Source organism: Plecotus auritus (genome assembly GCF_963455305.1).
Source record: "Plecotus auritus genome assembly, chromosome: 9".
Lineage (NCBI taxonomy): Eukaryota > Metazoa > Chordata > Mammalia > Chiroptera > Vespertilionidae > Plecotus > Plecotus auritus.
The window spans coordinates 81790332-81862420 of NC_137783.1; the positions used below are offsets into that span (position 1 = coordinate 81790332).

Here is a 72089-nt window from a genome sequence, read left to right on the forward strand (position 1 = left end):
TTGCCTGCTTAGCACAAGTTACCTAACCCTGCTCCAAGCTTCCTTTGCTCCATGTAAGGAAAGTACCCCTGTGTAACCAATTAACAGTGCCCAGTATAACTTCCTTGTTCCGGCTCACTTTGGTCTATGGAACTCCCTCACTTTGTACAATCCTTGGAAACTCTTTTCTGTTCTCTAGACTTAATGCTTTCCAATTTATGAATTGTTAAATAAAAGTCAACTAGATCAGGAAATTAAGTGTCTGAAATTTTCTTTATCACCAGCAATGAACAGCTTAAAACAAATGTAAAAACAATAGCATAAAAAAATAGTTTGGCATAATTTTTTTTCCAATCCTCACCCAAGGATATGCTATATTGATTGGGGAAAAGAGAGAGAGAGAGAGAGAGAGAGAGAGAGAGAAAGAGAGAGAGAGAGAGAGAGAGAGAGAGAGAGAGAGAGAACATGGATGTGAGAGAGACACATTGATTGATTGCCTCCTGCAGGCACCCCAACCCTCAGGGGATTCAACCTGCAACCTAGGTATGTGCCCTTGACTGGAATCAAACCTGAGACCCTTTGGTGCTCAGGTCTGCCTAACGTGATTGCTCAAATAAACGATGCTTCAAAAAGGAAGAAAAACAAGCTGAAGATTTTCGCACCTAAGTATATTTATTTAAGTGTGATGGTTAGAATATTACAGTTTTCAGAATACCAGAAATAATTTCTGTATTTTCTATGACCACTACCCAATCCAATGTTCTATTTCTATTTACTCTTCCTTAATTGGGTAGGTTCTGTGCCAAAAATATATGTCATTCTAGTCAGAATAACCTATCTCTTACTAGTAACTATAGCTAATGTAATCAGGGTGTGAGGGCTATAGCTCAAAAAAGAAAAGAGTATATTTATGTTTCATAAGGGGAATTAGGTGTTAGTCTAGTAAAATTTGTTCCTTCATAAGTATTTCCATCTGAAGTATTTTCTGATGTTCCCATGCCCTCTGATATCGTTGCATGGTCATACATATTTTTCTGTTGTTCAAACCTGAAACCTAGAGAGAGAGGAATATCAAATGTTTAGAAAGATGCCTGATGTGATAAGATATAGACTCATTCAATATACCAGGCTAAGGTCTATTCCACATTCCTTTCACCACTGTTAGAGCACCTATCTTTACTAGTATATCCTATTTAACTGAAGCCATAAATGTCCCAAATTTTTGAGTTCATCCTACTGTTCCATACTATATTTCATGGTCTATCTCTATAAAAGGCTCTGAAGGACTTGGGTTTGAGTTTGATTTATTACTAATTGGCTGTGCAATTTGTGACAAGTTATTTAACCTAACTCCCAGTGTCCTCATCTATAAAATGGGGCTAATAGCACATACCTAATCATTTTTGTGAGAATTAAGCATAATGTGCATGTAAAGGACTTAGCATTCAGGGTGGCATTTAGTTAGTGCCCCATAATTCACTATTAGCTAACAGTTATTTATTCTCAAATGAACAGAGCTTTTTTTCTCTCTATAGCTAAAGTTTCCAAATATCTGGATTAGATTACCTTGTGCTCTTGAAGAAGTGGCACACATTCTCTCCTCTTCTCCAGTGCCAACATCTTCAATGTCTCACCCTCTACTGACTTCAGCTATAATGCAAACCTCTACTACTTAAAGTAAATTTGACTTGGTCTTGTGCTCCTTCCAATCATCATACTATATCTTTCCATCTTTCTGCCATTGGTACAGGAAGACCTCATTTCACAGTGCTTTACTTTATCATGCTTCACAGATATTGCTTTTTTTTTTTTTTAACAAATGGAAGGCAAGACCCTCCACAAGCAAAAAGATAATGATTCACTTTATTGCACTAATTGCATTATTGAGGTGGTCTGGAACTGAACCCGCCATATCTCCAAGGTATGCCTGTAATCGCTCTTTTTAAAAAATATATTTTAGAGGGAGAGAACGTGAGAGAGATAGGAACATCAATGATGAGAAAGAATCATTGATTGGCTGCCTCCTGCACGCCCCCTACTGGGGATTGAACCAGCAACCCAGGCATGTGCCCTTGACCAGAATCAAACCTGGGACCCTTCAGTCTGCAGGCCGATGCTCTACCCACTGAGCCAAACCGGCTAGGGCTGTAATCTCTTTTAACTCAGTATTTTATATTCTACTAGAGGCCCAGTGCACGAAATTCGTGCATGGGGGGGGAAGGGGCGGGTCCCTCAGCCCAGCCTGCACCCTCTCCAATCTAGGACCCCTCAAGGGATGTCCAACTGCCCATTTAGACCTGATCTCAGTGGGATCGGGCCTAAACAGGCAGTCGGACATCCCTCCCACAATCCAGGACTGTTGGCTCTCAACTACTGGCCTGCCTGCCAGCCTGATCACCCCCTAACCACTCCCCTGCCAACCTGATTGATGTCTAACTGCTCCCTGCCAGCCTGTTTGCCCCCAACTTCCCTCCTCTGCTGGCCTGGTCACCCTTAACTGCCCTCCCCTGCTGGCCTGGTCCTCCCCCCAACTGCTCTCCCCTGCAGGCCTGGTCCCTCCCAACAGCCCTCACCTGCTGGCCATCTTGTGGTGGCCATCTTGTGTCCACATGGAGGCAGGATCTTTGACCACATGGGGGCAGCCATCTTGTGTGTTGGAGTGATGGTCAATCTGCATATTACTCTTTTATTAGATAGGATAGAGGCCTGGTGCACGGGTGGGGGCCAGCTGGTTTGCCCTGAAGGGTGTCCCGGATCAGGGTGGGGGTTCCCTTGGGGCGTGGGGCGACCTGGGTGAGGGGCCTGTGGTGGTTTGCAGGCTGGCCACGCCCCCCGGCGACCCAAGCAGAGGCCCTGGTATCTGAAATTTATTTATCTTCTACAATTGAAACTTTGTAGCCTGGAGCAGAGCCAAGCCTTCTGCTCGCTCCGTGGCAGCAGCCATTTCTGTTGGAATTTATTTATCTTCTATCATTGAAACTTTGTAGCCTTAAGCCGAGGCCTGGGCCGGCCAGGGTGTGTGGAAAGCTTGGCTTCCTCCATCGCCAGGGGCAACCCTAGCCTCCCGCTCTCTCCAGCTCCGTGGCTGCCGCCATTTTTGTTGGGATTTATTTATCTTCTATAATTGAAACTTTGTAGCCTTAAGTGGAGGCCTGGGCCGGCCAGAGTGTGCGGAAATCTTGGCTTCCTCCATCGCCAGGGAAACCCAAGCCTCCCTCCTGCTCTCTCCATGGCCGCAGCCATCTTGGTTGGGTTAATGTGCATACTCACTCCTGATTGGCTTGTGGGCGTGGCTTGTGGGTGTAGTGGAGTGATGGTTAATTTGCATATTACTCTTTTATTAGATAGGATATATATACAAATTACGTGCCAGCCACTAGTCTAACCTCTTCACACGTTTTTCCTTAGCACTTCACTGCTACCTATAAGCCTTGTACTATTATTAATTTAATTTTACAGAAGAGGAAACTGAACTAGTAACTTGCCCAAGATCACACAGCCAGTAAGCAGTAGAGCCAAAAATCAACACCAGGCAGTCTGAGCCAACTCTCCACAATTGTAACTTCTCTGTTTTACTGCCTTCCACAGATGACAGCAGGAGAGAACTCATACGCTCAGAGTATACAATAACCATGATTAGACTTGACTATGTTAAGATTGTTGCTATTTCTGGGTTATGATGCTGTGCTTCTTTAACATGCTATAACTTTCAGCTGCTCTGTGTTGTGGACCACTGAGGGACAAGAGTGGCACAGAACCTAAACATTACTTCTTATATTTTGAGGCATTTATTTAGCCAAGTGAAGTTTGCTCATTAAAAATTATTATTGAAACCATGAAGTATGCAACTTTAAAAAGGGTTCATGAATAACTCAAGAAGACCAGTTGCTTCTGAATGCCTTATTTGATTTGATTTACTTAACTATACATTACCTAAGTACATTCTAACATTCTAACTGTTAACCACAAATGGGTAAAAGTAGTAAAATTTGTTTTCTAAAAATGTATTCTGTGCTTTTAGATTTTTAATTTCCACAAATAAAAATACATTCATTTTCATAGAAACTCAGTATCATTTATAAACAGAAATGTTATTTTTTGTGTGCTAATAATACTATAAGAAGGAAAAGTAAAGGAGTTCTTTTCTGCTTAAAAATATATAGCTATTGGATATTTCTAGCTACATTGAAAATGAAGTATGGTTTCAAACTGGAAAAAAACTTAACCCTATATAAAATAAAAAATTTCCTTCTATTTCCAATTAATAGTCTTACTATAAGATAATAATGACTTGGCAAATTTACTTATGTCTATATACTGCACAGGGTGTGGAAATGTTAGGTGCTAAGAAATGTATATGTGTGGAATGTATCATTTTTGTTCAGAAGAATTTCCCATAAAGTATTGCTAAAAATCACCTACTTTTGAAGTTAACTGAAGAGTCGCTTGTAGCAATTTCCTTCCAGTTGGCAACATACCTAAGCACATTATATAGACATTCATTAAATTAAATTGGTTTATTGGGAAGTAATTAATTGATTTATCAGTTCACACTTAGGCTACCTCTACAATTCCACTTTCTTTATGAAATCATAATGACAACATATTCACTAGTCTAAATGTTTCATCCTCATGACTTTCCCACCTCCAAATAGTTCTCATGCACCCAAGACAACCTCTAGGACGGGGAGTTGGAGGAAGTTTAAAAATAGTACCCACCATCTACCATATTAGTGCCCTGGGTCCACCTCAGCACACTTCTCCTCATCTGGTATCCTGTTCCATTCCTTTCAGATCACGTCTTCAGTTGAATGCCTACTAAGATGTTAGTTAACTTCTAAATTAAAAGTATGGACAGAAAATTCTCTGGGAAGGAAAAAGAGGAAGCGACAAAAACAAAGACCTATGTTCTGGATTGCCAGACCTACTATCTCTGACATGTTAACAGAAATCTGGTGCATGTGGTTTATGATGTTAGTAGAGCAACGTGCAGTCTCTGCAGTGTGCTGTACACATAAGAGGTCGCACTCAAGTAGGGCACATGCAGCTGCCAACTCAGTTCCCTAAACAGACTGAAATAGGGAAACCAGGGTAGCCTGAGAAGAGGTCAGATAGGGAAGGGCAAGGTCTGATGAGGGAATACTCCGAAAGGCAGGTTTCCTGCAACTATTCCATTTCATTTTAGGCTCTGTGTCCCTTTTCTTCCAATGCACCCCAGAAATCAGGTAAGAAACTGGTCACAGGAGTTACTGAAAGCGAGGTGGCAGAGAACGTATGAGGAGGATTAGAATTGTCATGTAAAAAATGATTTTCCAAGTATTAATTTATTCCACTGAATTACTCTTATTAAGTTTGTGTTCCTGAGTTTTTTGCTTTAGGAAGGTATATATTATCCAAGAACATTTAAATATTTTAAGTACTGTGTCTAAAGTCAGCTCCTTCTGTTACTCCTACCTCTTCTTGCTCCAAGAACTTTATTCTATGGCCTTAAATGGGACATTGCTGGGTCAGTGTTACATAAAAAAATGCAAGAACCCGTTTCCAGGACCTCTTAGCTGATAGTTCAATCTGGATTGACCTTAAATTTAGGCAGACTTTCAGTGGTCATTTAGGATCACTAGGAAGAGCTGGGTGTCTATCGCCCTGCTTCCTTGGATTTATATACTGAAATTTTTTCATTCCACCTTCAAGGACACCTGACAGTCTTGGTTACAAATATATGCCCTATTTAACTAAGGCTGATCACTGGCCCAGATTTACCTGATATTAGGACAATTATTTAAAAAGAACTTCTCATAAGGAACATATGTAACTGATAAAAACAGTGATAAAAAAATCTAAGTTTTACAAATAGAAGCAACAGTCTGGTGATAGCATTACCATACTGCTCATATCATAGTGCTAATTTGTCTTTCTCACTAAGACATTTTTAAGATAGTAATTGTAGAATAATTACTATTCTACAATGTAGAATCTATAATGAATACCTCATGGATGCAAAGTTAACATTTTAGTGGTCTAGGAAGTCCCTAGCCAGAGAGGCCACATAATTATATGTCCTAGAAATTGAAGGAACAAGTTCAGATATAAAAACTACCCCTCACACACATAGGCAAAGATCCCTCGCCAACACGGTTAATAGATTATCAGGAAATTATTTAAGATACCCTAACTGCTGATTATTATAATTTAACAGGTTATTTCAAAATTCATATGCAATTTGAAAATTATGAAGATCCTGGAAGTGGACCATTTGGTAGATAGAGAATATGACCCTGAAAATCCAAAAAGAATATTAGCCACCATGCGGCATTGTGGGTGGCTCAGTGACGGTGATGTGGTGGTTTACATTCTAAGTGCCTGCAGCAACTCATCTCTAGATTCTGCAGAATTTGCAACAATACTCATCAGTGTCCAGTCAGTCCAAGAGTGAAGTTGGCTCTACGCATTCTTCCAAATTATAATAATATTGTGCTCAGTTGATATTGTTGCAATGCATATCTGAAGATGCACACGGCCATCTGTCATGACAAGGGGCTAGCACAAAAGTCGCTGGGGAAGAACCTGGTTTGTATCACTCAATATCAGTGTTTAATACATTTATGTCATTCCAATGGTCTGACTATTGAAAACTGTCCACAGATTTTGAAGGATACTCTCCAAGGAATTAGTGGCTACCAATTCTCCTGAAGAAAAATGTCAGACTCTGAAATTCTCATCAAACAAGGTGAGTTACGAACATCTAGATGACTGCAAAGATCTAACAGGAAAGTAGACTGTGGAGACCATAAATGCACTGGGAAGAAGGTGCTGGCTTATACCTAATGTCTGCAGTCGGTGGGGGAAGATCTCTGCACAGTTTGGTCTTGCCTCATAGTCAGCAGTGTGGGATTAGTAAGGCTACTGAAATAATCCCAAATTATCACACTGGATTCTATTTGAAATATTTGTTGTCCAGGGCTCAGGAGAAAAACTTGCTTTCTAAGAATTCAAAGTTGGTTCCAAATTATGATTGTGCCTAAGTGAGAGAATAAACTGCTAGAAATTATAAATAATTTGGAGCATGAAGTATCTGCATTAAAAAGAAAGAAGTTTTCTGTTAGTTTTACCATGTCAAAGCTAGTTGTATTAATCTCATCCAACATAGAGAATATGATACAAAAAACCACTTCAAGTCTTACTGGTTTAATGTTTCTGTCCCTTCTTCCACAAAGAGACTACTAGAAATGTAATCTCCTACCAGAGACGGGTATGGCAGGTGGCTGAGATGCCTGTTTATTTCTTCCCTTCACACTCAATTGCATTATTCTCATTGTATTCCAATAGTGATGGAATATAGGATATTGGCTGTAGATTTTGGAGTAATCTTTCACTAAAGCTTTCTGGCCTTTACTTGAATTAGCCAATAATATAAGGGAAAGGCTAATCAAGATTTCAAAAGCTTACCTGAGAAAATTCTCTATCCTGCCCTCAGAAGCTCATTAAAAATGAACCTCACCTACAACTCTTTCCTCCTCCCCCCAACCCCATCCTCTACCCAGCAACTTTTACCCTTAGGGGGGGAAAAAAAGTACAAGTATAGCATTACATAAAGTATGTGATTGTCTAACCACTATGCTGTACACCTGAAACTAATACAAAATAATATTAAATGTATATACTTTGATTTTTTAAAAAAGTTTATAAAGGTCTGGCCTGCATGGCTTGGTGATTGAGCATTGACCTGTGAGCCAGGAAGTCATGGTTTGATTCCCAGTCAGGGCAAATGCCCGGGTTGCTAGCTAGATCCACAGTGCGGGGAATGTGGAAAGCAGCCGATTGGTAATTCTCTCTAATCATTGATGTTTCTATCTCTCTCTCCCTCTCCCTTCCTTTCTGAAATCAATAAAAAAATATATTTAAAAAAGTTTTAAAAGTACAGCATTACAGTTCCTTTCTTTGGATGTCATTTCTTGCATCATTTTTATCGTCTGTGTTAATTCAGTGTCCCAAAAATCACAGATGTGCTGTCCGTAGGGAATTGCAATATTATGGTTTGGACAAAATATTGAATCATAACAATCTCTTTTTACTATTATTACAAGATATCTTAGAGCATCTATCTACTATGAATAATTAGTTCTTCATTTCTTCTTATCTCTTTCCCTTTTTATTTTCTAATATATCCTTCCTATCTTCTTTCTTATTATTATTTTCCTATTTTCTTATTCTTTCTTTTACTTCTTCTGTCATCTTTCCTTTTTTCATTATTCTCTTCTCTGATTCTTCTTCAATTCTCTTCTTCCTGTTATATGACATGTTGATTTTTTCTATCCCATTTTCTTATCTCTCTTCCTTTTTCTTATGTTTATACACAGCATCTTCACTTTAATTTTTCTGCCTTGGATGATGCAATATTCACTCATTATTGTAGCTAAGTAAATAGTCAATATATTTAAATCTTTTTGAGATATAATTCACATGCCATGAAACTCACCCATTTAAAGTGTATAACCCAGTGGCTTTTAGTGTACTCAGTCAATTTCAGAACATTTTCATTTTTCCAAAAAGAAAATGTACCTCTTAGCTATCACCTCCCAATCCCCATAAGTTTCCCAGCCCTAGGCAACCACTAATCTACTTTCTGTCTCTATGGATTTGCCTATTATGCACATTTCCTATAGATGGAATCATATAATACATGGTCCTTTATGATTGGCTTCTTTCACTTATCAGGTTCATCAATATTGTGGCATGTATCAGCATTTCTTTTTATTGTAGAATAATATTCCATTGTATGGATATTCCACATTTTATTTACCCATTCACCAGTTGATGAATATTTGCATTGTTTCTACTTTTTGGTTATATCATAAATAATGCTGCTATAAACATTTATATAAAAGTTTTACGTGGACATGTGTTTTTATTTTTCTTGTGCATATATACTGAGGACTGCAATTGCTCAATTATATGACAAGTTCAAGTTTAACTATGAGAAACTGCCAGATTATTTTCCAATATGGCTGCACCATTATACATTTCCACTGGCAGTATATAAGGGTTCTAATTCCTCCACCTCCTTGACAACGTGTTACTATCTATCTTTTTTTATTATAGCCATCTTAGTGGGTCTGAAGTAGGATCTTATTGTGGTTTTAACTTGAAGTTCCCTGATAGTTATGTTAAATATCTTTAAATTTCCATCACACACCAAAAAATTCCTAAAAATTTAGTTTTCCAAGGGCCATAGTATGTCACTGAAAAAGAATAACTTTAATGTTTCACATGGAAAGATCAGGGACTATACATTAAGGAAATTCTTCATATTATTAATTGCATGTTCTTAGCCTTGTTTCTAAATCCCAAAGTAAGAAATAAAGCAGATTTAGACTAAGGCCTAAGAATAAAGTCTGACAATAAAGAACACCTGTCTAATTTTCTTTTTTCTATTTTTAGGTCATCTCTTTTATATCTTTCTCCCTTATTTCTTCTTCTTTCTTTCTAGATAAGCAATACATACTCATTTTGGGGGGAGGAGATTATGTTTGTGACCTCCTAGATTTAACTTGGGAGTGGAAAATATTAGAAATAAAAATATGATGCCTGCCCTTGTTCCCCAAAAATAGCAACATGTATTTACTCATCAAAGTTCAGTGTATTTGTCCAGTTCAGCACTTCATCCACTTCCCAGTCCATCACAGAATCTATTCCACCATCTTCAATAGATTGTATTAGCCCCTTTGATGCTCTTTGAATTAAGCTTAGAGTTTTTAGATTTGTTGACTTAGCCTCCAGGTGTCCTGAATAGTACCTAAATAGAGGAAAGGAAGAGAGACAAAAATCCTTTGGAATAGGTGATTACTAGTAGACGCATTTAGTATATATTGTTGAAATACTATTTAAATATAAACCATCTTTTTATCCTACTTAACTCAAATACCTCTAAACCAAGTTCTATGTGATGGGATCTTTCGGAAAAAACAAAGCAGCATAAGCAACTACACTAACCAGAGAGGCTTCATTTCAAAATTACCTCTCAGTAAGTTGAATTTTTATGATATAAAAAAAAACCACACTAAGTTATTACATCACTGAATTATAGCATTATAGAATCAAAGGATCTTGGAGCCTAAATAATTGGCCAACTTGTTTTATAGGTAAGGAAATCCTGGAAGAGTTTAGTAACTTTTAGGAGGTCACGTTGCTAATGTTAATAAGAAGAGGGAAGGAAAGAGCAAGAGAGGAATAAATAAAAGGAAGAGAGTTATTGACATCTTTTTTTGTGTCAGGTACTTCTCATATATCATCTTGTTTCATTCTCTTTAAAAAGACAGCCATTTGTGATAGCTATTTTTATTCCCATTTTACCCATGAGGAAATTGAGACTTAGAGAAATTAAGAAATTGTTCAAGATTATGTATGAAATAAATATATCAGAGCCAGTATTTGAATCTGATTTTAAGCCCATACTTCTAAAGTACTGTTCTCTTGAAAAAACAAAAACAGAAGATGGTGGCATAGGTAAATGCCTGTACGCACCACCTCCAACAACCACATCAAAATTATAATATACAGAACCACCATCATCCAGAACCACTGGAAAACTGACTGAATAGAAGTCCTGCAACTAGAAAAGTGAAGAAGAAAGCACACTGAGACTGGTGGGAGGTGCAGAGGCACAGAACAGGCTGGTCCGTCACCCACATGTGCCACTTTTTTAATAGGGAGGGAGATCGTCTCTGTGGAGGCTGCCCAGAGGAGCAAGGGGTCCCAGCTCCACGTAAGATCCCAGCCCAGGGTCCCAGAGCTGGGAAAAGAAGTCCCTACGGGCAGTAAGAATTAAGTGCTGTAAAAACCAGTGTGGATTGGGGCTCAATGACACAGAGGCTGCTGGAGACCCAGCTGTTCCTCCTAAAAGGACAGCACCACCAACTAAACTTACAAGGTCTTGCTTCCTCTGAGCTCCAGCACCAGGGCGAGGCTCTGGTGGACACAGACACATAAGAGGAGGAACTAGATTTTCTGGCATTGGGCAGGAACTCAGGGGTGCCTTTCTTCCAGATGGAGGTGCTCACAGGGATCATTGTTTCTATGCTGGGACCTCCCCAGTTGCAGGGCTGACTGGCAGCCATTTCTGTTTGATCTGCACTGGTGATTCCCTGAGACCCCACCTCATCCAATTTACAACTCCACCCAACCTGTGTGCAGTGGCTTCTGCATATGAATGGCCTGTTCTTGCTCAGGCTAAAATCTCTCAAGCAAGCTGCAACTGGGTCAGGAGCCTCAAACCTCTCAATAAGAGGTCAAGACCTGGCACCAGCACCAGCCTGCGTTGCTCCATAGCTGGGCCTCATCTGGGCACTTCCAAACCCAATACAAAGAGGAGGAATCTGAAGATCTCTCTGTAGCTCCTGCTGGGTGGCCCCAGGCAGTGGCTGACTTTGCACCTCCTTGGAGATCCAAGAGCCAGTGTACCCAGTGGTCAGCATCAGACCATATCAAATTATAACTCTACATATTCATAAGTGACACATTCAAGGGGCAGACTTAGTGAGCACCAAAGCCCCACTGAAGCAAGTCCTGCTCCATAGGGGTGTCTCCTGCACAGCCACTCTCCCACTGCAGTCACAGCTGGTCTTCATAGCCAGTTGGCCTGGAGGTCAATTCCTCCCAGTGACACCAGTAGCAGTTAAGTCCCAACTACAATAAGACTGTGCATACAGCCCACAAAAGGATGCACCTAGAGCTCCCAGCTCAGGTGACTGGGGAGGCTGAGCCACTGGTCCCTATAGAGCACCTACTACACAAGGCCACTCTACCAACTCAAGGAGACATAGCAGCTCTACCCAATACATAGAAAAAACACAGGGAAGCAGCCAAAATGTGAAGACAAAGAAACATGTCACAAATGGAAGGAATGGAAGAAAACAAACTACTGGATATAGAGTTCAAAACCACAGTTATAAAGTTACTCAAGAATCTTCTAGAAACCTCCCAAAAAAATGGGAAAGAACCAGTCAGAAATTAAGCATACACTGACTGAAATAAAGAATAATATACAGAGATTCAACAGTAGAATGGTGGACTCCAAGAATCAAATCAACAATTTGAAATGTGAGGAAGCAAAAACACACCCAACCAGAAGAGCAAAAAGAAAAAGAAATTAAAAAAATGAAGATAGTGTAAGGAGCCTCTGGGACAACTTCAAGCATATCAACATTCACATTATGGGGGTGCCAGAAAAGAGAGAGCAGGATATTGAAAGCCTATTTGAAGAAATAATGACAGAAAACTACCTGTTGAAAGAAATAGACTTATAAGTCCAGGAAGCACAGAGAGTCCCAAACAAGAGGAACCGAAAGAGGACCACACCAAGACACATTACAATTAAAATGGCAATGGCTAAAGACAAAGAGAGAATCTTAAAAGAAGCCAGCAAAAAGCAGTTAGTTACCTACAAGGGAATGCCCATATGACTATCAGCTTATTTCTCAACAGAAACTATGCAGGCCAGAATGGAGTGGCAAGAAATATTCAAGTGATGAATTGCAAGGACCTACAACCAAGATTACTCTACCCAGCAAAGCTATCATTTAAAATTGAAGATTAGATAAAGAGCTTCACAGACAAGAAAAAGCTAAAGGAGTTCATCACCACCAAATCAGTATTATGTGAAATGTTGAAGGATATTCTTTAAGAGGAGGAAGAAGAAAAAGATCACAAATATGAACAACAAAATGGCAACAAATACATACCTATCAAGAACTGAATCTAAATGTCAAAATAAACAAGTAAGAAATCTAATGATTAGAATAAACTGGTGAATAAAATAGAATCAGAGGCCTGAAAATGGAAATGGAACATACTGATGATTCTCAGAGGGAAGGGAGATAAGGGGGCAGGAAGAGATTAAACAAAGATCTTGTATGCATATATGCACTACCTATGTTCACAGACAATAGGATGGCAAAGGCCTGGGGTGGGGCGGGAACTGGGTGGAGGGGGACAATGGGGGGAAAAAAGAAGGACATCTGTAATAATCTCAACAATAAAGATTTTTAAAAAATAAAGTACTGTTCTCTTATATTAGTCTGAGCACATAAATTAATGCATTCCACAAACATGAACTGAGTGGATAGACAGAAGTAAGTTGTCCTTACTAATATTACTAGAATATAACATTTTCATTTTAAGATCTACATTGGAAGTGTAAATCCCTATAAAATATTTACAACAACCACTGGCATATAGTAAATATTCAATAAAAGAAGGCTTACACAATCCTGGATGGCAATAGATATGAGTCAGATATACCCTGACTCATAAAGTTATTTCTTTGTCAGACTTTAAATGGATAATGATCTATGAAAGCTAACGCATTTTATAGAAGCAGAAACATGCCTCTTGATTTAAATTGATTAGCAAGAGTACAAATTTAAGAAAGTATGATTTCATAATTTTTCTAGAGTTCTTCATTTGCTTATTCATTTAATAGATAGTTATTGAGTGTCTACCATTTGTAAAGCAATCTGTACAAAGGTGAAATTCCCTCATGGAACTTGCAATCTTCCAATTCTATGTTCTCTTCCCTGAACATAATAGGCACTTAGTAGACATTTACTAAATGAAAGAATAAATAAATGATGGTACCAACTGGCCCATATTTATTAACTGATACTCATGCCACAACAAAAATGCATTTAGAAATCAGAAACTTCTGTAAGGCTGGGGGTGAATGCATTTTTTATGAGTCTCTCCATGATTTAACTTCTCATATATCCAGACACTTAAGATTAGATTTTGAAACCAGGGTGATACTCCTTTTTCCTTTTAATTATTATTATTTTTTAATTGACTTTCTAGAGAGGAAGGGAGAGAGAGAAAAACATCAGTTGGCTGCCTCCCATACATCCCCAACTAGGACCAAACCCACAACCCAGGTATGGGTCCTGACTGGGAACTTTTCAGTGTAAGGGATGATGCCCCAACCAACGGAGCCACACTGGCCAGAGCATCCCTTTATTACTTTAAACTAGAAGCCCAGTGCATTGTGCAGGGGTGGGTTCCTAGGCCTGGCCAGTGATCAGGGCTGATCAGGGACAGGTCGATAGAGGCCTGCCAGCTGGGGGAAGGACAGGGTACGGGAGGTTGGCTGCTGGCCCCGAGAAGGAAGCTGGGCCTCGGCCCCCCGGGAAAGAGGCTGTGTCCACTGCCACCCACCCGCTTCTCTGTCCCAGCCCAGGGCCAAAAGACCCCAGCGGGGTTGGGAGAGGAGGCGACGGTCGCTGGACTAGGCATGGAAGGAATGGCTGCCGGCCGCCGCCACTGCCAGCTGGCTGTGTGAGGTTGGCTGTGGGAGCACACTTACCACCAGGGGCAGCTCCTGCGTTGGGCATCTGCCCCCTTGTTGTCAGTGCGTGTCATAGTGACTGGTAAACCGGTCATTCTGGTCATTCAGTCGTAACAGTCGCTTAGGCTTTATATATATAGATGACACCTTTTATCTCTGGAAATGTACTTTGCTTTGAAATCTACTTTGTCAAATATTAATATATTCAGTCCAGCTTTCTTTTGATTACTGTTAGCATGACCCTTTTTCATGCTTTTACTTTGAATCTATTTCTAATTAATATTTAAAGTTAATTCTTGTATTCAATATACAGACCATTTATATTTAACTAGAGGCCCAGTGCATGAAATTCGTGCACTTGAGGGGGGGTCCCTCAGCCCAGCCTATGCCATCTCGCATTACAGGAGCCCTGGGAGGATGTCTGACCGCCAGCTTAGGCCTTCTCCCTGGGGGAACAGGCTTAAGCCGGCAGTCGAACATCCTTAGCGCTGCCGTGGAGGCAGGAGAGGCTCCCACCACTGCTGCTGCGCTTGCCAGCTGTGAGCCCGGCTTCTGGCTGAGTGGTGCTCCCCCTGGGGGAGCACACTGACCACCAGGGGGCAACTTCTGCATTGAGCGTCTGCCCCCCTGGTGGTCAGTGTGCATCATAGCGACTAGTCATTCTGCTGTTTGGTTGATTTGCATATTCTATTAGCCTTTTATTATATAGCATATGATGATATGGTTAGTTTTAATACACATCATGCTATTTGTTTTCTATTTGTCCTGTATGTTCTTCATTTCCTTTCCTCTTTTTTCAGCCTTCTCTTGGATTAACTGATTTTTTAAAATTATCTTACCTAATAATAGAGAAACATGTAAATTGACTGTACCTCTGCTACACCCACAGCCAATCAGAGTGAGTATGCAAATTAACCCAACAAAGATGGAGGTTAATTTGCATACATACCTGGGTCCCGGGAACCTCCTCGGCACCCAGGTCACTCCCAGCCGGCCATCGGAGGGGCCAAGCCTGCGATTGGAGGGGCGGGGCGAGGGGGGGCGCTTCCCAAGCCTAAAACCTGGGGCTTGGGAAGGGGCCAAGCCTGCGACCAAATGCAGACCATCTGGAAGTCAGTGCTGGGTTGCCCAGCTGCAGCCTGGGCAATTTTTTGAACTTTATTTAGCAATTGTGTCATGTTTATATTACAGTCACTTTTGTAACTATTTACTTGTATTGTCAGAAAAAATAAGCAATTATATATTTTTTGAAAAGAAGATTTTCAATATAAGAGAAAAGGAGTACAATTGTGGAATCAAGAATTTAAGTAGAACTTCATTGGCAATATCAATATTAACTTATTTCTTCACAATAAAAATTTTATTATCTTTTTTAAATTTGTGGTAAAAATATTTAACAAGCCCGACCAATGTGGCTCAGTGGTTGAGCGTCGACCTATGAAACAGGAGGTCAAGGTTCGATTCTTGGTCAGGGCACATGCCTGAGTTGAGGGCTCAATCCCCAGTGTGGGGTGTGCAGGAGGCAGCCAATCAATGATTCCCTCTCGTTATTGATGTTTCTATCTCTCTCTCCCTCACCCTTCCTCTCTGAAATCAATAAAAATATTTTCAAAATTTTACAAGATTTATCATCTTAACTATTTTTAAGTGTACAGTCTAGTAGTTAGTTAATTACCTTTTAAGAAGATTTGATTTGTAAGAAAAAAAGTGCTTCATATTTATTTACATAGTTACCATTTTTGGTATTCTTCATTTTTGTAAAGATCCATATTTCTACCTAGAATCATTTTCTTCTGCTTGAACTTAATATTTTTTGTGCTGGTCTGTGTGATGAGAGAAGTTAGCTTTTGTTTGTCTGAAAAGTTTTTCTTTCATATTCATTTTAAAATATAATTTTGGTGGGTCTGGTGCTATTGATTAATCTCCTCACTTGGAATCTATTTTCCTGTCTCTTTGTATGCCTGCTAATTGATCACTATGTGGTAGACATTGTGAATTTTATGTGATGTCAGGTACTGGAGGTTTTTGTATTCCTTGCAATATTCTGGGGCTTTGTTTTGTTATGCGGTCAAGTAAACTTGGAAACATTTGATTTTTTGACACTTGCTTTTAACATGTGTTACATAGGTCCAGAATAACTTTTATTACAATCCACACAGTCAGTCTCTTAGGGCAGAAATAAGGGTTGAGTGGGTCTAGGGAGCCAAATGAAAGTTATCTATAATAATAAAAGCATAATATGCAAATCAATCAAATGACCAAACAGCAGAATGACTGTCTGGACGACCATCCAGAAAATCACACTATGACATGCACTGGCGCCAGGCCAGCCAAGGCAGGTGCGATGTGATTAGTTGGGGGGCCATTGCCTGCCATTGCCTCACAATTGCCTCCTCAGAGTGAGGCCCAGGCTACCCGGCCGGTGGTGCTGTGGTGGGTGGGCGGGTCCTCCCTCTGCTAGGTGATCGATTGCAGGGCTCCTGGACTGCGAGAGGGTGCAGGCCAGGCTGAGGGACCCCCCCTGAGTGTACAAATTTTGTGCGCCGGGCCTCTAGTCCTATATAATAAAAGACTAATATGCAAATCGAATGAACAGTGGAATGACTGGTCGCTATGATGCGCACTGACCACCAGGGGCAGACATTCAACGCAGTAGCTGCCCCCTGGTGGCCAGTGCACTCCCACAGGGGGAGCACCACTCAGCCAGACTCACGGCTGGTGAGTGCAGCGGTGGTGGCGGCAGCCTCCTCCATCTCCATGGCAGCGCTAAGGATGTCTGACTGATGGCTTAAGCCTGCTCCCCGGGGGCTCCTGGACTATGAGAGGGCGAAGGCCAGGATGAGGGATGAATTTCATATGCACAAATTTTGGGCACCAGGCCTCTAGTTGATATATAAAAATAAATGCTTATTTTCATATCTGATATTCCAATAGAATGTGATTTCCTTAAGGTCCAAGACAGCATATCTTTTCCTATTTACTTCCTGAAGCTCAACCATGTCTGGCACATAATAGGCATTTATTAATGTTTGCTTTCTATGTATTTTTAAAATTATAACTTAAATTTTCTTTTAAAAATGACACTCCCCTTAGCCCCCATTAATGGACTGCAGCTAGCCTGATGCTGGATTGGACCTGGCCCAACATGGAAAGGAAGCTCTAGACACTGGTTTTGCTTCTAGCTCTATTGAAACCCCAACCTGGCTGGAGTGGCTCAATTGGTAGAGTATCGTCCCATGCACCAAGAGGCCGCCAGTTTGATTCCAGGAGGAGCACAAGCCCAGATTGCAGGCTTGATCCCCAAGGGGAGTGTGCAGGGGGTAATCTATCGATGTTTCTACCTCTCTCTTCCTCTCCCTTCTCTCTAAAAAATCAATAAAAAACATTTTTTTTTTAAAGAAAAAAATCCCAGCTACACTTCCTCTGTAGGGAAATGGGACTTTGGAAACTCAGTGGTGTAATTCCATGGAAATAAAGCTTTCTACCATATTGCAAAATAAATACATAACGTAATTATTTTAGTAATAATAGCAAAAAATTAAAATCTTAAAATACTATATACTTTTTAGTAAGTCATCAACTTACATTTGCCTCATCCATTCTATTTTTTTAATTTTTCTCTTTTTTTCTATATCTTGTCTTCTTTTCAGTTTAGAGAAATGAAATTTGGTTTCCTTTTTGTCTTCCACAATTGCATCTTCAGTAGACACCCAAAACTATTGAGAAATAAAACAAGAATACACAAAATATTGAAATACTGATTGTGAGGTTATCTGACTATAGACAATAACTTCTGTGTGCTCAATACGAATATGCCAAGATAGAAATAGAGGGTAAGATAAACCCTTGAAAGGTATTTCTAATTTAGTGATGGGTGAATAGCACAGGGAGCCTTTAGAGACACATGCCACAGAAAGACTGATCAGGTACTAGTGTACTGAGGTACTTAAGTATTTGTTGAATGAATAGACATATTCTAAGTGTTTTAGTTTCTCACAAGAACAGACCTGACCTATTCTTAGTGCTGGTTACTTTTGAATACCCTAATTCTAAGGGAATATAGGCAGGCTCCAAGAACACAGAAGTCTTACCTTTACATCCTGAGAGTATGTGGTTTCCCTTGTATAACACTGTATCCTAACTGGTAGTCTATTTTCCTACTTTTGATTCATTCCCCTTCATCTACCACACACACATTAAATAATAAGGAGGAGAGTTTGCTATTCCCCACAACATTCTGTATTTGCCACTATTAAAGCACATTTTTATTGCATTATATTGAAATATCCTATTTACTAAATGTCTCCCAAACTAAAAGGCAAACTGCTTGAGGAGAGCAACTATTCTTATTTACTACCAGAGGCCCAGTGCACGAAATTCATGCATGGGGGTGTGTGTCTCTCAACCCAGCTTGCACCCGATCTGGTGTGATCAGGCCTAAATGGGCAATCGGACATCCCTCTCACAATCCAGGACTGCTGGCTCCCAACTGCTCACCTGCCTGCCTGCCTGATTGCTCCTAACCGCTCTGCCTGCCAGTCTGATCACCCCCTAACCACTCCCCTACCAGTCTGATCAACGCCTAACTGCTTCCCTGCCAGCCCAATTGCCCCCAACTGCCCTCCCCTGCAGGTCTGGTCGCCCACAATTTCCCTCCTCTGCTGGCCTGGTCACCCCTAACTGCTCTCCCCTGCTGGCCTGATAGCCCACAACTACCCTCCTCTGCCGGCCATCTTGTGTGTTGGAGTGATGGTCAATTTGCATATTACCTCTTTATTATATAGGATTATTATATAGGATTATATCCTTAGCATTTGGTACAATGCCTGACACATGTTTGGTATGCAATCAAGTTTGTTGAATAAATGCATACCTTGATCATTTTCACTTTTCATATTTAGTATATTCAACATACCACATTCTATCATCTGAGGACTGAAGATTTGATGAAGATTTTCGAAGCAATTTAAACAGACATCTAGAGCTACAGAACCAGATCATGTTAACCTATAAAATGTAACCTTACAAATATCCTTAGGTAGAAATTATTTCCACAAAAGAGATTAAACATGGGTATCTATAGAAAAGTTCCTGAATCACATATAGCATTAGGATCTATGTATATTTAAAATCAGTCTGTTCAATTAATATTAATACATGTTAAGTTTCCCAACACCATGAAAATTCAAATGATTTTCCACCAGTCTCTGCTATTATAAGCTCTGTAAGAGAAAATGTTATAATTGTTCTCAAGAACTCCCACTTCTAGTCCAAATATTAATACAGAGTCAACATCTTCACATTTGCTTTGATATCAAAATGGTAAACTGCTGAGTACCAGGGAGTACCTAAAGATGGCTTCAATCAAAATTACTAAAAGTAGAATTAAATGTATAAAAAAATAGATATAGATATATTTCCGTATCTTGAAGTATCATTAGTAACCCCAGAGTAGTTAACTAAGCAATTTTTATCAACTAAATTACTAGGATTTACTATTTAAAAAATAATTTAAAATTAATTTTAAAAAAGATAAATTGGTTTACAAATATTAAAGATTCAAAATTATTAATATTTCTTTTTTCTTACTCTATCAGAAACAAGCCTCCAGCCATTGTTCTCTATACGACGATACCAGCCTCTACGATCCTGTTTCTGAAGATTATCACTTCTAATATGAGATGCATATTTTGCTGAAAGTTTTGTGTAATCTCTAGGGCTATTAGCACACAGATCTTCAACATGTCTTTCAGTAAAAATTTTATAGTATATGTCAGGCGGAAATTTAACCTGTAGATGGAAAAGTACAAAGGACCGTTGCAATCTAATAACAAAATGGTTTACATTTTAAAAATTACATCTTTAAAATTAAATATAAATGTACTTTAAAACTACAAGTAAGGCCCTAGCTGGTTTGGCTCAGTGGATGGAGCATTGGCCTGCAGACTGAGAGGTCCCAGGTTCGATTCCGGTCAGGGGTGCATGCCCGGGTTGTGGGCTCGATCCCCAGTGGAGGGCATGCAAGAGGCAGCTGATCAGTGGTTCTCTCTCATCATTGATGTTTCTATCTCTCTCTCCCTCTTCCTTCCTCTCTGATATCAATAAAAATATATTTTAAAAAACTACAAGTAAGAATTCATCCATACTTACACCACCAAATCTGAACCGTACATGAATGCCAGCTGCAGCATCTAGAAGCTCTGCCTATAAAAAACATTACTTTTTAACATTCTGTATATACCAATTCACTACTTCTCACTCTATCATGTTAAATAGTTGCTGAATATTGATTTTTTATAAAATAAGGCAAGCGACTAAACCTCAATTATTTTTAAATTAGAAGATATTTTAATTTCTTATTGTTACATAAGAGTAAAACAGCTTACATGATAACTAGAAAAATAATATGAAACTATGCTTCCTTTCTACACAATATATAAGCATAAAAGTCAAATTATTTGTTATTCATAAAACTGAAGTTTAAATAAGTCCTCAGGTAAATTCAGAGAAAAAATTGTGATTGGTCAATCTGAGTTTAACATCAGATGACGTTTCCTAACTAGATTTTATTAAATAAAAAAAATCCATGTTTAAATTTCTTAAGAATTGTATATATTTGGTCTTCTAAATTTTAGTGCCCTGGACCAAATGGAAAATAGAGAAAAAAATATTTGGTCTTCTATTAGAAGACAGTTCCACCTGTCTCCTAATAATATTAAATTAGATGAGAAAATAGATGCTATCCTAAATTGTTTAGTCCATAAAGCCTAAAAAACAACACCAGTTTTACATAATTTTCTTCTGAGTAAAAATTATACATAATATGCACATATATAGTCATACTTCAAATATGAATAAAGATGTTTTATAACAGGATCTCAAAGTATATATTCATGAAATTTATACATTTATGTATGAATATATATATCTTTTTTCCCACTAAAGTAGCCAAATCATAAGTGCAGAGCTTCCTCTTCTAATCAGCTAGGGTGAGGGGCTGATCACACCAATCCAATCATAGATTGGGCTGGGTCAAGTCTGAATTGTAGTTTTAGTAATCCGTATCTAATTTGTTCACTACTAATTTTTCCCTGTTTCCCAAGATATGAGGCTGACATCTATCTCATCAACCATAAAAGACTATGGGAAACTCAGTTACACCCTTTGGAAGATTTGAGCTTAATTCTTTATTCTTCTACCATCTACAGACTCAAATGGGTGGGGGGGGGGGGCAGTTGACTGTGTATTTGAGGAAGTTCCCTTCTCTCTACTAAGATTTTGTTTCTTAAGTTTATGAGAGATTTCATTTAGTGTAACAGTGTTATTTAAAGTGGACTTAGATTAGTTGTAAGTTGGTTCACTACAAATTTAAGGCAACCAAAAAAAAGAGTTAAAAAGAAGTATAATTTATATATTAAGAGAGGAGAGAAAATATAACCATATAAAATGCTCAAATAAAACCAGAGAAGGGGGGAGAGAGAGAGAGAGGAAGGAAGGAAGGAAGGAAGGAAGGAAGGAAGGAAGGAAGGAAGGAAGAAAGAAAGAAAACAAAGACAAAATATACCCTTAGGCAAAACTGTTAGGAAATGGTAGATCAAACTATATCAATAATCACTTTAAATGTCAATGGTCTAAACATACCAATTAAAAGACAGAGACTGTCAGAGTGGATAAAAAATAAGACCGAACTATATCAAGTTAAATATAAAGGCAGAGGAGGAAAAAATGGCAGCAGAATAGACAGACGTGTCCCGAGCCTTGTCCCGGAGCAGATAGAAAGAACAGCTAAGGGTCGCACGGGCAGTGTCTGTTGGTAAGTTGAGGGACAGCTATACTCCAGGAGATGGTGGGGGACTGCTGGACAGGGCTCCCCTGACTGGGCAGCCCCCACGGCTGCTGGGTTCCCACCCAGAGCGACCGGCTCGGACACGGAGACCGCGCCATCATGAAGGGGAAAGTGGATGTTATCATAAGCCTGAAAATCTACAACTACGGCACCCACCGAACAGCTGCGAACCCCAGAGCACCGGTCCCCAATTGGCGCAAACACGCGGATTCAGAGGAGCTCTACATTCCACCACAGAAAGGTCAGATTTCACCTGGGATATGGAGAGAGAGAACTACATAACCAGACACCCGGAGAAGAGAGACCATAAGGAAACAAAGAAACAGCCCGCATATGAAAGAAAAGCAGGCATCACCAGAAAAGGAAGTAAATGAAATGGAGGCAAGCAACCTGCCAGAGAAAGAATTCAGAGAAATGGTCATAAGGTGGCTGAAAAGAATGGAAGACAAATTCGACAATATGTGTAAGAACCAAGAGGAAATGAAGAACCAAGAAGAAATGAAAAATGACATCGCTGCTGTAAAGAACTCAATAGAAAGCATCAAGAGTAGACTAGAAGAAGCAGAGGACTGCATCAGTGAGCTAGAAGACAAGGTAGGAAAAAATACCCAAGTAGAGCAGCTTCTAGAAAAAAAAAATTAAAAAGCAGGCGGAGAGCCTAAGGGAACTTTGGGACAACACGAAACAAAACAACATCTGCATAATAGGGGTTCCAGAAGGAGAGGAAACTGAGCAAGGAATAGAAAACCTGCTTGAAGAAATGACAAAAAACTTCCCTGATACAGGGAAGAAAAAACCCACACAAATCCAAGAAGCTCACAGAGTCCCAAGCAAAATGAACCCCAAAAGACCAATGCCAAGGCACATTATAATTAAATTGGCAAACACCAACGACAAAGAATCTTAAAAGTGGGCCAGAGAGAGACAGAAAATTAGCTACAAAGGAACCCCCATCAGACAAGCAACTGATTTCTCAACAGAAACTCATCAGGGCAGAAGGAAATGGAATGAAATATACAAAGTCATACAAAGGAAGGGTCTGAACCCAAGAATACTGTACCCAGCAAGGCTACCAATCAAAATTGAAGGTGAAATCAGGAGCTTCACAGACAAAAAAGGACTAAGGGAATTTATTAACACCAAACCAGCAATGCAAGAAATGCTAAAGGGTCTGCTGTAAAAAAAAAGAAATAGGAAGTGAAGAAGAAACACAGGGGTAAAGAATAAAAATGGCGACAAATAAGCACCTATCAATAATAACTTTAAATGTAAATGAATTAAATGCACCAGTCAAAAGACATAGGGTAACGGATTGGATAAGAAAACACGACCCATATATCTGCTGTCTACAAGAAACCCACCTCAGAAAAAAAGACGCACACAGACTGAGGATGAAAGGATGGAAAAAGGCTTTTCAGGCGAATGGAAATGAAAAAAAAAGCTGGGGTAGCAATACTTATATCTGACAAATCAGATAACAAAGTGAAGGACATATCAAGAGATAAGGAAGGCCACTTCAAAATACTAAAAGGAGCAATCCTACAAGGAGAAATAACTCTGGTAAACATATAAGCACCAAATACAGGAGCAACCAAATACATAAAAAAACTCCTGGAAGATATCAAGGGAGAGATTGACAGCAATACAATCATAGTAGGAGACTTTAATACCCCACTATCACCATTGGACAAATCCTCTAAACAAAAAATCAGCAAAGAAACACCAATCCGAAGGAGATCCAAGATGGCGGCGTAGGTAAACACCTAAACTGCTGCCTCGCACAACAATTTCAAAACTACAACTAAAAGAAAAAACGTCTATCACCCAGAACCACGGGAAAGCTGGCTGAGTGGAAGTTCTACAACTAGAAGGAAAAAGCAAACAGCACTGAGACGTGCACAAGTGCTGAAAAGCTGAGGTACGGAGACGCATGAATCGGGCTGGCGACGGGTGACTGGGAGCGCTGCTGTTTTCAACCCAAAGGGAGATAAGCTCCCGATTACTCTGAACTCCAGTTTCTGGGGAGATGCGGGGGACCCAAACTCCTACGGGGAGAAGCTGGACTGTCTGCCGTGGGGTCGGAAAGTGAGGGAGGCTTGCTTGCAGGGCTGCGCGCAGGAACAATTGTTTATTGTGCTGGGGCGCGGGACGCGGGGACACGGTCGGAGATGCAGAGCCAAAGAGCCGGCTTACTGGCAGCCATCGCTGTTTGCCACACCCTAGGCTAGTCACGCCCTGAGACCCCGCCCTGCACAATCTACGAACCCACCCAAGCTCCAAGCAGCGGCTTTAACATATGAATGGCCTGCCCTATCGCAGCTTAACCTAGCAAACTTGCAGCCCGGGTCAGACAGCTCCAAAACCTCCAAACCCCAAGTAAAGAGGAGAAAACTGTAGTTCTTGCTGTAGCTCCAGCTGGGTGACCTGAGACAGTAGCTGACCTGCACCCCATTGGAGATCCAGAAGCCAGTGTACCTAGTGGTCAGTGTGAGACACCAGATTTCAACTCCTCACATCCGTAAGTGACACATTCAAGAGGCAGACTCAGTGAGCACCAAAGCCCCACTGAAACAAGTCCTGCACCATAAGCGTGTCTCCAGTGCAGCAGTTCTTTCATTATAGACACAGCGGGTCCTCACAGCCAATTGGCCTGGAGGTCAGTTCCTCCCAGTGTACCAACGGCAATGAAGGCTTAACTACACCAAGACTTTGCACTCAGCCCACAAAGGGGTGTACCAAAGGCTTCCACCTCAGGTGATTGTGGAGGCTGAGCTACTGGCCCCTATAGGTCACCTACCACACAAAGCCACTCCATCAACACAAGGAAGCAGCAAAATGCAGAGACAAAGAAACATGTCACGAATGAGAGAAATGGAGGAAAGCAAACTAATGGATGACATAGAGTTCAGAACCACATTTATAAGGTTACTCAAGAATCTTCTAAAAACCGCCGAGAAACTTGATGAGACCTCCTAGGAGCTTAGTGAGACCTTCAAGGACCTTAATGAGAATGCCAAAAAAATGAAAAAGGACCAATCAGAAATTAAGCATACAATGTCTGAAATAAAGAATATACAGAAATTCAACTGTAGATCAACGTACCCCAAGAATCAAACCAAAGATCTGAAATATGAGGAAACAAAAAACACCCAACCAGAAAAACAAAAAGAAAAAATCCAAAAATATGAAGATAGTGTAAGGAGCCTCTGGGACAACTTTAAGCGTACCAACATCCAAATTTTTGGGGTGCCAGAAGAAGAGAAAGAGCAAAATATTGAAAACCTATTAGAAGAAATAATGACAGAAAACTTTCCTTACCTGGTGAAAGAAATAGTCTTACAAGTCCAGGAAGCACACAGAACCCCATACAAGAGGAATCCAAAGAGGACCACACCAAGACACATCATAATTAAAATGCCAAGGGCAAAAGACAAAGAGAGAATCTTGAAAGCAGCAAGAAAAAAGCAGTTAATTACCTACAAGGGAGCACCCATACGACTGTCAGCTGATTTCTCGGCAGAAACTATGCAGGCCAGAAGGGAGTGGCAAGAAATATTCAAAGTGATGAACAGCAAGAACCTACAACCAAGATTACTCTACCCAGCAAAGCTATCATTCAGAATTGAACATCAGATAAAGAGCTTCACAGACAAGAAAAAGCTAAAGGAGTTCATCACCACCAAACCAGGATTACATGAAATGCTGAAGGGTGTTCTTTAAGAAGAGGAAGAAGAAGAAAAAGGTAAAGATAAAAATTATGAACAACAAAATGACATCAAATACATACCTACCAACAAGTGAATCTAAAAATCAAGTGAATAAAAAATCTGAAGAACAGAATGGACTGGTGAATATAATAGAATTAGGGACATAGAAAGGGAGTGGACTGACAATTCTCAGCGGGGAGGGGGTGTGAGGGGTGTGGGAAGAGACTGGACAAAAAGCTTACACCTATGTATGCAGGCAGTGGCGGGGGGTAAGGGCATGGGGTGGGGTGGGGAAATCAGGTGGAGGGGAGCTATGGGGGAAAAAAAGAGGAACACCTGTAATAATCTGAACAATAAAGATTTATTTTTAAAAAAAAAGAGAGAAAAAAAAAAGAAACATCAATCCTAAATGACTCACTAGACCAGATGGAATTAATTGACATCTTCAGAACATTTCACCCTGAAGCCACAGAATATACATTCTTCTCAAGTACACATGGGTCATTTTAAAAGATAGACCATATGTTGGGTCATAGGCAAAGTCTCTTCAAATTCAAGAAGATAGAAATCATATCAAGCATCTTCTCAGATCACAGTGGCATAAAATTGGAAATCAACTACAATAAAAACAATCCAAAAAATCAAACACATGGAGACTAAACAGCATGCTATTAAACAATGACTGGGTTACCAGAGATATCAAAGAAGAAATAAAAAACATCATGGCAACAAATGACAATGAAAACACAACAATCCAAAATCTATGGGACACAGCAAAAGCAGTCTTGAGAGGGAAGTTCATAGCTCTACAAGCCTACTGCAAAAAACAAGAAACAATGGTAATAAATTACCTAACCCTACAACTCAAAGAGTTAGAAAGAGAGCAATAAGAAAAGCCCAGTGTAACCAGAAGGAAGGAAATAATAAAGATCAGAGCGGAGATAAATGACATTGAGACAAAAAAAAAAAAAAAAATACAAAAGATCAACAAAACCGAGAGCTGGTTCTTTGAAAGGATAAACAAGATTGATGAACCTCTAGCCAGGCTCACCAAGAAGCAAAGAGAGAGGACCCAAATAAACAAAATCAGAAATGAAAGAGGAGAAATAACAGACCCCACCAAAATACAAAGGATTTAAAAAAAAAAATACTATGAACAACTCTATTCCAACAAACTGGACAACCTGGAGGAAATGGACATATTCCTAGAAAAATATAATCTTCCAAAACTCAATCAGGAAGAATCTAAACATCTCAATAGGCCAATAACTATGAAAGAAATTGAAGCAGTCATCAAAAAAAGCTTCCAGCAAACAAAAGCCCAGGGCCAGATGGCTTCACAGGGGAGTTTTACCAAACATTCAAGGAAGAACTAAAACCTATCCTCTTCAGACTATTCCAAAAAATTTAAGAGGAAGGAACCCTTCCAAGCTCATTCTATGAAGCCAGCATAACCCTAATACAAAAACCAGATAAAGACAACACAATGAAAGAGAATTACAGGCCAATATCCCTCATGAACATAGATGCCAAAATCCACAAAAAAATTCTAGCAAATCAGATCCAGCACTACATCAGAAAGATCACACACCATGACCAAGTAGGGTTTATCCCAGGAATGCAGGGATGGTACAATATCCACAAATCAATAAACGTGATACATCACATAGACAAATTGAGAGATAAAAATCACATAGTCATATCAATTGATGCAGAAAAAGCATTTGACAAAATCCAACACCCTTTCTTGATAAAAACTCTCAACAAGGTGGGAATAGAAGGATCAGACCTCAACATAATAAAAGCCATATATGATAAACCCACAGCCAACATCATACTCAATAGGCAAAAACTAAAACCATTTCCCCTAAGAACAGGAACAAGACAGGGATGCCCACTCTCACCACTCCTGTTTGACATAGTACTGGAAGTATTAGCCATTGCAATTAGACAAGAAGAAGAAATAAAAGGCATCCAAATTGGAAAAGAAGAAGTAAAGCTGTCCTTATTTGCAGATGACATGATATTGTACATAAAAAAACCAAAAGACTCCATCAAAAAACTAATAGACTTAATAAATAAATTTGGCAATGTAGCAGGATACAAAATTAACTCCCAGAAATCTATGGCATTTCTATACACCAATAGTGAACTTACAGAAAGAGAGACTAAAAAAGCAATCCCATTTACCATTGTACCAAAAAAAGTAAGATATCTAGGAATAAACTTAACTAAGGAGGTAAAAGACTTATACGCGGAAAACTACAGGACACTGAAAAAAGATATAGAGGAAGACGTAAACAGATGGAAGAACATACCATGTTCATGGATTGGTAGAATCAACATCATTAAAATGTCCATACTACCCAAAGCAATCTATAGATTCAATGCACTCCCCATTAAAATACCAACAGCATATTTCACAGATCTAGAAAGAACTCTCCAAAAATACATCTGGAATAAAAAAAAGACCCCGAATAGCCACAGCAATCCTGAGAAAGAAGAACAAAGTAGGTGGGATCTCAATACCAGATTTCAAGCTATACTACAAAGTCACTGTTCTCAAAACTGCCTGGTACTGGCACAAGAACAGACATATAGACCAATGGAATAGAATAGAGTATCCAGATATCGACCCAAACCACTATGCTCAATTAATATTTGACAAAGGAGGCATGAACATACAATGGAGTCAAGACAGTCTATTCAATAAATGGTGTTGGGAAAATTGGACAGATACATGCAAAAAATGAAATTAGACCACCAACTTACACCATACACAAAAATTAACTCAAAATGGATACAGGACTTAAACATAAGACGGGAAACCATAAAAATACTAGAGGAATCCACAGGCAGAGAAATCTCAGACATATGCCGAAGCAATTTCTTCACCGATAACGCTCCTAGGGCAATGGAAGCTAAAGAGAAAATAAACAAATGGGACTACATCAAAATAAAAGCTTTTGCACAGCAAAAGAAACCATCAACAAAACAACAAGAAAGCCCACTGAATGGGAGAACATATTTGCAAATGTTATCACTGATAAAGGTTTAATCTCCAACATCTACAGGGAACTTATACAACTTAATAAAAGGAAGATAAATGATCCAATAAAAAAATGGGCAACGGACCTAAATAGAATCTTTTCAAAAGAAGACAGAAGGAAGGCCAAGAGACATATGAAAACATGCTCAAAGTAACTAATTATCCGAGAGATGCAAATCAAAACGACAATGCGGTACCATCTCACACCTGTCAGAATGGCAACCATCAAGAAATCAACAAACAACAAGTGCTGGCGAGGATGTGGAGAAATAGGAATCCTCGTGCACTGCTGGTGGGAATGCAGACTGGTGCAGCCACTGTGGAGAACAGTATGGAGTTTCCTCAAAAAACTAAAAATGGAGCTCCCATTTGTCCCAGTGATCCCACTTCTAGGAATATATCCCAAGAAGCTAGAGACACCAATCAGAAAGGATATATGCACCCCTATGTTCATAGCAGCATAATTCACCATAGCTAAGATTTGGAAACAGCCTAAATGCCCATCAGCAGATGAGTAGATTAGAAAACTATGCTTCATTTACACAATAGAATACTACACTGCTATAAAAAAGAAGCAATTCTTACCATTTGCAGCAGCATGGATGGACCTGAAGAGCATTTTGTTAAGTGAAATAAGCCAGGCAATGAAAGAGAAATACCACATGATCTCACTCATTTATGGAAAATAAAGAACATTATAACCTGATGAATAAAAAGATAGATACAGAGGCAGTAAAGCACCGAACAGACTGTCTAATTACAGCAGGAAGGCTGGGGAGTGTTGGGGAGGGAGGGAAATAGATCAACCAAAGGACTTGTATGCATGCATATAAGCACACCAATGGCCACAAGACACTGGGGGGGTGGGATGAGGGCATGTGACAGGGGTAGGGGAGGCTGAGGGAAGGTCAATGGGGGAAAAAAAGGAGATATATGTAATATATGTTATATTTTAAACAATAAAAAAAGATTGAAAAGACAAAAATAAATAAATAAATAAATGAATAAATAGGCAAACTGGTTAAAAGCAAAGGGATGGAGAAGATTTAGCACTTTAACACCAATCAAATGAAAGCTGAGCAACTATATCAATTTCAGGCAAAGCTGAATTCAGAGCAAAAAAATTATAAGAAATAAAGAGTAGTATTACATAATGATAAAGTGGTTAATTTTTAAGAAGGCATAACAATCCCTAATGTATACATATATGCGTAACAACAGAACATCAAAATATGTAAGGCAAAAACAGATAGGACTTCAAGGACAACTAGAGAAATCACTATTATAGTTGGAGACTTCAAACCCCTCCATCAGTAATTGACTGATTCAGCAGACAGAAAATCAATAAGGCCATAATTAAACAATGCAGCACCATCAATATCTGGATTGACATTTATTGAACGCTTCATGCAACAATAGCAGAATATACGTTCTTCTCAAGCTCACATGGAACATTTACCAAGATAGAACACTTTCTGGGCCATAAAAACACACCTTAACAAGGGTAAAAGAAGAGAAATCATATCAATAAAGCTCTCACGACCCAGTGGAATTAAACTAGAAATCTTCCCTGGCTGGTATGGCTCATTTGGTTGAGCACTGTTCAATGAACCAAAAGGTGGCAAGTTCCATTCCCAGACAGGGTACCTTCTGGGTTGCAGGCCTGATCCCCTGTGGGGCCAGGTGGGTGGTGGGGAGGGAGCTGAGGGATGTGCAGGAAGCAGCCCATCAATGTTTCACTCTCGCATTGATGTTTCTCTCCCTCCTCTCCCTCTCTCTCCTTCTCCCTTCCTCTCACTCTAAAATCAATAAAAACATATTTTTAAAAAATAAATGAAAATAAACTAGAAATTAGTTGCAGAAGGATAGGTGTAAAGCTCCCAAACTTGGAAATTAAACAATACACTTCTAAATAACAAATGGGTCAAATAAAAAGTCTCAAGATTTAAAAATTTAAATAATTTTTTATTTTTTTAAATAAATCTTTGTTGTTCAGATTATTACAGATGTTCCTCTTTTTTTCCCCCATAGCTCCCCTCCACCTGATTCCCCACCCCACCCCATACCCTTACCCCCACCACTGTCTTCATCCATAGGTGTAAAATTTTTGTCCAGTCTCTTCCCGCACCCCTCACACCCGCTTCCCCCCTGAGAATTGTCAGTCCACTCCCTTTCTATGCCTGATTCTATTATACTCATCAGTTTATTCTGTTCATCAGATTTTCCATTCACTTGATTTTTAGATTCACTTGTTGATAGGCATGTATTTGTTGTCATTTTGTTGTTCATAATTTTTATCTTTACCTTTTGCTTCTTCTTCCTCTTCTTAAAGAATACCCTTCAGCATTTCATATAATCCTGGTTTGGTGGTGATGAACTCCTTTAGCTTTTTCTTGTCTGTGAAGCTCTTTATCTGATGTTCAATTCTGAATGATAGCTTTGCTGGGTAGAGAAATCTTGGTTGTAGGTTCTTGCTGTTCATCACTTTGAAAATTTCTTGCCACTCCCTTCTGGCCTGCATAGTTTCTGTTGAGAAATCAGCTGGCATTTGTATGGGTACTCCCTTGTAGGTAACTAACCATTTTTCTCTTGCTGCTTTCAAGATTCTCTCTTTGTCTTTTGCCCTTGGCATTTTAATTATGATGTGTCTTGGTGTGGTCCTCTTTGGATTCCTCTTGTTTGGGGTTCTCTGTGCTTCCTGGACTTGTAAGTCTATTTCTTTCACCAGGTAGGGAAAGTTTTCTGTCATTATTTCTTTTAATAGGTTTTCAATATTTTGCGCTCTCTCTTCTTCTGGCACCCCAATAATTCGGATGTTGGTATGCTTAAAGTTGTCCCAGAGGCTCCTTAGACTATCTTCATATTTTTGGATTCTTTTTTCTTTTTTTCTTTTCTGGTTGGGTGTTTTTGTTTCCTCATATTTCAAATCTTTGGTTTGATTCTTGGGGTCCTTTGGTCTACAGTTGAATTTCTGTATATTCTTTATTTCAGACATTGTATGCTTAATTTCTGACTGATCCTTTTCAATTTTTTTGGCATTCTCATTAAGATCCTTAAAGGTCTCACTAAGTTCCTCAGAGGTTTTTAGAAGATTCTTGAGTAACCTTAAAAATGTGGTTTTGAACTCTATGTCCAGTAGTTTGCTTTCCTCCATTTCTTTCATTCGTGACATGTTTCTTTGTCTCCATATTTTGGCTGCTTCCCTGTGTTGATGGGGTGGTTTTCTGTGATAGGTTACCTATAGGGCCCAGTGGTTCAGCCTCCCCGATCACCTGAGGTGGACACTCTTGGTGCACCCCTTTGTGGGCTGAGTGCAAAGTCTTGGTGTAGTTAAGCCTTCATTGCTGTTGGTACACTGGGAGGAACTGACCTCCAGGCCAATTGGCTGTGAGGACCTGCTGTGTCTATAATGAAAGAACTGTTGTGCCGGAGACACGCTTATGGGGCAGGACTTGCGTCAGTGGGGCTTTGGTGCTCACTGAGTCTGCCTCTTGAATGTGTCACTTACGGATGTGAGGAGTTGAAATCTGGTGTTGTCTCACACTGACCACAAGGTACACTGGCTTCTGGATCTCCAATGGGGTTCAGGTCAGCTACTGTCTGAGGCCACCCAGCAGGAGCTACAGCAAGTTCTGCAGATTTCTCCTCTTTGCTTGGGGTTTGGAGGTTTTGGAGCTGTCTGACCAGAGCTGCAGTTTGTTAGGTTAAGCTGCGATTGGGCAGGTCATTTATATGCAGAAGCCTCGGCGCAGAGCTTGGGTGGATTTGTAAATTGTGCGGGGCCGGGTCTCAGGGAATCACTAGGCTGGGTGTGGCAAACAGTGATGGCTGCCAGTCAGCTGTCTCTGTGTCTCCAAATTTCCGTGTTCCCGCGTCCCGTGCCCCAGTGCAGTAAACAATTATTCCTGCACGCACCTCTGCAAGAAAGCCACCCTCATTTTCCGACCGATGGCAGACAGTCCAGCTTCTCCCCATAGGGGTCTGGGTCCCCAGAATCTCGCCGGAAACTGGAGTTCAGAGTAATCGGGAGCTTGTGTCTCCCTTGGGGTTGAAAGAAACAGCACACTCAGTCACCAGCCACCAGCCCGATTCGCGCGCCTCCCTACCTCAGCTTTTCCGCGCTTGTGCACATCTCAATGCTCTTTTCTCTTTCCTTATAGTTGTAGAACTTCTACTCATCCAGCTTTCCTATGGTTCTGGGTGATGGACATTTTGTCTTTTAGTTGTAGTTTTGGTGTGGTTGTAAGAGGCAGCATGTACAGGTGTATACCTTATGCCGCCATCTTGGTTTTCTCCAAAATTTTAAATATTTGTAACTCAATGAAGTGAAAATACAACTTATCAAAATTTGTGAGATGCAGCAGAAATAGTGCTTAGAGGACAATTTATAGTACTGAATACATATATTTGAAAACTACAAGGATCTGAAATCAGTAATCTAAGCTTCCACTTTAAGAAACTTGGAAAAAAAAAACAAATTAAAAGTAACAGAAGAAATGAGAAAAAAATAAAACAGAAATCAATGAAATTAAAAACAGGAAATCAATAAAGAAAATCAAAGAAACTAAAAGCTGATTCTTTGAAAAGATCAATAAAATCAATAAGCTTCTGGCAGGCTGATTAAGAAAAAAGAGAAAAGAGACAAATTACTAATATCAGAAATGAAAGAAGGGCCATCACTACTGATTTCATAGGCACTAAAGGATAATAAATATTGGCCTGGCTGGTGTGGCTCAGTGGTTGAGCGTTGACCTTTACTAGTAAACCAGAAGGTCACAGTTAAATTCCTGGTCAGGGCACATGCCCAGGTTGTGGGCTTGCTCCCCAGTGTGGTGTTCAGGAGGCACTGATGAAAGATTCTCTCTCATCATTGATGTTTCTATCTCTCCCTCCCTCTCCCTTCCTTTCTGAAATCAATAAAAAATATTTTAAAAATCCTATCTAATAAAGAGGGAATATGCAAATTGACCGTCACTCCATCACAAATATGGAGGCGCCCAGTCCTCTCAGCCCCGCCGGAGTCCCCCAGTCTTGAAGGGGTGGCTGCTGAGAGCAGGCAGCATGAGCGGACTGGCGGAATGCTTGCTTCGTCGCTGTGGTGATGAGGCAAGCATTCCACCCAGGCCACGGAAGGCCTCTGGGCAATGGGCATGGAGCGTTGGGCAGGGGGGGAGGGAACGCTTGCATTGTCACCCTAGCGACGAGGCAAGCATTCCATGCCCGGCCATGGAGGGCCTCTGGCCAGGGAGGGCAGTTGAGGGCCATGAGGCTGGCCAGCGAGGGCAGTTGGGGCCATGAGGCAGGCAGGGGAGGGCAGTTGGGGGCCATGAGACGGCAGGGGAGGGCAGTTGAGGGCCATGAGGCCGGCAGGGGAGGGCAATTGCGGGCCATGAGGCCAGCAGGGGAGGGCATTTGGGGGTGATCAGGCCAGCAGGGGGCGAGCAGGCCTGCAGGGGGGGGCAGTTGGGGGCGAGCAGGTGGCAGGCAGAGTGGTTAGGGGCAATCAGGCAGGCAGGCAGGTGAGCAGTTTGGAGCCAGCGGTCCCAGATTGCAAGAGGGATGTCCGACTGCCGGTTTAGGCCCGATCCCACAGGGACATCCCCTGGCAGTCAGACATTTCCCAAGGAGTCCCAGATTGGAGAGGGTGCATGCCGGGCTGAGGGACACCCCCACCCCCGTGCACGAATTTCATGCACTGGGCCACTAGTAATAAATATTATGAACAGCTCTATTCCCACATATTTGATAACCTATATAAAATGAATCAATTCTTTGAGAGAAACAATGTGCCAAAACTAACACAAGGAGAAATAGAAAATCTGAATACCAGTAGATCAATATCTATTTTAAAAATTGAATCAATAATTAGCCTTTCAAAACAGAAAGCACCAGGCCCAAGTGATCACTGGTAAATTCTACCAGATATTTAAGGAAGAAATACTAATTCTCTACCATCTCTTCCAGGAAACACTTCCTAACACATTCTATGAAGCTAGCATTGCCTGAATACCAGAACTAAACAGATACATTACAAGAAAAAAAAAACTATAGACCAATATGTCTCATGAACACAGATGTAAAAATCCTCAACAAAATATTAGCAAATCAAGTCCAACAATGAATAAAAAGAATTATACAACATGACTGAGTGGGATTCATTCCAGGTACACCAGGCCATTATTACATTACTAGAGGCCCGGTGCACGAAATTCGTGCACGGGGGTGGGTGTCCCTCAGCCCAGCCTGCACCCTCTCCAATCTGGGACTCCTCAAGGGATGTCCGACTGCCTGTTTAGGCCCAATCCCAGGCAGTCAGACATCCCTCTCACAATTCACGACTGCTGGCTCCCAACCGCTCGCCTGCCTGCCTTCCTGATTGCCCCTAACTGCTTCTGCCTGCCAGCCTGATCACCCCCTAACCACTCCCCTGCCAGCCTGTTTGCCCTTAACTGACCTCCCCTGCAGGCCTGGTCACCCCTAACTGCCCTCCCCTGCAGGCCTGGTCACTCCTAACTGCTCTCCCTGCAGGCCTGGGCCTCCCCCAACTGCCCTTTCCTGCAGGCCCGGTTGCCTCCAACTTCCCTCCTCTGCCGACCTGGTTACCCCTAACTGCCCTCCCCTGCAGGCTTGATCACCCCCAACTGCCCTCCCTTGCAGGCCTGGTCCCTCCCAACTGCCCTTCCCTGCTGGCCATCTTGTGGTGGCCATCTTGTGTCCACATGGGGACAGCCATCTTGTATGTTGGAGTGATGGTCAATTTGCATATTACTCTTTTATTAGATAGGATATAAATAGGCTAAAGAAGAAAAATCATATGATTGTATCAACAGAATGAGCATTTGACAAAATCCAACACCAATTCATGACAAAAATCTTTGTCAAACTAGGAATAGAGGGATACTTCTTAAACTTGGTAAAGAACATTTACAACAAACTTACAGTAAACATCATACTTATTGGTGAGAAACTAAATACTTTTCTTCTAAGATCAGGAACAAGGCAAAGATATCCCCTCACTGCTCCTATTCAACATCATACTGGAAGTCCTGGCTGATGTAAGAATAATAAAAGAAAATAAATGTAGCAAAAAAAATTTTAAAACCAGTCTTTGTTCCCAGATAGCATGATTGTCTATTATAAAAATCCCAATGAGCCCTGGCTTGTGTGGCTCAGTCGGTTGGGCATTGTCCCATGCACCAAAAGGTTGCCAGTTTGATTCCCAATCAGGGCACATGCCGAGGTTTTGGATTCAATCCTTGGTGGGGCTGGGGTGGAGAGTGCAGGAGGTAGCTGATCAATGTTTTGCTCTCATTTCTATGTTTCTCTCTCTTTCTCCCTCTTCCTTTATCTCTCTCTCTCTCTCTCAAAAAAAAAATTGCAATGATTCAATGAAGACATTTCTGTAACTAATAAGCAATTATAATAATATTGGAGGATATCATGTTAACATACAAAAGTGAATTGCTTTCTTATACACCAGCAATGAATAACTGAAATTTGAAATAAGAAACACAATGCCATTTACATTAGCACCAAAAAAAGTAAAATACTTAGGTATAAATCTAAAAAATATTTGAAAATCAATATGAGAAAAACTACAACACTGTGATGAAAGAAATAAAAGAAGATCTAAATGAAAGGAGAAATATTCCATGTACCTGAACTAGGAAAATTCAATACTGTCAAGATATCCATTCTTCACAACTTGATCTGTAGATTAATGCAATCTCAATCAAAATACCAATAAGTTATTTTGTGAATGTGGACAAAATTATTCTAAATTTTATAAAGAAAGGCAAAAGACTTAGAATATCCAACACAATATTAAAGGAGAACAAATTAGAGGGCTGATACTACCCAACTTAAGGACTTACTATGAAAGTTACAATAATCAAGACAATGTGGTGTTATTGAAAGAATAAATAAATCAGTGGAACAGCAGAGAAAGCTTTCCACATAAATACAGTCAACTTATCTTTAGTTAGTTTATTTTTCATTATTTATTGTGGAAAAATACACATAACATATATACATATAACAATTAATATCTTAACCATATACAGCTCAGGGGTATTAAATAAATTGTTGTGAAAATCGTTACCACCATTCATCTTATCTTTGACAATTCAATGGAGAAAGGATAATCTTCAACAAATGGTGCTGAACAACTATACATCCATGTGCAAAATTAAGAAAACAACAACAAATCTAGACACAGATCTTGCACCTTTCACAAAAAATCAACTGAAAATGGATCACAGACCTAGATATAAAATGCAAAACTATGAACTCCTAATGGATAACATAGGAGAAAATCTAGGTAACATTGGGTTTGGTGGTGACTTTTTCTCCCCAAAATCAGGACATGGCTTTTATTGCATCTTTAATCTCATAAATAAGTCTGAGGAATTATCCAGCACCTTGCTGCTTCTGTAGCTGGACAACTTAGATCTTCTGCATCAGCCTGCTGAACTGCTCCTTTTTCAGGAGCATAAATACCATCCGAAATTTTCTCTGATATCCTTGTTTTTAATTGTTGTGGCTGCTGAATCAAAGGAGCTGAATTTGATACAAGTTCAAGTCATTTCCTTCAAGAATTAACTCAACTTTCTGGGTTTGAGATACTGAACACGCAACGCCTGACCTCATCTTAACCCTGTGAATGTATTTTTCGCCCAAGATATTTCTGATTTCAATAAGACAATCATTCTCTTGAACAACAACATTGATGGGGAAGTGAGTGTAAACAGACCTCAGCTTGTAAGGGAAGCTCAGTGTAACACCCTTGAGTATGTTCTGTATATGACTCCAGATAGTGTGAATGGTGGCCAGTTCCTTCCTATTTGCCACCATTTGTCAACCAGGAGTCTCTTCTTTTTCTCTCTAAGGAGACTGAGTTCTACATTGATGATGTGATGGAAGTCCCTCGGCAGGGTACCCCTGGGTCCTTTTACATATTGTGAATCCCTTCAGAGTGATGTCAACATTTTCTGGAATGTTGACAGTCTGATTGCTGAGACTGGTTTTCAACCTTGCAGTAGATGTGGCAAAGAGATGGTGTTGACTTTTTAGATACATCAAAAGCATGAACGTGAAAAAAAAAATTTATAAGATGGACTTCATTAAAATAAATGTTCTGTGAAGGACACTATTAAGAGAATGAAGAGAAGTATTTCCTGGGAAGAGAGAAAAATGCCAATTTTATATTATTTTCGTAAGTCAAATATGAATATTGCAATCTCTTGTATAAGCATAAAAGAATGATTAACTGATTAACAACAGAAAAATAATCAGCCCAAAAGAAGTCAAGAAAGGATTTAAAAAAAATAACATAGAGCATTTGAGCATATAGTCAGTAAGTAGTAAAATATTAGCAATTACATTGAATGTGGAGTAAATGCTCCAAGAAAAGACAGAGTATCCTACTAGATTAAAAAAAAAAGTTAACTAACAATTACCTGCTTACAAAAGACACAGATAAATACAAAGATTCAGAATGTTGAAAATAAAATGATGAGAAAGACGTACCATGAAAACAATAATGAAAAAAATAGTTGATGTGGCTACATTAATATCAGAGATCTTGGACTTTAAAGCAGAGATTACTACTAGAGACATTTTGTAATGATGAAAAGGTTCTATTCACAAGAAAAACAAAATAACCCTAAGTTGATATTCAGTCTACAGCATGGTCACAAAATATATAAAGTATCAGGAAAATGACAAATCTTTAATCACAGTGAAAGATCTTGACACACCTGTCTTAGTAACTGATAGTATAACTAGGCAAAAATAATCAATAAGGATATGGATGATTTGATCAACATAGTTGACAAATTTGATCTAGTTGACATCTGTAGAGCACTATGCTCAACAACTGCAGAGTACATATTCTTTTCAAGAACAAATAAAAATGTATAAAATTGAAAATAACAGAGGATTGAAATTACAGAGCAATTAAGATCAAGATTGATAATAAAAAGATGATGATTCCCAAATATTTGGAAAAAGATATAATTTCAAATAACCAAAAGAAATCAAATTAGAAATTTAAAAATCTTTTGAATTGAGTTTGATTAAAATATTTGATGTATCAAAACTTGTACACTGTCGCTAAAGCCATGCATAGATAAAAATTTATATATATACTAGAGGCCTGGTGCACGAAATTCATGCACAGGGGGTGTGTCCCTCAGTCCAGCCTGCACCCTCTTCAATCTGGGACCCCTCAAGGGATGTCCGACTGCCCATTTAGGACTGGTCCTGGTAGGATTGGGCCTAAATGGGCAGTTGGACATCCCTCTCACAATCTAGGACTGCTGGCTCCCAACTGCTCGCCTGCCTGCCTTCCTGATTGCCCCTAACCGCTTCTACCTGCCAGCCTGATCACCCCCTAACCACTCCCCTTGCAGCCTGATCGATGCCTAACTGCTCCCCTGCCAGCCTGATTGCCCCTAACTGCCCTCCCCTGCAGGCCTAGACACCCCTAACTCCCCTCCCCTGCAGGCTTGATCGCCCCCAACTGCCCTCCCTTGTAGGCCTTGTCCCTCCCAACTACCCTCCCCTGCTGGCCATCTTGTGGTGGCCATCTTGTGTCCACATGGGGGCAGCAATCTTTGACCACATGGGGGCAGCCATCTTGTGTGTTGGAGTGACGGTCAATTTGCATATTACTCTTTTATTAGATAGGAGATATATATAGGCTGAAAATCAATAAACTTAGCATCCATTTCAAAAAGTAACAGCAAATACAACTCAAAGAAAATATAGAGATATACTATACAGCAGAAAATGAAGTAGAAAATAAATGAACAATAGAAAGGAACAACAAAGCTGAAAGTTGGTTCTTTGAAAAGACTAATAAAAGTGAGAAAGCCCAATGAGATTCGTTAAGAAAGAGAGAGATATACATTCCCATGTTTACTGAAGCATTATTCACAATAGCCATGATATGAAAACAGCCTAAATGGGGATGTGGGGAGGTAGAAGAGGGTATGGGGGATAAATGGTGATAGAAGGAGACTTGACTTGGGGTGGTGAACACACAATAAAATAGATAGATGATGTATTATAGAATTGTATACCTGAAACCTGTATAATTTTATTAACCAATGTTACCCTAATTAAATTCAATAAAAAAAGATGACCTAAGTACCAATCAAGGAATAGATAAAAGAGATGTAATATGGTAATATGTGTGTCAGACACACACATATGCCCAATGCTATATTTTCTTAATCCATCCTATATAATAAAGAGGTAATATGCAAATTGACCATGACTCCAACACACAAGATGGCCACCCCCATGTGGTCAAAGATGGCCGCCCCCATGTGGACACTAGATGGCCGCCACAAGATGGCCAGCAGGGCAGAGCAGTTGTGGGTGATCTGGCCAGCAGGGGAGGGTAGTTAGGGGCAATCGGGACTGCAGAGGAGGGCAGTTGGGGGCGACCAGGACTGCAGGGGAGGGCAGTTAGGGGTGACCAGGCCAGGAGGGGAGGACAGTTAGGGGCAATCGAGCCTGCAGGGGAGCGCAGTTGGGAGCTACCAGGCCTGCAGGGGAGGGCAGTTAGGGGTGACCAGGCTGGCAGGGGAGGGCAGTTAGAGGCAATCAGGCCTGCAGGGGAGGGCAGTTGGGGGGGACCAGGCCTGCAGGGGAGGGCAGTTGGGGGGGGCAGTCCTGCAGGCAAGGGCAGTTGGGGGTGACCAGGCCAGCAGGGAAGGGCAGTTAGGGGCAATGGGCCAGCAGGGGAGGGCAGTTGGGGGCAACCAGGCTGGCAGGGGAGGGCATACTGTTTTCCACAATGGCTGCACTAGTCTGCATTCCCACCAACAGTGAAGAAGGGTTCCTTTTTCTCTGCATCCTCTCCAGCACTTGTCATTTGTTGATTTGTTAATGATAGTCATTCTGAGAGGTGTGAGGTGGTACCTCATTGTTCTTTTGATTTGCATCTCTCAGATGATTAGTGACTTTGAGCATGTTTTCATATGTCTCTTGGCTTTCTGAATGTCCTCTTTCAAAAAGTGTCTATTTAGGACACTAAAATGGTCCTTTGCCCATTTTTTAATTGGATTGTTTATCTTCCTTTTGTTAAGTTGTACGAGTTCCCTGTAAATGTTGGAGATTAAAGCCTTATCGGAGATAACATTGGCAAATATGTTCTCCCATGCAGCAGGCTTTCTTGTTGTTTTGTTGATGATTTCTTTTGCTGTGCAGAAGCTTTTTATTTTGATGTAATCCCATTTGTTTATTTTCTCCTTAGTTTACATTGTCCTAGGAGCTGTATCGGTAAAGATATTGCTATAACACATGTGTGATATTTTGCTGCCTATGGATTCTTCTAAGATTTTTATGGTTTCCTGTCTTACGTTTAAGTCCTTTATCCATTTTAAGTTTATTTTTTGTGTATGGTTGATCTAGTTTCATTTTTTTCGCATGTATCTGTCCAATTTTCCCAACACCATTTAGTTAAGTTTATTCCTAGGTGTCTTAATTTTTTTGGTGCAATGGTAAATGGGATTGTGTTTTTAGTTTCTCTTTTTGTGAGTTCATTATTGTTGTATAAAAAAGCCATAGATTTCTGGGTATTAATTTTGTACCCAACTACATTGCCAAATTCATTTGTTAAGTCTAGTAGTTTTTTTGATGGAGTCTTTAGGGTTTTCTATGTACAATATCATGTCATCTGGGAAAAAAAGACAGTTTTACTTCTTCTTTTCCAATTTGAATACCTTTTATTTCTTCTTCTTGTCTGATCGCTATGGCTAGCACTTCCAGTACTATGTTGAACAGGAGTGGTGAAAGTGAGCATTCCTGTCTTATTTCTGTTCTTAGGGGAAATGGTTTTAGTTTTTGCCCATTGAGTATGATGTTAGCTGTACGTTTGTCATATATGGCCTATATCATGTTGAGATATGCTCCCTCTATCCCCACTTTGCTGAGAGTTTTTTTTTTATTATCAATAATGGGTGTTGGATTTTGGTGAATGCTTTCTCTGCATCTATTGATATGATCATGTGATTTTTGTCTTTCAATTTGTTTATGTGATGTACCACATTTATTGATTTGTGAATATTGTACCAGCCTTGCATCCCCGGAATAAATCACACTTGGTCTTGGTGTATGATCTTTTTAACATATTGCTAGATGCGATTTGTTAATATTTAGTTGAAGATTTTATAATCTATGTTCATCAGGGATATTGGCCAGTAATTCTCTTTCTTTGTAGGGTCTTTATCTGGTATTGGAATTAGGATAACGCAGGTCTCAAAAAAAAGAGTTTGGAAGTGCTCCTTCCCCTTCGTTTTCTGAAATAGTTTGAGGAGTATAGGTGTTAGTTCTTCTTTGAATTTTTGGTAAAACTCCCCTGTGAAGCTGTCCGGACCTGGGCTTTTGTTTGGTGGGAGTTTTTTGATTACTGCTTCTATTTTATCAGTTGTTCTTGGCCTATTCAGGTTTTCTGATTCCTCCTGATTCAGTTTTGGGAGATTACATTTCTATAGGAATTTGTCTATTTTATCCACACTGTCCAGCTTGTTGGCATACAGTTGTTCATAGTATTTTCTTACAATCCTTTGTATTTCCGTGATGTCAGTGGTTACAGTACTTCTCCACTTTCATTTCTGATTTGTGTCCTCTCTCTCTGTTTCTTATGAGTCTGGCCAATGGTTTAATCAATTTTGTTTATCCTTCTGAAGAACCAGCTCTTGGTTTCATTGATTTTTTGTATTTATTTATTTATTTTTTAGTCTCTATGCTATTTATTTCTTCTCTAATCTTTATTATTTCTTTCCTTCTACTTACTCTGGGCTTTCCTTGTTGTTCTCTTTCTAGTTCTTTAAGTTGTAGGGTTAAATAGTTTATTGCTGATTTTTCTTGTTTGTTTGTTTTTTTGAGGTATGCCTGTAGTGCTATGAATTTCCCTCTCAGGACTGCTTTTGCTGTATCCCAGAAATTTTGGGTTATTGTGTGTTCATTTTCATTTGTTTCCAGAAACTTTTTTATTTCTTTCTTGACCTCATTGGTAACCTATTCATTGTTTAATAACATGCTATTTAGCCTCTGTGTGTTTGAATGTTTTGGGGTGTTTTTACTGTAGTTGATATCTAATTTCATTCCACTGTGATCTGAGAAGATGCTTGATATGATTTCAATCTTCTTGAACTTGTACAGACTTTTTTGGTGCCTTAACATGTGGTCTATCTTTGTGATTGTTTCATGTGCACATGAGAAGAATGTATATTCTGCTGCCTTGAAATGTTCTATAAATGTCAATTAAATCCATCCAATCCAGTGTGTCCTTTAGACTCTCTGTTTCCTTGTTAAGTTTCTGTCTGTAAGATCTATCCAGTGATGTCAGAGGGGTGTTAAAGCCCCTATCATGACTATATTGTTGTCAATCTCTCTGTTAAAGTCCTCTAGAAGTTTTTTTTATGTATTTAGGTGCTCCTATGTTGGGTGCATATATATTTACCAGGGTTATATTCTTTTGTTGGATTGATCCCTTTAGTATTATGTGGTGACCTTTGTTGTCTCTTGTGATAGCCTTCATTTTAAAGTCTATTTTGTCAGATATGAGTCTTGCTACTTCAGCTTTCTTTTTTCTTTTCTATTTGCATGGAAAATTTTTTCCATCCCATCAGTCTCATCCTCTGTGTGTCTTTTGTTTTGAGGTGGATCTCTTGTAGACAGCATATACTTGGGTCATGTTTTTGTATCCATTCAGCTACTCTACACCTTTTGATTGGAGCATTTAATCCATTTACATTTAGGGTTATTATTGATAGGTACTTATTAATTGCCATTTTAATTCTGTATGGCTAGGTTTCTCTCTCTGTTTCTTCTTCTCATTACATCAGTCCCTTTAACATTTCTTGTAATCCTGGCTTGGTGGTGATGTACTCCTTAGCCTTTTTTTGTCTCTTTATTTGACCGTCTGTCTTGAATGGTAGCCTTGCTGGATATAGTAATCTTGGTCTCAGATCTTTGCTTTCCATTACCTTGAGAACTTCATGCCATTTTCTTCTGGTCTATAGAGTTTCTGATGAGAAATCAGGTGTGAGCCTTATGGTAACTTCTTTGTAGGTAACAGTTTTCTTTTCTCTTGCTGCCTTTAAGATTCTATCTTTGTTTTTAATTTTTGGCATTTTAAGTATGATGTGTCTGGGTGTGGGCCTGTTTGGTTTCTTCTTGCTTGGTGTTCTCTTTGCCTCTTGAACTTGTGTGATTTTTTCCTTTACCAGGTTAGGGAAGTTTTCTGCCATTATTTCTTCAAACACATTCTCTATTCCTTTCTCCCTTTCTGCCTCTTCAGGCACATGTGCTAGTCTAATATTGTTACATTTCACATTGTTCCACATTATTTTTTCTTTTTGGTTCTCTGATTGAGTGATTTTTTTCAACTCTGTCTTCTAATGCACTGATTTGATCCTCAGCTTCCCCTAATCTGCTGATATTTCTTCCAATGAGTTCTTTATTTGTTTTATGTCATTCTTTATCTCAGACTTTTCTTTTTTTTATAGTTACTACTAGGGGCCCAGTGTACGAATTCAAGCACCTTTAAAGGAACTGTGATCCACGAAGTTGCAGTGGGCACAGGGGCAGGTCTTAGCCCATCCTCCATGCCTCCACCTGCCCCCTCCCACTGTGGGCCCCAGTCCCCTGTTTTCTGGCAATCCCTCTCCTGCCACCACCGCTCCCATGTGCTGATGGTGCTGGCCCCACTTGCACCCGCTGATGGCATGGAGCGATTTGGGCCAGTGCCAGCTATGGGTGCGAGTGGGGCTAGTGCCAGCAACAAGTGCAAGAGCCCAGCAGGACTGTGGTGCATGGGAGCAAAAAATTCTCAGTAACCACCAGAGGCTAGCCCTGATGACAGCACCAGTGCCTGCCTTGGTCTGGCGCCCCCGCTCACCTGCTCCACCATCCTGCCATGATCAATGCCCACCATGTTTCATGCTTTGCTGCTACCCAGCATGGTCTGCACGCACCCCCTGGTGGTCAGCGCACGTCATAGCTACCGGTTGTTCGGTTGTTCCACCATTTGGTCTATTTGCATATTAGGGTTTTATATATACAGATATCTTTTTTCATGCTGTTGAGCACCTTTACCATCATTACTCTGAACTTTGTTTCAGATAAATATCTTATCTCTGCTTCATTTATCTCTTCTTCTGGAGAATTCTCTGGTTCTTTCATTTGGGGGTTGTTTCTTTGTCTCCTCATTTTGGCTTTCTGTTTGGGTTTGTGACTATGTGTTAGGTAGATCCTCTACACCTCTCAATCTCTAGTGCAGGACAGTGTTAAAGGCTGTTTCTGACTAACTAGATCAGGCAAGGCCTCAAAGTCTCCAGAGACTGTCTCCGCCTACAGACTGATAGGATTCCAACTTGAATTGCCCCCCAGGCAATCATCCTCAGGTGTGGCAAGAGTTTTTCAACAGGGTGGGGCAGTTGCTTCTGCCTGGCAGCTAATTGTTATTTTTATTCTCTTAAGTGGCCTCAGGGCAAGGTGTTTTCCAATAGGGTGTGTCAACTGTCTTCCTGCCAGGCAAGGCAAATGTCTATGTAGGAAAGATGTCCTCTGCTACATGAGAGAATGCCTGAGCCCTGGAAACTTGGGGTGTCTGCCTTCTGAGCTCTATCCCCTGAGTCCCCAGTCCTGGCTTCTGCTCTCACAGCTCCAGTCCACTTCACCATTCCTCTGCCGGAGCACAAGGTGGGTAGCTCCACAGGGAATTTTGTGCATTGGCCCTTTAACACGATGCCTGAATTTTCAGCTCTCACTCCCTGGCAGACAGCATCTCATTGCTTTTCACAGCCAGATGTTATGTGGGTACCCTTCTCAGTGTTGGTGCTCTCTGCTGGGCGGGGGGGTGGGGTGGGAGTGGGGGCCCAGCTTGGGGATTAGGTCCCAGAGTTCTTAGTGGCACCCCCTCCATAGCTGAGATATCTCTTCGGGATTTCAGTTGCTGTCTGTGGGTACCTGGCCAGCTCTTTCGCACCTCTGCCCCTCCTACCAGTCTCTATGAGGTCTCCACTTTTGGTTCTCAGGCATCAGGGTTCTTTCCTGTGAGTTTTCCGTTGATTATTCAGGAAGTTTTTCTGTATTTTAGTGTAATTCCAGTTTGTTCCTGGGTGCATGTCCATCTAAAGTTTTCTAATTACCATGTATAGCCACATGAAAATGCAAGACATAAAGCTAACAAATGATATGCAACTCCTCTATACAGAAAATAATACAGCATTATTAAGAGAAAGTACAGAAGAGCTTAATAACATTGCAGATTGGGGTTTCTGGAATAAGATGCTGATATGAAATTTGTGTGTCACATGTTTATTAGGAATAAACACCTATGAAAGCCAGGGGAAGGAAGGATTTGAACTGCAATGCAGACCCCTCAACACCTGGGCCAATCTTGCAGGGAGCTCTAGAGTGAATATTGCCCAAGAGAGTTGTTCTACCTCAGACTGCTCTTTATATCCCTTTCCCCATTCCCCTCCCCCTCCCCTTCCCCCATATTGCTTTTTTACTGGATGCAGGCTTCCCTAGAAATAGTTGACCTTGGGTAACAGTTCTCTGCAGGTAAAATAAAAACTGAAGATGCTCGCAGCTGGGGGCTGTCTGCTGGTGGCACTCCCTATTGGGTAAAATCTTCTTATAAAGAAGAATCTGGGCAGCACATCTCCATGTTTCCCAAAATCATGAGTTGCAGCTCTCAATATTAAAATGTCAGTTTTCCTCAAATTGATCTAAATATTCCATACAATACAATAAAAATCCCAATATTTTAAAATTTTAAAATTATAGTAAGATACACAACAAAAATTTACTATTAGTGGTATTTGCAATATAGTTCAGCCAATGTCTATTTCAAGAATATTTTCTCTTTTTCAATTGATTTTTTTTTTTTTAGAAAGAGAGGAAAAGAGAAGGAAAGAGGGAGAAACATTGATGTGAGAATGAAATATTAAGCAGTTGTTCCCTGCATGCCCCATACTGGGGATTGAGCATGCAAACTAGGGCCTGACCAGGAATTGAGCCCTCAACATTTTGGTGTACAGGATGCCCAACCAACTGAGCCACAGTAGCCACGGCAGGAAAGGAAGCTTTTCATTATTTTCCCCAATAGGATAAGCAGGAGTTAAAGTGTCTAAAACTGAAAGAAGCAACATCTCACTTGTTCCATTTTTCCCCATGGAACTTCCCAGTGATAGGCAGTCAGGTGCATCAGCGAATATGTGGGTGTCCTCTCACTGTTGAGGGTGTCCAGAAAAAAGGCTCTGGCTGTTTAATGGACTCTGAAGTGTGCATGTGTGTGTGTGGTGGGAGTGGGGGTGGGGTGGTACTGATGAAGGAGGGTCAGAGTGGACTGAGTCAGAGTGGGGAAAATGTCTTCAAGAATTCTCCCATAAGAAGGTTATCTGCAGAGGTACCTGAAGACTTCTGCCCAAGGCTTCAGAAAAAGAGACCTAGGAATGAAGATACTTGGGTAGCAATGTAAATACCAAAAAGCAGGCCCCACCAGGGTGCCTGAGTCCTTTAGTGCATCCTTCATAGGCTATAATACTTTGGCTGTGTGCCAAGTATGGGTTCTTTCCCCTGAGAAGCCAGTTAGCCTTTGTAACTGCCTGGAATCAGGCCTGAAAAGTCACATAGAATTTTAACCAGGAGCTGAACTCCTCAAAAAGATGCTCAATTTAATTAGTAATCAGGGAAATACAAATTTAAAAACTGACAATATTAAGTGCTGGTGAGGGTGTAGAGCACCAAGAATTCCAAAAGACCTCTGATAGTGAATATAAATTAGTGCAATAACTTTGGAAAACAGTTTGGCATGTATTGTTACCCAGCAATTCCATTTCCAGGTGGAGTAGAAATCAAAAGAAATTCATGCATATGTGCACCAGGAGACATAAATAAGAATATTCTCAGAAGCAATCTTTATAATAGCCTCAATTTGAAAAAAAATCCAAATGTCAATCAACTGTAGAATGAGTAAATAGCAATATATTAATAAAACAGAGTATTTCCATTATTTTTAACAAAGTGAATGAAATTTAGCTACACAAAGATAATGTTGAATGAACAAAGCTAGATACAAAAGTATACTATAGGATTCTATTTATATATAGTTTAAAAATAAAAAACTGATGTACAATATTAGAATTCAAAATAGTGGTTACTATTCTTTATGAAGAAATGAAGTTGGCAGTGAATTGCAGAGCACCTGAAGACACTGGTTTGAAGTATGATGGTTATACTTTATACATTTATGTATAATGAATTTTTTATATGTGTACAATACTTCATTAAAAATGTTTGTAAAAGGAACAAATACAATCACACTGAATTTACAAAGTAGCCACATAATTTTAAGAGGGGAAAATGCTGTATCAATAAATAATGTCCTTACCTCTTTAGGATTAATACATCTTATTATCTGACGTGGTTCCCCTTGTCTTCTTATATTAATCAAACTTTTAAAGTATTGGAAAATAGCGATATTCTAAAGGTTCAAACATAAAATTTTATGGTCAAAACTGGGCAAAAGGAGTAAAAACTATAAAATAGATTTTATATATGTAAACTAGATTTTAGATATATGATCCAATCAGGGTTTCCTTTGACAAGCCATGCAATGTTGGTATTATTCTCACAAGTTTTAGCCTTAAGTTTGTAATTGTATTACTAACAGCTACAAATAAAATATCTAGAAATTTGGTTGGGTCACTTCTGTATACTCCAGAGTAATCTAGGAGAAAGACAAAATACAAGCTAGTGATTAAGAACATTGACTCTGGCATACTATTGTCTGGGTTCAACTGTTAGTACTTGCTAGCTGTGTGACCCTGGACAAGTTGCTTAACCTCAGCTTATCTAAAACATGAGAATAATAGTAACTATCTACAGCTTGGTGAAAAATGAATCTGTTAATATTTGTAATGCACTTAGAACAACCTTTGGCACAAGAAAGCACTCAATAAATATTACCTATTATTATCATTACAGAATCCTCTTCATTCCTGTTAAGTAATTCCACTGATTTATAAACTCTGTCTATATTTTATGTTGGCACAAATTTAGTCAAACAATTCCTAAAAATTCTTCAATTTTTGAAAACTGTTTCTTTGGTAATGCACTCCTCATATCCTATCCCCTCAAAAACTCCTAATAATTCTTGGTAAACTGCCCCCCTCTTAGTTTGCTTATGTTAAGTCAAATCAAATAAATTCAAACTGAAGCAAATCCATAGCACCAATACGACAATTTGAAGCCCCATTTCAACTGCCTGTGGAAGAAGGTGCAGTCACTATAAACACAGATAATATTATTTCTGCAAGGAAGATATAATTTCCTTGAAGTAAAACCCAAAACTGAGTATCAAAAAATTATGATGGTTTAAAATCTGGATAGTATCTTCTAAATATGTAGATTACTATATCAAATCACCCCAAACTTAAAGCAACAACTATTTTCTGTGGGTTGACAAGGAACTTCTGCTGGTTTTACATATGTGCCTATAGTCAGCTGCCAGCTCACCTGGAGCTGAGTGATTAATATGACCTCACATAAATATATGGGTCTTCTGCTTGGAATGTTGCAACATCTGTGTTGGCTGGGACTCTATCTCCACATATACTTTCAGTTAGAGTTTTTTCACAGCATGGAGTTTCAAAGTACCAAAGAGAGAAAAAGTAGAAGTTGCAAGGCTTCTTAAGACCTTGTCTTGTAAGTCATACAGCATCAGTTGTTCTGCATTTTATTGGTCAAAGTCAAGACCTAGCAGACCTCAAGAGGTGAAGTTCAAAGTGTGACCTATAGGAAATTCCATATAGACATTGGCCTCGCTCAGGGGTGGCCCTGAAGGACAGGCATGAAGATAAATTCTTCCATGGGACAGAATCTCAAGCAGCATACATGGTTGTAGATTGCGCCTGGAAGGAAAGATGATCAGAGGTACAGATCTACAGATGGGCAGTGACTGATGGTTTGACTGGATGGTCAGGAATTTGGAAAGAACATGGTTAGAAAATTGGTGACAAGAAGGTCTTGAGAAGAGGTCAAATCACCCACCCCCAAATGCACACCAAGTGTGGATATATTTGTGTCCATATGGATGCTCACCTGAAAGCAATCTCAGCAAAGAAGACTCTTAACAATCATATAGGCAAAGTGACTAGTTCTTTGGAGTCAGCCAGCCTTTTTCCCCAGCCACTGCTCTCCTTGCTCATGAACAAAGTGGCCATGCAGCAAAGTTGGAGGCTATTCATTGGCTCAGCTACTGTCCACTGCTGAGTGGCCACTTTGCCAAAACAGAGACCAACATTGAGCCCTTGATATGTCATCGTTCCTTGGGTTAATTAGCCAGCTTCCTGTGGCACACTGATTAGGTGAAACATTTCCATTATGGAAGGGGCAATACTTTATACTCACTGGAAGTGACACTTTACCCTTCTGTGTACACACCATCTGTATACTTTCAATATGCTTCATTCATTGTCATAATATTGCACATAGCATTACTTCTGAGCAGAGAATTTGGTTCACAGGAAATGTAGTACATCAATGGGCCCATGCGCATGAAATTCACTGATAAGACATTGTTCCCCATCACACTAACCCAGTGATTTTCAACGAGTATGCACAAGCATTTTTGGGTTGCAAGCATTTTTATTCCTTCACTCTCATCCTCTGTGTGTCTTTTGTTTTGAGGTGGGTCTCTTGTAGACAGCATATACTTGGGTCATGTTTTTGTATCCATTCAGCTACTCTACTCCTTTTTTAAAAAATAAATCTTTATTATTCAGATTATTACAATTGTTCCTCTTTTTTCGCCCCATAGCTCCCTTCCACTTGGTTCCCACCCCACCCCATGCCCTTCCCCCCACACTGTCCTAATCCCATAGGTGTATGATTTTTGTCCAGTCTCTTCCCGCACCCCCACACCCTCTTCCCCCCGAGAATTGTCAGTCCACTCCCTTTCTATGCCCCTGATTCTATTATATTCACCAGTTTATTCTGTTCATCAAGATTTTTTATTCATTTGATTTTTAGTTTCACTTGTTGATAGATATGTATTTGTTTTCACTTTGTTGATCATAATTTTTATCTTTACTTTTTTCTTCTTCCTTTTCTTAAAGAATACCCTTTAACATTTCATATAATACTGGTTTGGTGGTGATGAACTCCTTTAGGTTTTTCTTATCTGTGAAGCTCTTTATCTGACCTTCAATTCTAAATGATAGCTTTGCTGGGTAAAGTAATTTTGGTTGTTGGTTCTTGCTTTTCATCACTTTGAATATTTTGTGCCACTCCCTTCTGGCCTACATAGTTCTGTCGAGAAATCAGCTGACCGTCCTATGGGTACTCCCTTGCAGGTAACTAACTGGTTTTCTCTTGCTGCTTTTAATATACTCTCTTTGTCTTTTGCCCTTGGCATTTTAATTATGATGTGTCTTGGTGTGGTCCTCTTTGGATTCCTTTTGTTTGGAGTTCTCTGTGCTTCCTGGACTTGTAAGTCTATTTCTTTCACCAGGTAAGGGAAGTTTTCTGTCATTATTTCTTCAAATAGTTTTTCCATATCTTGCTCTCTCTCTTCTTCTGGTACCCCAATAATTCGGATGTTGATACACTTGAAGTTGTCCCAGAGGCTCCTTACACTATCTTCATATTTTTGGATTCTTTTTTCTTTTCCGGTTGGGTGTTTTTTGCTTCTTCATATTTCAAATCTTTGACTTGATTCTTGGGATCCTCTAGTCTGCTGTTGGATCTCTGTATATTATTCTTTATTTCAGTCAGTGTATGCTTAATTTCTAATTGGTCCTTTTTCATATCCTTGAGGGTCTCACTATATTTCTCAGAGGTTTTTAGAAGATTCTTGAGTAACCTTATAACTGTGGTTTTGAACTCTATATCCAGTAGTTTGTTTTCCTCCTTTTCTTTCATTTGTGACCTGTTTCTTTGTCTCTGCATTTTGGTTGCTTCCCTGTGTTGACAGAGTGGCTTTGTGTGCTAGGTGTCCTATAGGGCCCAGTGGCTCAGCCTCTCTAATTACCTGAGGTGGACACTCTTGGTGCACCCCTTTGTGGGCTGTGTGCACAGTCTTGTTGTAGTTAAGCCTTGATTGCTGTTGGTATCTCTGGGAGGAATTGACCTCCAGGCCAATTGGCTGTAAGGATCAGTTGTGTCTACAATGGGAAAACTTCTGTGCTGGAGACACCCTTATGGGGCAGGACTTGCTTCAGTGGGGCTTTGGTGATCACTGAGTCTGCCCCCTGAGTGTGTCTCTTATGGATGTGAAGAGTTGTAATCTGGATGGTCTCACTCTGACCACTGGCTCTTGGATCTCCAAGGAGGTGAAAAGTGAGCCACTGCCTGAAGCCACTCAGCAAGAGCTACAGAGAGATCTTCAGATTCCTCCTCTTTGTTTGGGGTTTGGAGGTGCCCAGATGAGGCCCAGTTGTGAAGCAATGCAAGCTGCTGTGGAGCCTTGGGCCTTCTTTTGGTGGCTCTGGGGCTCTCTGACCCAGCTGCAGTTTGTTAAGTTTAGATTGCAAAAGGCTAGACCATTCATATGCAAAAGCCCCTGCACACAGCTTGGGTGGGGTTGTAAAATGGGTGGGGTGGGGTCTCAGGGAATCACCAGGGTGGAGCAAACAGCAATGGCTGCCAGTCAGCCCTGGCCCGAAGAGGTCCCATGTCTCTGTGTCCCACGGCACCATTCTGGAACAATGATTGCTGCAAGCACCTTTGAGAGAAAGCCGCCCTCGCGTTCAGGCCTGATGCCAGACAGTCTAGTTTCTCCCCGTATGAGTCTGGGTCCCCAGAGTCTTGCCCGGAACTGGAGTTCAGAGCAGTCAGGAGCTTGTATCTCCCTCCCGATTGAAAAAAAGAACAGCGTACTCAGTCACCAGCCCCTTTCAAGCGCACCTCTGTACCTCTGCACTTCACTTCCGCACCTTCTACTGGACTCAATGCACTTTTCTCTTTCCTTCTAGTTGTAGAATTTCCACTCATCCAGCCTTTCCGTGGTTCTGGATGACATTCATTTTGACTTTTCGTTGTAGTTTTTATATGGTTGTGCTCGGCAGCAAGTTTAGGTGTTTACCTATGCCACCATCTTGGTTGTTCCCTACTCCTTTTTATTGGAGCATTTAATCTGTTTACATTTAGGGTTATTATCAATAGGTACTTATTTATTGTCATTTTAATTCTGTATAGCTAGGTTTCTCTCTCTGTTTCCTCTTCTCATTACAGCAGCCCCTTTAGCATTTCTTGTAATTCTGCATCACTCCTTTAGCCTTTTCTTTTAACCATCTGTTTTGAATGATAGCCTTGCTGGATATAGTAATCTTGGTCTCAGATCTTTGCTTTCCATTACCTTGAGTACTTCATGCCATTTTCTTCTAGCCTATAGAGTTTCTGATGAGAAATCAGATGTCAGCCTTATGGTAACTTCTTTGTAGGTAACAGTTTTCTTTTCTCTTGCTGCATTTAAAATTCTCTATTTGTTTTTAATTTTTGGCATTTTAATTATGATGTGTCTGGGTGTAGGCCTGTTTGGGTTCTTCTTGCTTGGGGTTCTCTGTGCCTCCTGAACTTATGTGACTTTTTTCTTTATCAGGTTAGGGAAGTTTTCTGCCATTATTTCTTCAAACACATTCTCTATTCCTTTCTCCCTTTCTGCCTCTTCAGGCACATGTGCTAGTCTAATATTATTACATTTCACATTGTTCCACAGCCTCCTTAAGCTGTCCTCCTGTTTTTTAATTTTTTTTTTCTGTTTGGTTCTTTGAGTGATATTTTCAACTCTGTCTTCTAATTCACTGATTCAATCCACAGCTGTCACTAATCCACTGTGTATTCCTTTCAATGAGTTCTTTATTTGTGTTATGTCAATCTTTATCTCAGACTATTCTTTTTTTTCATAGTCACTATATCTTTTTCATGCTGTTGAGCATCTTTACCATCATTACTCTGAACTTTGTTTCAGATAAATTTCTTATCTCTGCTTCATTTATCTCTTCTTCTGGAGAATTCTCTAGTTCTTTGATTTGGAGGTTGTTTCTTTGTCTCCTCATTTTGGCTTTCTGTTTGGGTTTGTGACTATATGTTAGGTAGATCCTCTACACCACTCAATCTCTAGTACAGGACAGTGTTAAAGGCTGTTTCTAACTAACTAGATCAGGCAAGGACTCAAAGTCTCCAGAGACTGCCTCCGCCCACAGACTGATAGGATTCCGACTTGAATTGCCCCCAGGCAATCATCCTCAGGTGTGGCAAGAGTTTTTCAACAGGGTGGGGCAGTTGCTTCTGCCTGGCAGCTAATTGTTATTTTTATTCTCTTAAGTGGCCTCAGGGCAAGGTGTTTTCCAATAGGGTGTGTCAACTGTCTTCCTGCCAGGCAAGGCAAATGTCTATGTAGGAAAGATGTCCTCTGCTACATGAGAGAATGCCTGAGCCCTGGAAACTTGGGGTGTCTGCCTTCTGAGCTCTATCCCCTGAGTCCCCAGTCCTGGCTTCTGCTCTCACAGCTCCAGTCCACTTCACCATTCCTCTGCCGGAGCACATGGTGGGTAGCTCCACAGGGAATTTTGTGCATTGGCCCTTTAACACGATGCCTGAATTTTCAGCTCTCACTCCCTGGCAGACAGCATCTCATTGCTTTTCACAGCCAGATGTTATGTGGGTACCCTTCTCAGTGTTGGTGCTCTCTGCTGGGCGGGGGGTGGGGTGGGAGTGGGGGCCCAGCTTGGGGATTAGGTCCCAGAGTTCTTAGTGGCACCACCTCCATAGCTGAGATATCTCTTCGGGATTTCAGTTGCTGTCTATGGGTGCCTGGCCAGCTCTTTCGCACCTCCGCCCTTCCTACCAGTCTCTATGAGGTCTCCACTTTTGGTTCTCAGGCATCAGGGTTCTTTCCTGTGAGTTTTCCGTTGATTATTCAGGAAGTTTTTCTGTATTTTAGTGTAATTCCGGTTTGTTCCTGGGAGCATGTCGGTGCAGCGTCCACTTACTCTGCTGCCATTTTTAATCCTCAGTACCATACTACAAACATTTTTTTTTAATAAAATATATTTTATTGATTTTTTACAGAGAGGAAGGGAGAGGGAGAGAGAGTTAGAAACATTGATGAGAGAGAAACATCAATCAGCTGCCTTCTGCACTCCCCCTCCTGGGGATGTGCCCACAACCAAGGTACATGCCCTTGACCAGAATCGAACCCGGACCCTTCAGTCCACAGGCTGACGCTCTATCTACTGAGCCACACCAGCCAGGGCTGCAAGCATTTTTTAAATAATGAAATACCTGACTATTTAGTCAGGGGCACTGACATCTTTTCCCCTTAGGTTGTCAAATAAAGAAATGACAATAGCCAACACAACAATAGCCATCCAGTGTAAATGGAATCAAAATTATACCAGGTGTTTTTTTTTTTTTTTTGGTCAGATTGGCCAAATAAATGTATCTTTTGGTGTGCTGCAGAATTTTAGTAATTAATTTATGTGTGCCATAAGATGAAAATGTTTGAAAAGCAATGCCCTAAACCAGTGGTCGGCAAACTCATTAGTCAACAGAGCCAAATATCAACAGTACAACGATTGAAATTTCTTTTGAGAGCCAAATTTTTTAAACTTAAACTTCTCTAACGCCACTTCTTCAAAATAGACTCACCCAGGCTGTGGTATTTTGTGGAAGAGCCACACTCAAGGGGCCAAAGAGCCACATGTGGCTTGCGAGATTCAGTTTGCCGACCACTGCCCTAAACCAAATGCCTGTAAGAATGGTGAGATGGAATTTTAGAGACTCAGTTACAGTTAGAGCTCCAGTAATAACACTTTTCAGATTAGGGTGATGTCCTCTATGTCACATTATCATCTGAATCAATAATGATGTTATTTTGCCCAGAGCCAACACTTACGATTCTGAGAATCAAGAGGTAGAAATGAAAGTGGCTCCCTCTCAATATTACTTCTAATGATCCACTAGTGAAAATTTTGCTTCCTCTCCTTATACATTTGGGCTCTATGGCTATAAAAGTCTTAGCACCATGGAAGGAATGCTTCCACCAAGGTACACACCAATACTTCAGTCTATATGATCTTATAATTCAATGAACTTCTTTAAGAGGATCATTAAGACAGTTCAGAGATCTCCATTTCTTTAGGGTTAGTTATTGAAGCTTTATTAGTATCTTTTTGTGGTGCCATATATTCATAATACATATATTCAATAAAAGACTTGTATTAAAGATATATAAAAAAAACTGTTCCAAGTGAATATTGACAACATAGTAGTAGAGGTGATGGAAATTGGGGGTTAGGATATTGGGAGTTTATGTGAAGAAAAGGGTAGAGATATTTATATCTTCATTATATATAAGTTGTCAAATAATGCTATATTAGCATGATGGAACAAGAAATAAATGTTCAAATGTTTTTTAAAGCAATAAGGTAACAGAGGAACTGAAAAAATAATAATTTATGATACCAGGATAATTTATAAGTAGGGTTGTAAAAGGTAATACATTCTCTATCTTTTCAAATCACTTCTAAAGTTGACAAATAAGCCCTAACTGGTTTGGCTCAGTGGACAGAGCGTCAGCCTGCAGACTGAAGGGTCCCAGGTTCAATTCCGGTCAAGGGCATGTACCTTGGTTGCGGGCACATCCCCAGTAGTGGGTGTGCAGGAGGCAGCTGATCAAGTTTCTCTTTCATCCATGTTTCTAGCTCTCTATCCCTCTCCCTTCCTCTCTGTAAAAAAATCAATAAAATATGTTTTAAAAAAATAAAGTTGACAAATAAAAAATAATTATATAAACATATTACTTGAAAGCACGGAACTAACTACTAGAAGATCCAAAAAGTTGTTTAGGTGGTAGCTTTTAGGGATGAAGGTGGAAAAGAGTGAAGTGACATAAAAGACTTGCTTTTTAGTATGCATCTACATTATTTTATTTATGTTAAAGAAGGACACATTACTTTGATAAAAATATTTAAAATGATAGAACAAATCTATATTTATATTACTATCACTATGCAAATTATTCACTTATAAGGCCACATAATATGCTAAAACTATGCATCCTTATATACAAGTCACCCTCTGAGCTACCTGAAGTAGAATGTATCTAGAATCAGGATCAAATGTACTCTCTTTATATCTTAAAACTATTTTCATTTGCATTATACTTGAACCATGACTTTCATGGTTGGGCCTTTTTCAGAGTTTCTAACCACTTTTTTAAAAATATATTTTTTTTATTGATTTCAGAGAGGAGGAGAGAGATAGAAACATCAATGATGAGAGAGAATCAATGATCAGCTGCCTCCTGCATGCCCCACACTGGGGATTGAGCCCACAATCTAGGTATATGCCCTGACTGGGAATCGAACCCTGACCTCCTGGTTCATAGGTCGACATTCAACCACTGAGTCAACTGGTACAGACTTTCAGTCAGCCCCCTTGTTCACAGTCATTCTCTTCTTAAGTCATTCTTAAATTGCTGAATACTAACTGATATCCTTTCGAGGGTTGCAATGGCAAACTAGCTCTCTCTCACTGGGGCCCTTTTGAAGTATATCTATGCAAGTCTTCTATACAGTTTTGTCCAACAGGATGCTACCATCTGTTCTGGTTTTCCATAAATGAAATAAAATTTCTTATTTGCTCACGAACTCCCTTCTCTGTGTTATGGGTTAAGTTTCTGTATATTGTTATTTCAATGGGGTTTTGGAGAAATAGAAAGTGAAAATGTGTGCTCAGTCTACCACTATATACAACTTGTTTGTTTATATGCGTGTCTTCTCTACTGAAACTCCTTAAGGGCAAGGATGTATTGTAAAATGCTAGCACAGTGCCAGGAATATAGTCGGCTTTAATGGCATGTGGCTCTTTGGATTTGGATGTAAGATAAAAGAACTTACAAATGACAAAAAAGCTTAAGCCTAGATAAGTATGCTGATGGAAATCATCAAAGGAATAGATTTTTAAGAAAAAATGTATTTTAGTGTTGAAAATTAATAGTTACCCCCAGAATAGGTTTTACAGCTTTAATAGAGGAAGAAATGGAAGCTACTTTGCAAGACATGATTAACTGATACAAAGGTGTTCTTCTGTGCTAGAAACAGAGCCATATGACTTCACACAAAATTATCAAGCAGGCAGAGTGCTGCTGCTATCACAAAGATAAGAGTGAAGTCATTTTAGCTCTTGGCTCTCACCTAACCAGGTAAATCAACTTGGAATATACCTTACTGGATAAGAAGACCTGCTCTACCCATATTAAAGCATGATAAGGAACTAATACATTAACCCAGATGTGTATTATTGAACTTTAAGTCCTCAAGAGTAGCTATTCAATTAATATTTAATGAGTGAATGTACCCCTAACACGTGTTCACAAACCTGATTCCACAGTCAATAAATAAGTTTTTAGGGGTGAAAGCCTAATGAGCCAATTAGTGATACTTTCATTGATAGTAACTATTATCAAAGTGCCTGGCCCAGATCAGGAACTCCATAAATATTTGTGAGGCTAATAAGATAATTAATATTAACCTTTTGAAACTTTAAAAACAATCTGCCCTTAAAGCAACTCTAAATATACTAAAAACTACTGAAATGTACACTTTAAACAGGTGAACCTTATGATATCTAAATTATTTAGCGATAAAGCTGTAAACAAACAAACAAAAAACTCACAAGAAACCTTTTCCAGGCCTTCTGAATGACTCTGGCAGCTTTATCACTCTTTGCAAATTCCTCTTCTTGTACCAAAGACATTTAAAGTCCTTAAAAAAAAATAAGCAAAATGGGTATATTTAAAATTACTTTATATATTCCATTATGAAACTGTCACTAGAACTCAGTAAAAATTAAATAGAAAGTTGTATGAATGAATGAATAATGCCATATATTAAATTTACAGTAGCAATATGATTCTGAGATGCTTTATCATAGTCCAAACTGAGTGAATTTTGCTATCTTAAGATATACTCTTTCTAGCCAGCAGGAGGAGAAGGAAAAAGTGTAGTTTATCTGTGTATTTCAGGATACTTCAGGGGAAAAAAAATTCCTTCTTTGTGAATAGTGTAATAATCAGTTTTAATAATTTTTAAGGACACTGTCACTGTTTCTATTATTAAATGAGGTAAATACAGAAGATAGGTTTGCCATTTGAGATGTATCATAACTTGAAAAATCATATCAAATTTTAATTTTTAATTTTCTTTATTGATTAAAGTAGTACATATATGTCCTTACCCCCGCCATGACCCCTACTCCCCACTCATGCCCTCACCCCCCTGGTGTCTGTGTCCATTGGTTATGCTTAGATGCATGCATACAAGTCCTTTGAATGTCTCGTCCCTCTCCCCTCACCCTCCCCTACCTTCCCTCTGAGGTTTGACGGTCTGATCGATGCTTCTCTGTCTCTGGATCTGTTTTTGTTCATCAGTTTATGTTGTCCATTAATTTTAAAATGCGAGGAAAAACCCTGGCCAGGTGGCTCAGTTGGTTGGAGTGTCATCCAGCACACCAAAAAGTTGAGAGTTCAATTCCCAGTCAGGTCACATACCTAGGTTGCAGGTTCGATCCCTAGTCAGGGTGCATAGAGGAGGCAACTGATTGATGTCTCTCTCTCTCTCTCTCTCTCTCTCTCTCAAATTAGTGAACATATCCTCGGCTGAGGATGAAAGGGGAAAAAATTAAATTTTTTAAAATGTGAGGAAAAAGTAGAAAAATAATTATTTTGAAACATGTGGATTACCTTGATTCATTACTTTTTGCATGATAAAGCTCTAATTTTATTATTTCATTTTTAATTAATCAATTTCCTCCAAATCTTTTCATTTCTTTTTGCTCCATTGGTTTGTAATATGGCCTTTGTAATACAGATTCATTACTTTTATATATTTTCTGCTTTCTTTTTTAAAAAATATATTTTTATTGATTTCAGAGAGGAAGGAAGAGGGAGAGCGATATAGAAACATCAATGATGAGAGAGAATCATTGATTGGCTGCCTCCTGCATGCCCCCCACCAGGGATCGAGCCCACAACTCGGGCATGTGCCCTTGACTGGAATTGAACCTGGGACCCTTCAGTCCACAGGCAAAACCAGCTAGGCCGCTGCTTTCTTTTTTTAAAAAAAATATTTTTTTATTGATTTCAGAAAGGGAGGGAGATAGAAACATCAATGATGAAAGAGACACATTGATTGGTTGCCTCTTGCATGCACCCCGACTAAGGCCAGGGATCAAGCCTGCAATCGAGGTATGTGCCCTTGACCAGAATCAAACCTGGGACCCTTTGGTCTGCAGGCCAATACTCTATCCACTGAGCAAAACTGGCTAGGGCTACTCTTATACTTTCTTGTCCACTGGCCTTGTATACTCTTATATTTTCTTTTTCACCGGTCAACATACAGAATACGATATTTGGTATTCACAATTAATCATAGAATCAGGGTAATATTTAAACATTAGAAAAATATGTAAATAGCATTCCCTACTTAACATCTCACTACTGTTTTAAATTCAAAATTATTCATATTACTGCTGAGATTTATTTACTTTAAAATTATTATATAAATAGTACATAAATACATTCTTAGAGAAAAAATTTCAACAATATAAAACTGTAGAGTAAAAAATCTCCATTTCTTCTAGCCCAGTCCTTTTGTGAAAGATTATCTTTCTGTTAATAGATGTGATTCTTCCAGCTCTTCATATATATAAATTTAAACAATGTGTATGTATACATGCACATGGTTATATATATTACATATAAAAATTTAAACAATGTATATGTATACATGCATATGGTTATATTATATATACACATACATCATACAGGATTGTTTGCATTAATATGATAAACTGTACATATTTTCTGCTTTCTTTACCTAACAATATGTGTTGGAAACTTTTCCAAATTAATACATATAGATCCTACTCATTCTTTTTATAGTTGCACAGCATTCCTAAGTATGGATATGCCATAATTTAATTATTCTTTTTTACTGGACATTCAGATTGTTTCTACATTTGCTGTTACAATTACAAAGTGAATAAACTTATACATCTATTTGTATACCTGTGCAACTGTTTTTGTTAGATTTTTAGAAGTAAAATTGCTATGACATATATATTTTGCATTGCCCTTTCTGGAAGGGGTACCAGAAACTGCTAACAGTGATTGTCTCTGGGGAGGGACCTGGGGACTAAGGGGATTAGGGTTGAGGGATAAATACAAGATTTTATTCCAATACTAGAAGCCCAGTGCATGAAAATTTATGCACTTGAGGGGGTCCCTCAGCCCGGCCTGTACCCTCTCGCAGTCCAGGACCTGTCGGGGGATGTCCACCTGCCAGCTTAGGCCTGCTCCCCAGGGAATTGGGCCTAGGCTGGCAGTCAGACATCCCTCTGGCAGCCTGGGAGCCCTCGGGGGATGTCCAACTGACTGCTTAGGCTGCTCCCCTAAGCCACAGTCAGACATCTTTAGTGCTGCCGCAGAGGCGGGAGAGGTTCCCGCCACTGCTGCTGCGCTCACAGCTGTCAGCCCAGCTTGTGGCTGAGCAGAGCTCCCGCTGTGGGAGCACACTGACTGGTGGTCAGTGCACATCTCGTAGTGACCAGTCATTTCTGGTTGTTCTACCATTAGAGTCAATTTGCATATTACCCTTTTATTATATAGGATACTCTTCTATATTGTGTAATTTTGTTTTCATAATGTGCATGTAGTTCTGATATATATAACTTCATAAGAGTATGCAAATTAAAATTTTGACACAAACTGTCCTCAAAATGTTAATTTGCACTTATAAACATCCTATGACAGTGCTTAATTTCTAGATTTTTACAAAAGTGAAAAACTAAACATAAATGAAACATTAGGACTTTTAATATTCTTTGCAATAATCAAATTGTGAGTTTTATTCCTGTTATTGTGCTTAGAGATTTAAGTGTACGTGTGTGAAAGATAGCACAAGACAGCATTAGTGGTAGTTCATGCAGACTGCATAATTTTTCCAAATACATCCTTAATGTTAAATTTAGAACTGAATTTTAAACATCCCATTTAATTCTGCAAACATGTCTGAATCAGTTTTATTGGGCACTTTGACTTAAATAATTTCACACACCTGTTTCCCTGCTTCTCATGTGATGAAGGCTAAAGGTGGTCAGATGCTGACAAATCAGTATCCTTTTTATGTGTATTTGTTGAACATGTTTACTATCTATCTCATCCCCCTACAATGTAAGTTCCCTTAAGGCAGACTCTTTTCTTACTTATTGCTATCCCCTCTATTTATAGCAAAGAATAGGTGATCAATAAATAATATTTGTTTGCTGACTAAATAGGAGATATTAGTTAAATAAATGATGCATTCATACAATAGAATCCTGTGAGAATACTAAAAGTGATGCTGTAAACATACACATTGACATGGAAAATATTCCATATCATAATGTACAATTTTTAAAGAAAAGTTTGTTAGAGAGCTATCTGTAATAAGCTATTTGTGTTAGTTCTCCCTCCCCTATTCAAATATGCATATGTGTGTATAACTATGTGTGTATGAGTATGAATATCAATGTTAACAGTGGTGAAAGAATTAAGGCGAAATTTTAAATGTTTATTTTTTATTACTTATCTAATAAACATGTACTACTTGAATAATAATAAGAATTTTTTTCAAATTAGTTCATCACTAACAAGAGAACAATTCATGGTAGGCTTGACCTGAGAAGTGAAGTGGGGAGGGATAGGGCATAAAGGGTGGGATGGATAGCTTGCAGGTAGATCTTTCAAATTGTGCTGCTTTGAGTGTGGTATGCCAGTTTCTGAACTGCATGTTTCCTGATAAAGACATTGACAGTAGTTAGAAACTTTTACAGCAGTTTGACAGTGCTGTGGCACACAAACATGTGATCAGTGGGCTTATAGTTTGTATATCTTTATTTTTTTTCTTTCTCTAGCAAATTCCTTTTTTAAAAAAAGATTTTTAAATTTTGATTTTTAGGGACAGAGGAAGGGAGAGGGAGAGAGAGAGAAAGATGGATGTGAGGATGACACAATCATCTGCCTCCTGCACCCTCCCCACCAGGGATGGAGCCTGCAATCCAGGCTTGTGCCCTGACTAGGAATCAAACCCGCAACCTTTTTGTGAATGACAACCAACCAACTGAGCCACACCAGCCAGGGCTCTAGTAATTCATGTTTATTTTATTTTACAAAAGGTCTGTAACAGATTGAAAATAATTTTGAAAATTATTTTCACCATTGAAAATTGCTCTAAAGTGTAGACTTGGGATTATGGCCCAGGAGTTAAGTTACATTTATCTGGTTTAGTGTAATATCAATAGTATCTGCTTAACCTTCTAGAAACTAGAATCTGTACACTAATACCTGATACCCTTGTAACTCTAAAAACAATAAAAACATCCTTGGGTGAGAGTAAAAAAAAAATTAGGAAGGTGAGGGTAGAGGATGAATGTGTATATATGTGTGTGTGTGTGTGTGCTGTCGTGGTTTTGTGTGAGAGCTAATTTTCATTTCACATTGTAGGAAGTTACCAGAAATAGCTAATCTAAAAGAAATCAAGAATAAGTAGAATAACATGATATTTAAAATATGGAAGTGAAAAACAAAAGAAGTGCATGTGCAATAAAGAAGAAAAAATAGAGTAGTGGGATGAAGAATGACAGGGGTATTTTAGCACAAGTAGTCAGGGGAGGTCTCTCAATGAGGAGACATTATTTTTTATGATGCAAACAGGCAATGATAGGAAAGTGATAGGTTTCCCGGCACAGGGAGCAGAAGATAAAAATGTCTCCAGATAAGAAGCTTGGTGTCTTCAAGTGGCTGAAAGAAAGAAAATTGTCATTGGAGCTTAGAGAAGAGGCAGAGGAGTGAAATATAAGATAAAAAAAAAAAAAAAAAAAAGTAGGCAGGAGCCAGACTACAATTATATGGGAAATTGACTCACATGGTTTGGGTGGTGAACTGGAGCTGGCTTGCACTGGCTCAGTAGAATCAAATTTTCAATTTCAAAAATTTTGTGAGCTGGTTTTTAAACACAGTCATTATTATTTAAAATACATTTTTATTTATTTCAGAGGAAGGCAGAGGGAGAGCAAGATAGAAACATCAATAATAAGACAGAATCATTGATCAGTTGCCTCCTGCACACCCCCCACTGGGGATCGAGCCCGCAACTGGGGCTTGTGCTCTGACCAGGAATTGATCCATGATCTCCTGGTTCATAGGTCCATGCTTAAACTCTGAGCCACACCAGCCCGGCTAACCACAATCATTAAAATTAAATTGAACTTACAATTAAATTAAATAAAGGTAATAAATACTCAAAACTCCTAACTTACTAATTATTTTACTATCGAAGGGGATCAGAATATTCTACCCCAAAATATCCACATTGGCATAAGGATTATTTGAGCTGAAGACAACTGAGAAACAGCAGATGTAATAAAAGCTCTCTACCCGGAGTTTAGCTGCCTAAAGGAAGGAGGTAATTTCCCTTTGCGAAGGTGTTGCCCTTTTCCTTTCCCATACCAGGAGGAAGGAAATAACCATTGTCAATGGCACAAAGGTGGGTCTGCATAAACAAACCTTATAAGGTGATCAGGAGGCTCCAACCCTTTTCTTCTAGTTTACTCCCAAACTTCTCTTCCTATGTCTTATCATTTCACAAACTTATCTCCATTTGTTAACATGGTATACAATACTAACAGCCTCTCTGGGTTTTCACTTCCTTTTCTGTGTGCATGTAAAATTGAAATATTAACATCAAATAAAATTTTTATGCCCTTTCTTCTGTGAGTCTCTCTTTTGTCAGTTTAATTTGCAGGTTCCAATCACAGGACCTAAGAGAGTAGAGGAAATGTTTTTTCCTCCCCCTCACTATATTCTACTTCTACTTATTTTCTTGAGGTTATTGATGTTTATTGCAAGGTTGCTCAACAATGGCACTAATGGTAGTTTGAGCTGGATTCTTTGTTATGGGAGTTGTCCTATGCGTGGTAGGAAGTTCAGCAGAGTCTCTGGCCTCTGCCCACCAGATGCCAGTAGCACATATGTGACAACAAAACAAAAGTATCTCCAGACATTGCCAAATGTCCTCTGGGGAGCAAAAGCACCCACAGTTAAGTATTACTTGGTCTCTGCATAGTATCTACTGGTCTGTGCCTGGTGGAAACACTATGACAGTGCGCTGCTGCACATCTCTTCCCAATTGCTGAGGCCATGGTCCTAGCTTGAAATTGGCCAGGGTAGGAATATTTACATCACAGGAATTGACCAACACCACAAACCAGGGCTCGATTTACTGTTTTGTTGATTGTCTAAATTTAAGAAAATAGTGGTGAAAATGTTAATGCACACTAACTTGTATGTCATCATGACATTATGAATAGTACAAAATATTGATGAAATATTCAGTATTCAAAATTTCTGATTCAGAAATAAGTCACTCACATTACTAATAATTAAATTTTATATATTTCAAGAAAAAGAGCTCAGTTGTGTCAAAAGCTGCTGGAGGGTCAAGAAAACTGAGAATAAATTAGATTTCTCCAGATAAACTTGCAGCTGACCTTTCAGTGGAGTAGCAAGGAAGAAAGCCTGGGGTGTGTTGAGGCAGGGAGAAAGCTGAGGATAGTAACAATTCTTTGGAGGGAACAGAGATATGGGGTGATGGCTAGTTGGTGGGAATGAATTCAGGGATTATTATTATTTTTTAAATCCTTATGTGAGGATATTTTTTCCATTTATTTTACTTAGAGAGGAGGGAGGGAGGAAGGGGTAAAAAGAGAGAGAAACAGGATGTGAGAGAGAGAGAGAGACATCCATTGGTTGCCTCCCTCGCCACCAGACCAGAGGGAGGCGGGATAGAGCTTCCAACCGAGGTCTGTGCCCTTGACCGGGAATCAAACCCGCAGGCCCATGTTCTAATCACTGAGCACCTGGCCAGGACTCAAGGGATTATTTTTTTAATATGGGAGATATTAACACATGTTAAGATGTTGTTGGGTATGATCCAGTAGTGAGAGAGAAATTAAGTGTGAGAGAGAGATAAATTTAAGGGTAAAAGTCTTTTGAGTAGGTTTAAGAGGACAAGGTCCAGGGATAAAAAGGGGAGTAAGGACAGTTGATGGCCTTAGATTAAAAGAAACAATACCGATGTCATAAGGTTATCAGGGGGCTCCAAAGAAATTAACTAATGTGAGACCACTTCATAAACCCTAAGATACTAAAAAGTACTATCAAACTACTGTTCAGGTAATAAAAGATTTTACTTGAAGATTCTGAGATAAATTATTTTCCTCTATCCCAAATCAGTAACTTTTATAACATATCATGGCTCCGCTGACCTCTTCAAGCTTCAGGAGAAAAAGCCTACAAGATAAATCTCTAGATTCTCAATTTACTTTAGAAAGCTGGAAAATAGTATTAACATTCATACACTGGGATTAAAACCTATACTTCCCATTTTGTTTCTCCTACTGTTTTATTGAATAGTTTCGTGATTTTTACCGGTTTTGTAGTTTCGCTTTTCCTTTTTTCCTGTGATCCTATACCAACGGCAGATGAAGGAAAACATCTACTAAACTCCTTAAAAACGCCTTTCTCTTTTCCATATCGAAATAACTAAATGGAAAAGCGAAAAACCATTTCAGGGATCGAACAGGAAAAAAGTCCAGGAAACACGTGAGGTTGGTTAGCGAGAATTTCCCCCTCGGCCCGAAGGTGGACAGCGCAGCATGGCTGCAGAGGCGCGGGGGCGCGGAGCTCTGTCACCCCAGCGCCGCAGAGGGAGCGGGAGGGGTGGATCGTGGACGAGGAGGCTGGAGGCCTAGTGGGCGCTACAGAGAAACGAAACGTTCTCCATCGCTGGACAGAGCATGGGCCTCAACAGATCTGGGCCTTTAGGGATCCGAGACAAAGGTGAAACCTGTCTCCAAAAGGGCAGTGGCACGGCTGAGAGGGAGGGGACACCATTCCCTTCACCTGCCAATCGCCGCTGGCCTGGGCTCGGCTTCTGGCCTCGGCTTCTGGCCTTAGTAACTGCGCAGACGGAAATGACGTATTCTAGTTCCCTTCCGCCTCTCCTCTTGGCCCCGCCTCCGGGCCCCGCCTCCGGGCCCCGCCTCCGGGCCCCGCCTCCGGGCCCCGCCTCCGCCCCTTGCTCTTCTGTTTCCTCCACCCGCGAGTTCTGAACCCAAACCATAGAACTCCAGCACGGTGGTTGGAGCTGTTGAAAGCCCTCAAGTCAGTGGCTTTCAGGCGAAGGATTTTAGGAGGGAAACCAAAGTGATTTTCTGCGAAATTGGACTCAATATGTTATAAATTCCGGTCACTTCAACCAGGATTTTAAAGATGTTGGAGAAACACAGTGAAATCTTTTCTATTTAATTAATTTATTCATTTGCAAATAAGAAAACTGGTCTTTCCAGTCATTTGACAGGTCTTGTCCAGGATCAAAGAATAAGTGACACACTACCGCAGTCCAATGCTACTTCTGAATGGAAGCTCTTCAGCTGGTTAACTCTAAAACAATTTTTAAGTGAAAACAGGTGACCTCTTAAATGAATTTTCAGATAACCTTAAATGATACAAATACTGCACATCTAAAGCAAGTTTGAGTTGCTTGAAATCTAAATATCTCACACTTTGGCAATGCTCTAGTTTGTCAATGATCGTTGCAATGTCAAATACTCTTGTTCAGAAACTGCCCAGCTCTGTTTCCTTCCTGTGCTCCAGCATGTAATACGATTAGTTTGTAAGAAAGATGATTTGTGGGGGAAAAACACTGGAAGAAAAAATTCCCTGTATGATAACATTTGTGCTGAAGAAACTCCCTGTATGCTAATTCAGTGATTCACTGAGCTTCCCAATTTCTTTAAAAGCATTCTCACAATCATAATAAGCAGGAAGGGTGAGCCTTAGTTCCTTTCCATGTAGTTACCTTGATGCATTAGCACAGTGGTCGGCAAACTCATTAGTCAACAGAGCCAAATATCAACAGTACAACGATTGAAATTTCTTTTGAGAGCCAAAAACCAACTTCTGCGCATGGGCCACGAAGTTTCAATCGCACTGTATGTGTGCGCTTGCACATGGTATTTTGTGGAAGAGCCACACTCAAGAGGCCAAAGAGCCGCATGTGGCTCGCGAGCCGCAGTTTGCCGACCACTGCATTGGCATACAGTGAAGCATAGTAACCTCCATCCTATCTAATAAAGGAGTAATATGCAAATTAACCATCACTCCGCCACACCCACAAGCCACACCCACCAGCCAATCGGGAGTGAGTATGCAAATTAACCCAACCAAGATGGCTGCAGCCATGGAGAGAGCAGGAGGCTTGGGTTTCCCCGGCAATGGAGGAAGCCAAGCTTTCTGTACACCCTGGCCAGTCCAGGCCTCCAATCAAGGCTACAAAGTTTCAATTATAGAAGATAAATAAATCCCAGATACCAGGGCCTCTGCTTGGGTCACCAGGGGGCGTGGCTGGCCTGCAAACCACCACAGGCCCCTCGCTCAGGCTGCCCCACGCCCCAAGGGAACCCCCACCCTGATCCGGGACACCCTTCAGGGCAAACCAGCTGGCCCCCACCCGTGCACCAGGCCTCTATCCTATCTAATAAAAGAGTAATATGCAAATTGAGCATCACTCCAACACACCAGATGGCTGCCCCCATATGGACACAAGGTGGCCACCACAAGATGGCCAGCAGGGGAGGGTAGTTGGGAGGGACCAGGCCTGCAATGGAGGGCAGTTGTGGGTGATCAAGCCTGCAGGAGAGGGCAGTTGGGGGTGACCAGGCTGGCAGAGGAGGGAAGTTGGGGGCTACCGGGCCTGCACAGAAGGGCAGTTGGGGGGGATCAGGCCTGCAGGGGAGGGCAGTTAGGGGTGACCAGGCCTGCAGGGGAGGGCAGTTAGGGGTGACCAGGTTGGCAGGGGAGCAGTTAGGCATCAATCAGGCTGTCAGGGGAGTGGTTAGGGGGTGATCAGGCTGGCAGGCAGAAGCGGTTAGGGGCAATCAGGAAGGCAGGCAGGCGAGCAGTTGGAAGCCAGCAGTCCTGGATTGTGAGAGGGATGTCCAACTGCCTGTTTAGGCCCAATCCTACCGGGATCGGGCCTAAACGGGCAGTCGGACATCCCTCTAGGGGTCCCAGATTGGAGAGGGTCAAGGCTGGGCTGAGGGACACCCCCCATGCATAAATTTTGTGCACCGGGCCTCTAGACTTGTATAAAAAACTGCTGTTTGAAACTCTCTGCTATTGTTAGATAGTCCCTAGTCCTGAAAACTCTGTCATTATAAACTCTGTCACTTTAAGACAGTCTGTTATTCTGTAAAATGACTTTGTTTTTAGTTCAAATAATAGAAAAAGATAAACTTAAGTGTCTGACCTTGCAAGCTAGCCATCCAATGTAATAGACTAAAATAGACTAATACTGATAACAATTCCCATATTCTCATGCCAAGTACAAACTCATTATTTATTCAAGGTTACAACTGTCTGTAACAATAACTCACACAGAGCCCTTTGTAATATCTGCAAACAAAGAGGCTTGAAAAGTATAAATACAGGAGAGTTCCTGTACGTGGTGCTCAGAGATTTGGAAAAGACACTTCCCTATGGGCCGCGCAATAAATGGCTCCTAATTAATTGACTCATTAAGGCGCCTTGTGTCTCATTTGCTGATTTACGATACAACAGGAGCTATGCATGTTATATGTAAAAATATAATCGTGGAAGCATTATGTACTTAATTTTTTAATCTTGTAGAAACTATGTTTAAATTTGAACTCAAAACTACAAAACTGCACAACATTGTTGAATGTACTTACGTTACTGAATTGTATTCTTAAATATGGTTAAAATGGCAAACTTATGTATATTTTACCAAATTTTTAAAAATTAAAATTAGAAAACTACAAAACTAAGCCAGTAAATAATTGAGAAAAAAATGTTTTTAAATGTAAAAAAATGAAATAGAAAAATACATTTAAGGATCATTGCCTTGTTTATATATTACTTTTAAAATAAGTCCTGCATGGAAACCAGGGGCAGACTGGAGGGGGCTAATGGGGGAGAAAGGGAGACATATGTAATACTTTCAACAATAAAAATTTTAAAAAATAAAAATCAAATAAGTCCTGCATGTGTGCTCTCCCTCCTGGGAGCATGCCAGTGCCTTTTCCTGCCCACTCCCCCTCCTTTCCCCCCCACAGGCATGCATCTCCTAAACTCTAAGGGACCCAGGAGACTTGCAACCAGAGCAGCAATGGGCAGTAGCAGTTAGTCCTGGGCAAACCCCCTGAACCTGTCCCCAAGACCCCCTTTTCTCTGATTTCTTCATATATATATTTCAGAGGGGAAAGGAGAGGGAGAGAGAGATAGAAACATCAATGATGAGAGAGAATCATTGATTGGCTGCATCCTACGGGGGATGGAACCTGCAACCCAGGCATGTGCCCTGACCGGGAATCCAATGATGACCTCCTGATTCATAGGTCAATGCTCAACCATTGAGCCACCCAGGTCCGGCTCTCTGACTTCTCAACGAGGCAAAGCAGCCAAGCCTAGGCTCATTTCCCCACCTAATCCCTCTCCTGTTTTCCTAGGCCCTTCCTTATTTCACTGTCCCCAGTTTTAATAAATGTCCTCTAAAATTCAAAATAAAATAAAATAAGCCCTACATATTTTTAAGAACGTAACTGTTTGAATTACTATAGAAATAATTATAATAGTTACAATTCAAGCATGTATTATTTTGCCTCTAATTTGATCCAGAAGAATTCAGTAATTTCTTAGTAACGGGTTCAGACCTCTTTTAATTGCTCTAATACATGTAAACATTTTTTTCAGTTCTTTAAAAGAAAAAGTATCTTTCTTTTTTTCAATCACATTGGGATTTTTGCCAGATAGTAGCTCCTTTAAAAAAATAATTCTTTATTATTAAAAGTATTACATATATCCCCCTTTTTCCCTCATTGACTACCTCCAGTCCCACCCCCCCACTCCAGACCCTCACGGCTCCATGTCTGTGGCCATGGCCCATGCATATATGCATACAAGGTTCTTGGTTGATTATTCCCATCCTCCTCTGCCTTCCCTCTCAGATTCCTCACTCTGTTCCATGCTTCCATGTCTCTGGATCCACTTTGTTCATCAGTTTATTTTGTTACTTAGATTCAACATATGAGTGAGATCATGTGATACTTGTCTTTCTCTAACTAACTTATTTCACTTAGGATGATACTCTGCAGCTCTTTGGCCCCTGAGTGTGGCTCTTCCACAAAATACCACGGCCTGGGCAAGTCTATTTTGAAGAAGTGGCATCAGAAGAAGTTTAAGTTTAAAAAATTTGGCTCTCAAAAGAAATTTCAAGCATTGTACTATTGATATTTGGCTCTGTTGACTAATGAGTTTGCCGACCACTGCCCTAGGAGATGTATTCATAAACATATTGCTATGAGAGAGTCTGAGATTTTTGGTGCCTCAGGTTTCTTCTAGGGTTTTTATGGTTTCACGACTTACATTTAAGTCTTTTATCCATTTTGAGTTTATTCTTGTGTATGGTGTAAGTTGGTGGTCTAGGCTCATTTTTTTTTTTTTGCATATATCTGTCCAATTTTCCCAACACCATTTATTGAAGAGACAGTCTTGACTCCATTGTATACTCTTGCCTCCTTTGTCAAATATTAATTGAAAAAAGAAATATTAATTAAGCATAATGGCTTGGGTCAATTTCTGGGGTCTCTGTTCTGTTTCATTGATCTATATGCCTATTCTTGTGCCTGTTCCTGATTACAGTGGTTTTGTAGTATAACTTGAAATTTGGTATTGTGATTCCTCCAACTTTGTTCTTTCTCAAGATTGCTGTGGCTATTTGGGGATCTTTTTTGGTTCCATATAAAATTTTGGAATAGTTGTTCTAGATCTGTGAAATATGCTTTTGGTATTTTAATAGGGACGGCATTGAATCTGTAGATTGCCTTGGGTAGTGTGGACATTTTAATGATGTTGATTCTACCAATCCATGAACACGGTATATTCTTCCACTTGTTTATATCTTCTTCTATCTCTTTTTTCAATGTTCTGTAGTTTTCTGAGTACAGGTCTTTTGCCTTCTTGGT

The 72089-nt window shown here is 39.9% G+C and overlaps 1 protein-coding gene and 1 pseudogene across 2 annotated transcripts; both read right to left on the reverse strand.

The window, feature by feature from the left end:
• Positions 1-887: 887 nt before the first annotated feature.
• Positions 888-58703, reverse strand: LOC308233570 (protein MFI; the record flags this gene model as incomplete). Its single annotated transcript, XM_080640583.1, has 8 exons — positions 888-1033; positions 4402-4457; positions 9602-9772; positions 17897-18027; positions 19901-20101; positions 20462-20515; positions 48331-48423; positions 58623-58703. 8 exons carry the CDS (start codon positions 58701-58703, stop codon positions 888-890), a joined length of 933 nt encoding a protein of 310 aa, XP_080496709.1.
• On the reverse strand, positions 37397-38000 carry LOC308257739 (large ribosomal subunit protein uL6-like; annotated as a pseudogene). The gene has a single exon. The product of its transcript is annotated as a large ribosomal subunit protein uL6-like (transcript).
• Positions 58704-72089: the final 13386 nt, after the last annotated feature.